The 72,089-nt window shown below is 29.7% G+C and overlaps 3 protein-coding genes and 1 pseudogene across 3 annotated transcripts; 3 read left to right on the top strand and 1 right to left on the bottom strand.

Annotated features, from left to right (window-relative positions):
* The first annotated feature begins 7,215 nt into the window (after positions 1-7,215).
* LOC124912839 (secreted RxLR effector protein 161-like) lies at positions 7,216-8,034 on the top strand. Its single transcript, XM_047453483.1, has 2 exons — positions 7,216-7,711; positions 7,982-8,034. Exons 1-2 carry the CDS (start codon positions 7,216-7,218, stop codon positions 8,032-8,034), a joined length of 549 nt encoding a protein of 182 aa, XP_047309439.1.
* Positions 8,035-17,744: 9,710 nt separating this feature from the next.
* On the bottom strand, positions 17,745-18,320 carry LOC124912842 (metalloendoproteinase 1-like). The gene has a single exon (XM_047453484.1). It carries the CDS (start codon positions 18,318-18,320, stop codon positions 17,745-17,747), a length of 576 nt encoding a protein of 191 aa, XP_047309440.1.
* A 6,357-nt stretch (positions 18,321-24,677) lies between these two features.
* On the top strand, positions 24,678-34,507 carry LOC124912843 (annotated as a pseudogene).
* Positions 34,508-53,445: 18,938 nt separating this feature from the next.
* LOC124912844 (metalloendoproteinase 3-MMP-like) lies at positions 53,446-53,994 on the top strand. The gene has a single exon (XM_047453485.1). The coding sequence runs from the start codon at positions 53,446-53,448 to the stop codon at positions 53,992-53,994; it is 549 nt and encodes a 182-aa protein (XP_047309441.1).
* The last annotated feature ends 18,095 nt before the right edge of the window (positions 53,995-72,089 follow it).

Consider the following 72,089-nt stretch of genomic DNA (forward strand, 5'->3'; position numbering starts at 1 on the left):
TTAAGAAAAAGGGAAAATATTTTAAGGTTTCTATAGCACATAAAGACAGAGACACAGACTCAGAAGAGGACATTGCCCATGTAGCTAACGCTTCTCTACACCCTATTTATACGTGGGTGTTGATTCAGGTGTTCATATCATATGAGTCCGAACAAAATATAGTTCGATACCTATGAAGATTATGATGGTGGAAACGTTGTCATGGGAAATGATGTCATATGTAGAACGGTGAGTATTGGGACTATCATGATTCTGATTGATGATGGTAAGATACGGACCCTAACTGGCGTTCGACATGTTCTTAAACTGAAGAAGAACTTAATATCTTTAGACATTTTAAATGGTAAAAGTTTAAAGTTTAGAGGTGAAGAAGGAACATTGTGCATCAGTAAAGGTTCAAAAATAATACTGAAAGGTATCAAACAGAATAACTTGTATATACTACAAGGTAAGACACCGACAAGTTCCGCTGTGGTCGCATCCAAACCTGTGAATCAGCACCATAATATAACCAAATTGTGGCATATGCGACTTGGACATATGGGGGAGAGGGGGATGCAAATTCTGTCCAAACGAGATCTTCTATCTGGCCACAAGGTTACCAACCTTGATTTGTATTAACACTATATTTTCGGGAAAAAGCATCGCAGTAAGTTCAGTAAGGGAGTTCACAAAATTAAGGGCACACTAGATATCCACTTTGATTATTGGGGTCCTACTCAAGTTGAAGGTATATGAGGTTATAGTTATTTTATAATATTCATAGATGATTACTCAAGGATGGCGTGGTTGTATCTTCTGAGACATAAGAGCGAGGTATTTTAAGACCTTTAAACATTGGAAGACACAAGTGGATAATCAAACTAGAAAGAAGGTTAAGAGGCTACGAATAGATAATGGACTTAAATTATGTTCACCTGAGTTTAATGAGTTCTGTAGGGATATGGGGATTGTAAGACATCACACTGTCCGAGGTACACCATAGCAAAATGGTGTAGCCAAAGGGTGAATCAAACACTGTTAGAGAGAGTTAGAAGCATGCTCTCTAATGCTGGATTAGCTAGAAAGTACTTAAGCGAGGTAGTCTTAACGGCTTGCTATCTGATAAATTGTGCACCACATACTGGGATTGATTACAGAATCCCTTATGAGGTATGGTCTGGTAACGTCGTTGATTATTCTCATTTGAAAGTCTTTGAGTGCACATCTTACTATCATATTAATGAAGGGAAGTTGGAACCAATAGCAAAATATGGTATTTTCATTAGCTATGGAGATGGAGTCAAGGGATATAGAATCTGGTCATCTTCTAAAGGTAGAATAATCCTCAGTAGGGATGTCACATTTAATGAGAGTTTATACTTAACTCCTCTATCAAGCCATCACTTTCTAGAGAAAATAATAATACCGAGAAACAGGTGGAGCTTGAGGTGGCTCTAGTTCAAGGGACAACTGACATGACACACGATACTGTTAGGATTTGTATCAACCAAATCCGACCAGCTTGAAATAATCTGTAAAAATGCAAGAAAGAAGAACACAAGAAGACACAAATTTATATTGCTTCACTCAAATTGAGCTACATCCACTTCAGCCACCACGAGATTTCACTATGAAGAAGAAAAAATACAGAGTTTTTGCCTCACACTTTATCTCTCTAAAATTCATTCTTTTTCTATATAAACCCTTAATAATCACATATTTATAGGGTAACATTTAGTTAATAAACCTAAATAATTCTTAGTCAGGCCCAAGCCCAAAACCAAATACAAACCCAATAAACTCTAATTAACACTTGTAGAGTTTATTATAAGTGTAGGCTCCATAACTCAACAATCTCCCACTTGAAGACTAACTTCATCATCTCTCGATCGGTGGCAGTTTTCCATCTGGTGTCTTAACGAAGAAGACCAACTGAAGTTGCACACAACTTCAGTTTCTCATTTGTCATAGCTTTCATCAACATATCAGCTAGATTCTCACTCCCGAGAATCTTCGCAAGAGCTAATACTCCATCTTCTAAAGTTGACCAGATGAAATGATAATGAACTTATATATGCTTCGTCCTGCCATGATAAACAAGATTCTTTGCCAAATTAATGACACTTTGACTGTCGCATCTCAACACATTTTCCTCATAGTCTTGACCCAATTCTAGCAAAAAGGGTTGTAACTACATCATCTCCTTAGAAGCCTCTGTCACAGCTACATACTATGCCTCACAACTAGAAAGAACAACAATCTTCGGTAATTTTGAAACTCAATTGATTGCAGTACTTCCCAGAGTATAAATGTACCATATTGTGCTCTTCCTACTATCAACATCATCACCATTATCAGCATCAACATATCCTTCCAAACCCATATTAGACTTTCGAAAACACAAAGCGAGACACGTACTTCCTCTTAAGTATTGTAGTATCCACTTTACTACTTCCCAATGTTGTCTACCTATGTTACTCATGAACCTGCTAACAACTCCCACTGCATGTGCTATGTCTGGTCTTGTGCAAACCATCGCATACATAATACAACCAATGGCAGAGGCATACAGAATAGTGGTCATGTAATTTTTCTCCTCCTCTGTTGAAGGCGACTGATCTTTAGATAGTCTGAAGTGACTAGCTAAGGGGGTAGTAACTGGTTTTGCATCATACAAGTTAAACCTACTAAGAACTTTCTTCACATATTCTTCTTGTGAAAGTTTGAGAACTTTTTCATCCCTGAAAATTCTCATCCCAATGATTTGTTTAGCAGCACTCAAATCCTTCATTGCAAACTTTTCAAACAACTCTTTCTTGAGCTTGTTAGTCTCATATAAACTTGCTCCAACAATCAACATAAAGGAGCAGAATAATGTACAATTTATCAAACCTCTTAATGTAGCAGCAATGATCAGCTTCACACCTTAGAAAATTGTTACTTTTCATGAAGCTATCGAACTTCTTGTATCATTGTCTTGGAGCCTATTTCAAACCATACAGACTCTTCTGAAGCTTACACACAAGCTCATCTTTTCCTTTGATTTCAAATCCTTCTAGTTGTCGCATATAAATCTCTTCATCTAAATCACCATGAAGAAAAGCAGTTTTGACATCCATTTGTTGAAGATGAAGGTCTTCTTTCACAATCAAACTCAAAATAGTTCTGATTGTCATCAATTTAACTACTGGAGAGAAGATCTCATTGTAGTCAATACCTTCTTTCTATTGAAATCCTTTCACAACCAATCTTGCCTTGTACCTCATGGTTTTATCATGTTCTTCTTTAATCCTGAAGATCCATTTGTTGTGAAGTGCTTTCTTTCCCTTTGGTAGCTTAGTGAGCTCTCATGTCTAATTCAACATCAAAGAGTCAATCTCATCTTTCATAGCAGACTCCCACTTAATCGATTCATCATATTGTATTGATTCCTCGTAACATTCAGGTTCACCTCTATCTGTCAACAAGATATAGTTCAGAGATAGAGACCACCTCTCAACTGGTTTTCGATTCCTTGATGATCTTCTCAACTGTATAATCGGTGTTTGTTGATTTACTTATGGGGCCACGCTCTCAACGATTTCATCTTCAATAACACATTGTTCTTCTTCGACAACCGGTATATATTCAACTGAAAATTCTCTCAAATCGACTGTACCAGTCTCTTCCAACTTGGAATCACCATCTGATGTCTTCCCATCACAATCTTTGTAGAGAACCTGTTCATTGAAGATAACATTTCTGCTACGAATGATCTTCCGATTTTGATTATCCCAGAAACGATAACCAAACTCGATATCACCATAACCAATGAGAAAATATTTATTAGACTTTGGATCAAGCTTGCTCTTATCACATTCATTAATATGAACATATGATAAACAACCAAACACTTTCAAATAAGAAATGTTTACTTTTTTATTGCTCCAAGATTCTTTAGGAATTCTAAATTCAAGAGGAACAAAGGGTCCCCTATTTATCAAATAGACAGCAGTATTAATAACTTCTTTCTAGAAGATTTTAGGCAGCCCTGTATGCAATCTCATGCTTCTAGCACGCTCGTTCAATGTTCGATTCATTCGTTCAGCTACTCCATTCTCTTGAGGCGTTCGGGGAACAATCTTCACCATACTGATCCCATTCACAACACAATACATTTTGAAATCTGAATTGATATATTCACCTCCGTTGTCGGATCTCAAGCACTTGACTTTATGATTTGTTTCATTTTTAACCAAAGCCTTCCATTTCTTGAAAATAACAAATACTTCAGACTTTTGCTTCATAAAATATACTCATACATTTCTTGTTGAATCATCTATAAACGTCACGTAGTATTGTGATCCGCCAATAGAAGAAACATGTGTAGGTCCCCATACATCAGTGTGTACCAACTCTAGTCTTTCTTTCTTGAGCTTCTTCCCAATCTTTAAGAAACTCACCCGTTTCTGTTTTCCAAGAATGCAGTTTTCACATAACTGATGTTTAACAAACTTCAGTTCTGGAATCTTTCCATTCTTCAAAAGAATTTTCATCCCTTTTTCGCTCATATGGCCCAACATGCAATGCCACAACTCACTATTCTTCGAGTCATCAACTACAGCATCAACTATTTCTCTGCAAGTTGAAGTCGTGTATAACGTTCCAGTTTTATGACCTCGAGCAACAACTATTGCTCCTTTAGTCACCTTCCATGCACCATTTCCACAACTAAAATTATGACCTTCTTCATCAAGTTGTGTAACAGAAATCAGATTGCGCATTAAACCTAGAATGTGTCTCACCTTATTAATCTTTTAAACAGAATCATTTGCCATCTTCAATTAGATGTCACCAATGCCAACAATATCCAGTGGCTCACCATCTGCGAGATAAATTTTCCCACAGTTTCTAGCCACATAATTCTCCATTAATTCTTTATGGGAAGTGGTGTGGAAAGACGCTCCCGAGTCTAAAACCCATTAATCTATCGGGCTATCAACAGAAAAAAGTAACACATCGGTGACAGTTTTTGTAGCAACGTTGGCTGCATCATTTTTATCATCACTGTTTCTCTTTGGTGCTTTGCAGTTCCTCTTCAAATGACCCTGTTTACCACAATTCCAGCACTCAAATGTCCTCCCAGACTTGGACTGACTCCTCTTGCTCCTCGACATAGATCTGCTCTTACCTCGGTTGAAATTTCTATCATTACCTCTTCCCCTTTTTTCCACATTCAGAGCAGAACCTTTGAACGTTTCACCAGAATCATTTTACGAACTTCTTCAGTAAGAATACGATCTTTAATTTTCAACAAATTTCAGTTTAGCATTTCTAACTGAATTACTAATTGCTGCCCTCATAGGTTCCCAACTATTTGGTAGAGATGCTAACAAAATTAGGGCACTAACTTCATCCCCAAAATCAATCTCAACAGATAGCAATTGATTCACAATTTTATTGAATTCATTCAAATGAGTAGTGACAAAAGTGCCATCAACCATTCTTAAATAAAAGAGTCTTTTCATTAAGTGTACCTTATTGTTAGCAGATGGTTTCTCATACATATCAAAAAGAGCTTTCATCAGACCTATTGTGGTCTTCTCCTTTGCTACATTGTGAGCAACCGTCTTGGCTAGCGTCAATCGGACAACTCCCAAAACCTGTCTATCAAGGAGTTTTCATTCAGCTTCATCTATCTTCTCTGGTTTCTCACTCAAAGGAACATGAAGCTTCTTTCCATAGAGATAATCTTCAATCTGCATTCTCTAGAAGGCATAATCTATCCCATCAAATCTTCCAATCCCATGTCCTATATTGTTCTCACTTGCCATTGTTTCCAATGCTCAAATCTAGCCTAACTTCTATGATACCAGTTGTTAGGATTTGTATCTCCCAAATCCGACCAGCTTGAAACAATCTGTAAAAATGCAAGAAAGAAGAACACAAGAAGACACAGATTTATAGTGGTTCGCTCAAATTGAGCTACATCCACTTCATCCACCACCAGATTTCACTATGAAGAAGAAGAAGAAATACAGAGTTTTTATCTCACACTTTATCTCTCTAGAATTCTATCTTTTCTATGTAAACCCTTAATAATCACATATTTATAAGGTAAAAATTTAGGTAATAAACTTAAATAATTCTTGGTCAGGCCCAAGCCCAAAACCAAATACAAACTCAATAAACTCTAATTAACATTTGTAGAGTTTATTATAAGTGTAGGCTCTATAACTCAACAATACTGATAAACCATTTGAGGAAGTTGATCAATTTGGAGTACCTAGAAGTCAATCTGACATTACTACACAGCCAAGAAGTCAAATTGAAACTCCTGAGAGGTTAATTTATTCAATCGAGGGAAGAAAGATCTCAACTAGTCTTGGAAGTAAGACAATCAGTCCCTTTATGAATGATACAAAAGAAATGGTAAGTTATGCACTTCAGGTAACTAAAAATGTCATACATAATGAGCCATCTTCTTACAATAAAACTGTTAATGGTGGTGATTCTGCGCAATGGATTACTGCCATGTGTGAGGAAATAGAACCACTTCACAAGAATAATACATGGGAGTTGGTTACTTTACCTAAGGGGAGAAGAGTTATAGGGTGTAAATGGATTTTCAAAAGGAAAAATGAAACCTCTAATGTTGAAGGGACCAAATATAAAGCACGATTAGTTGCTAAGGGATTCAGTCAAAAGGAAGGCGTAGACTACAATGAGATATTCTCACTTGTAGTCTGACACACTTCTATTAGGGTACTACTAGCTATAGTAGCACATCATGATCTGGAACTCGAGTAATTAGACGTGAAGACAACTTTCTTACATGGTGAGATTGAAGAGGATATATTAGTGAGTTAGCCTGAAGGGTTTCTTGTTCCTGGTAAGAAAACACATGTTTGTAGTCTGAAGAAGTCTTTGTATTGACTTAAATAGTCTCCTCGACAATGATATAAGAGGTTCGGCAATTTCATGATTGAACATGGTTACAATAGGATTGCATATGATTGTTGTGTCTGTCACAACAAAATCGGTGATGATCCTTTGATTTATTCACTCATGTATGTAGACGACATGTTAATCGCAGCCAAGAAAATGTCGGAGATTCAAAAGATGAAAGACCTTCTCAATTACTAGTTTGATATGGAAGATCTAGGTGGAGCACGAAAAATTATGGGCATGGAAATAGTAAGAGATCGAGTTCAAAAGAAGCCATTTCTTTCATAGAAGAGTTATATTTTGAAAATGTTGTCTCATTTTGGGATGAGTACATCAAAGACTCTCAATACTCTTGTAGCTGTTACTGATCATTTGTTTGCATTCGCATCCCAGTTTGAAGCTAAGAAGTTATACATGTCTCATGTATCGTATGCTAGTGCGGTGGGTAGTTTAATTTATTCCATGGTATGCACTAGACCTGATATTGCATATTCAGTTAGTGTTGTTAGCAAGTTTATGTCTCGACTTGGTAAGGAACATTGGCAAGAGGTAAAGCGATTATTTTGCTATCGAAGAGGCACATCCGATGTTAGTCTAATTTATGAGAGTAATAACCAGTGTCTCGTAACTAGTTATTCGGACTTAAATTATGCTGCAGATATCGATGGTAAAATATCAATGAATGGTTATGTTTATACCCTTGGTGACTCTGTGGTTAGTTGGAAGGCAACATTACAGTCGACTGTGACGTTGTCCACTACCGAGGTTGAGTATATGGCGCTAACTGAAGCAGCCAAAGAGGGTATATGGTTAAAAGGATTAATTAGTGACCTTGACATCCATCATGATCAAGCAATTATTTTTTGTGATAGCTTAAGTGTATTTGTTTGGCGAAAGATCAAGTGCATCATGATAGAACCAAACATATTAATGTTCGTTATCATTTTCTTCATACTAAGAGGAGAATCAAGTTGAAGAAGATCAGCACATATCATAATCCTACTAACATGTTCACGAAGTCGGTCCCACTTAGAAAATTCACTCATTGTTTGGATTTACTAAATGTTGACAGTTGAAAGTAGCCTGATAAGGCTTTTCTTGTTGGGTGATACTAAGGCAAGGTGAAGATTTGTAACGTTTTACCTTTAGTATAATAATTAATATCAACCATCAATTGTTTGTGGTTTATATTAATTTCAGTTCCATCATATTTATTCTACAGTTATGTTTATTAAGTTAGGTGTTTTACGTTTTTTTTATGAATTTAGATAGCTGTAATCTTTTTCATTTGTTGTAATCTTTTCATCTTCATCTTTGGCAATAAGAAATCTCTCTTCATCTGTTTTTCTAATACTTCATTGTTTATCACATTTTTGCATTCTGCACAACCATAAGAACCATGAATATTAATGGATCATGGATCCTGGGTGAATTGAAAAGTGTTAGAAAGGTGAGTATGGAGTGGTTGTCAGGGATACAATTATTGTTTTCAATTTCCGAATCTTTATGTAGCGAGACACGAGAATAATATTTTAGTTAATAATTTAAATGATTTTAAAAATATATTACCTTTATATAAAAAATCTCAAATAACATACTTGTAAAAATAATTTTTGCTTAAAAATAATTTTTTCTTTTTATAAAGAGTTAAGATTATCCTTAAATTTAGAGCTTTCATTCCAATTTAAGATATTTTAAATGAGAATCTAACCTTATCTTTATTATTTTAAATACAAACTTTTATAACTTAAACTACTCTATTAACTCTGATAAGTTGCTTTACAAACTTATCAAATTGACTTATATTTATCAATAGTATGAACAATAGTTCAACTTTTAATAGCTTGGCCAAACTTTTCAATTAAATATATTTACATAAATCAATAATTTATTCAAATACACATGTTTTAAATATTTATATTGTGTTTTTTCATGTCTAGTATTAGGTGCAAAAAATAGTAGTATTATGGGTTCAAAATTAATGATGTGTCAATATATTAAAATAGAGAAATGATACTAGCAATAAAATAAGGCCGATTCCAACGTAGTTTGCCACATGTGTAGAGAGAGAATTTTTTTTCTAAATTTATTTCCCGCCGTCATTTCATCACTCTCAACTCTCTCCGAAGAAAATTTTTTAGAAACCCAAGATCCTATATATATTCATTGCGTGAATTCAAACAATACATATTTTTATTTGATAATGGTAGATTTTTCAGCTTTTGTAGACTTTTTATTTTATATAGATAACGCCTAACATCTTTGACTTTAATGTTTAGAATTCAACAGAGACAACGTAGGAGAAGATAAAACATTAAACAATTTGTCCATTGAATCTGAAAGCTATTTTAGCTGAAGAAATACATGAACATGGATTTGTTTTTCTAAATAATTTCAGTCAAACCGGTTGGTCAACCGGAGTTCAGTCAAGGAGTCCGGAACCGGTCAGTAAAGTTTAGTCAAACCGGATTGGTCAACCGACACTTAGTGCAACCGCCCAGTCATAAATGCTCCGGTTGATTAAGTGCAACCGCCCAGTCATAAATGCTCTGCTCCGGTTGATTAAGTGCAACCGCCCAGTCATAAATGCTCCGGTTGATTAAATGCAACCGCTCAGTCATAAATGCTCCGGTTGATTAAATGCAATCGCTTAGTCATAAATGTTCCGGTTCCGGTTGATTAAATGCTGTATGTTCCGGTTGATGATTAAACGAGTAATCCAAATCCAGAAGCAATCTCCAGGCAGCAGGTAGCTGTCAGGCATGCTTGTCCAAATCCAGAAGCAACCTCCAAGTAGCTGTCAGGCATGCTTGTTCAAATCCAGAAGCAATCTCCAGGCAGCAGGTAGCTGTCAGGCAGGCGGCCGGCTAAGAGCATATCTGCCATGTGTCCAAAATGCAAACCGGCTAAGTGCATGTCTGCCATGTGTCCAACATGCAAACCGGCTAAAGCGCATGTCCAAATTGATCTGTCCAAGAGGGAAGGCGTGCAAGCCTCTTGATCATTACCAGGAGAGAGAAAATATGACCGTTGTGTCCTCTCAGCTATAAAAGGAAGACGAGACGTCTTCATTTAATGCAGTGATCAAGTGAAAAATATCAATCACATCTTTTTAAGAAAATCATTAAGTTAGAGAGATAAAGTCATATATTCCAAAAAACCGGTTTGCCTAAAACCGAAAGCCTTTCTGTGTGTTGTTGTGTTGAGTTGTTGTATTACATCAAAGAGTGAGTTTGGTGTAACCGGCGAGTAGCGAAGTTGGGCTCGACCGGAAGTGTTGTTGTAACTCTAAAGAGTTAGTGGAGATCCTTCTCATAACCTGAGAAGAAGGGGTGACGTAGGAGGGTTTGCTCCGAACATCCATAAACAAATCCTTGTCTCGTGTTCTTTCCTTTGCTTTTATTTACTTTACCTAACCTCAAACTAATCATACGCCTTAAACCGGTCACTCATATCCTTAAACCGACTCCTCATAAACTTCATCCGAATCGTATTCGTTGCTTCAGATTGAAACGGACATTTCCGCACTTGAACTCGATTCAAGAGTCTGTGACAATCTGTGTAGTGTTAAGAGCGGTTCTAATCTCTAACCGGATTAGTTCCAAATTGTGTGTTGTGTTGTAAGCGGTCACCCTAAAACCGGAAAACACCCCGGTCCTCCAAGGGCGTCCCCGATCCTAACAAGTGGTATCAGAGCGAGGATCTTAACACTCAAGCAACTGAATATCATCATGTCTTTCATCAACGAGCCCCCCATGTTCTGCATCGAAGAATATGTTGATTGGAAGATACGGATGGAAGTGCATTTGGCCTCACAAGACGATGACATGTGGTATGTTATTACCGATGGTCCGATAAAGATTGATAAGCCAAGATACAAATGGACGACGGAAGATAAAAAGATGAATAACTTGGATAATGTTGCCAAAAACATTTTGTTCAAGTCGTTGGACAAAAATATGTTTAGTAAAATCAAGTTTTGCTCCTCTGCTAAAGAAATTTGGGAGAAGTTGATCCAATTGTGTGAGGGCCGCGACCAAATAAAGGAAAACCGGAAAGATCATAAGGCTCTGATAGCTTATGAAATCAATAGTAAATGGGCCGATAGCGATTCGGACGACTCATCATCCAGCGACGACGAAGATAAAGTTGATGCATGCTTCATGGCGGAGAAAGAATCTGAGGTATTTGATTTCTCTTCTGAAGAATTTACTAAAGAAGACTTAGTTATTGCACTCAACGACATGGTCGATGAGTTCAAAAAATTGGCTGTTTTAATACCGACCCAAACAAAATATGAAACCGGAAAGTCAAGTGGTACCGCTGGTGAGCCAAGCGGAACCGAGACTTACGAACCGGTTGGACTATCCTTAGAGAATGAGAAGCTCAAGGAGACAGTCCAATCGTTAACCGAAGAAAATGAGAGAATCAAATATGTCACGGCTTCTTGGAAGAGATCTAGTGAAGCGGTAAGCCAGATGTCTAATTACCAAAGACATCCCAAATGTAAATTTGGTATTGGTTATAACAAATCCGCCACTCACAATCACTCCAACGGGATGAAACTCACAAAAGACAATCTTCCTTTCATAAGATTTGTCAAGAGTTCATCAACCGACAATGAGGCACAATGTGATCTAAAACCGGAAAAAGAAATAAAATATGTAAGTCCAACTGACTCGGAAAAATGGCTTCATCCTGAGAGAAGGAAAGTCAACCGGCCAGTAGGTAAACAAACCGATACACACCAACATAAAATAAATCAAAAGTCACCACAAAATAAGGCACTCTTAAGACATAGAGATGTCAAGTCAAGTACCGGAAAAGTAATTAGAACCATAACCGGGAAAGTTATCCGACTTATTAAAGTCTGGATTCCCAAGGGACTAATAAACCACGGACCCAAAGAAAAATGGGGACCAGATTCCTTATTGTCTATAAATGCAGGTAAATCAAGACAGAAGCTTGGAAGAGACATCATGGCATCCGGACAGCCGGCTGCTGATGAACACATCATTTGAAGGGAACAAGCATGAAGTGGCTAACATCCTCACAAAGCCACTTCTCGAGTCTAAGTTTTCTTCCCTTATTTAGAATTGTTAGATTACAAAATTTGAAGAAAATTTGTTAAAAAAAAAAAAAAAAAAACAATCTCCTTAAACCAAACCGTTTTTCCAAAAACCGGCCAAACAAATGTAAGTTCTTTAAAACCGGCCAAACAAGTGTAAGCTTTTTAAAACCGGCCAAACAAGTGTAAGTTTTTCAAAAACCGGTCAAACAAGTGTAAGTTCTTTAAAACCGGCCAAACAAATATAAGATTTTTTAAAAACCGGCCACACATTACAAGTTTTGAATATTTATTCTAAATAATCAAAAAGGGAGAAATTGATAGAAAAATTAAGTAAGTTAATTTTCTTAAAAACCGGCCACACATTACAAGTTTTGAATATTTATTCTAAATAATCAAAAAGGGAGAAATTGATAGAAAAATTAAGTAGATTAATTTTAAACCGGTTAGAAAATAATTGTTATAACTTATGAAAAATATATGTTAAACCGCTAAGTTATATCAAATATATTGACTGATTTAAATATAACAAGAAGCTGTTGTAGCGTAGTGGTAAATGCCTCTGCCTGCTGTTTCAGGGAAATTGAGCAAAATCCATTCGGTTGGAAATATATATACCGTTTCGGTTGTTTGACTTCGGTTTGAAGTAAAAGCAACCGCAACCGGTTTGTCCAAGAAGTTCAGTCAACCGGTTGGTCAACCGGAGTTCAGTCAAGGAGTCCGGAACCGGTCAGTAAAGTTCAGTCAAACCGGATTGGTCAACCGACACTTAGTGCAACCGCCCAGTCATAAATGCTCCGGTTGATTAAGTGCAACCGCCCAGTCATAAATGCTCCGGTTGGTCAACCGGAGTTCAGTCAAGGAGTCCGGAACCGGTCAGTAAAGTTCAGTCAAACCGGATTGGTCAACCGACACTTAGTGCAACCGCCCAGTCATAAATGCTCCGGTTGATTAAGTGCAACCGCCCAGTCATAAATGCTCCGGTTGATTAAGTGCAACCGCCCAGTCATAAATGCTCTGCTCCGGTTGATTAAGTGCAACCGCCCAGTCATAAATGCTCCGGTTGATTAAATGCAACCGCTCAGTCATAAATGTTCCGGTTGATTAAATGCAACCGCTCAGTCATAAATGTTCCGGTTCCGGTTGATTAAATGCTGTATGTTCCGGTTGATGATTAAACGAGTAATCCAAATCCAGAAGCAATCTCCAGGCAGCAGGTAGCTGTCAGGCATGCTTGTCTAAATCCAGAAGCAACCTCCAAGTAGCTGTCAGGCATGCTTGTTCAAATCCAGAAGCAATCTCCAGGCAGCAGGTAGCTGTCAGGCAGGCGGCCGGCTAAGAGCATATCTGCCATGTGTCCAAAATGCAAACCGGCTAAGTGCATGTCTGCCATGTGTCCAACATGCAAACCGGCTAAAGCGCATGTCTGCCATGTGTCCAAATTGATCTGTCCAAGAGGGAAGGCGTGCAAGCCTCTTGATCATTACCAGGAGAGAGAAAATATGACCGTTGTGTCCTCTCAGCTATAAAAGGAAGACGAGACGTCTTCATTTAATGCAGTGATCAAGTGAAAAATATCAATCACATCTTTTTAAGAAAATCATTAAGTTAGAGAGATAAAGTCATATATTCCAAAAAACCGGTTTGCCTAAAACCGGAAGCCTTTCTGTGTGTTGTTGTGTTGAGTTGTTGTATTACATCAAAGAGTGAGTTTGGTGTAACCGGCGAGTAGCGAAGTTGGGCTCGACCGGAAGTGTTGTTGTAACTCTAAAGAGTTAGTGGAGATCCTTCTCATAACCTGAGAAGAAGGGGTGACGTAGGAGGGTTTGCTCCGAACATCCATAAACAAATCCTTGTCTCGTGTTCTTTCCTTTGCTTTTATTTACTTTACCTAACCTCAAACTAATCATACGCCTTAAACCGGTCACTCATATCCTTAAACCGACTCCTCATAAACTTCATCCGAATCGTATTCGTTGCTTCAGATTGAAACGGACATTTCCGCACTTGAACTCGATTCAAGAGTCTGTGACAATCTGTGTAGTGTTAAGAGCGGTTCTAATCTCTAACCGGATTAGTTCCAAATTGTGTGTTGTGTTGTAAGCGGTCACCCTAAAACCGGAAAACACCCCGGTCCTCCAAGGGCGTCCCCGATCCTAACAGAATTAATAAAATTTTCTTTCCTAATTTCTCAAAATGAAAGTTAGGTGACACTCTTATAACTCGAAATCAGACTAAATTGATTATCTTGAAAATGAGCTCCATGTGTGTTCATTTCTCAGACAGTCGATTAATATGACATTATTAGAAATAAATTTGAATCATTGTAGTTTACCATTTTTAATTCATCATTTCTCTTGGGATTCGAGAGGAAGATCGATATGTAATAGGGCTAACGGATACTTGAGCCGATTTCCCGACATTGAGGAATTTAGACTCGTAAAATTGATAAAACATTATTATCTTCCAAATTTGTTAATCATTTCATGACTCCAAAATAAGTTTCACTAGCCTCGATAGTGTGTGTTTGATTACCAATTCCTAGGGAACGACATATGGTCGCTTCCTCATTTCTAACCTATGTGATGTTAAACTACTTGTTTAGTAGAGAGCAAACTTGGAGAGGCCAAAATTTTTTTGAACGTTACTTTTTGATTTGATAAGTTCCTTAACTTTCTCACATTTCTTGGAGCCCAATAAATATTTCACAAACATTGAAGATATTAATGTTTTATCATTAAAAGAAGATGCTTGGAAACAAACAAGGCCAAGACAAACAAATGAATACAAGTTTTGACCATATTCTTGTATGTTATTTAATTTGTTACTTAGTGTTTGATTTTTGTTTCACGTGTTTTTCTTTAATTTTTTACTCATTTTTAGATCAAGAGATTGTAATCTTATGTATAAAATTTACTTGACCTAATATTACAACTTTTACTATTTGAATGATTCTAAAATTATTAAGAGCTACTAAATTTTACTATAAATAATAATCTCTATTAAAAACATGTTAAATAATAATATATTATTATAGTTGTGCATAAACTTGTTCTATTTTTTTTTTATTTCACGAAGATAATATTAGAACTAGAGAAAATGTCAAGCAGTATCAACAAAAACATAAATTCACAATATTTAATATTAATTGTGTTAAAAAGTGTAAAAATAAAACAAAAACAAAAAACAAATATAAATTCATTTATATCCCTTTCAAAGAGTCAAAACGAAATACAAAACTAGTTTTTATTTTAAAAAAATTGTTGATGAGAGTATGAATTATTGAGTTTAAGAGTAAAAAAATATTAAATATTTGTCATAAGTTGTGGTGTTTTAATGATTAAGTAAAATTAAAATATAATTTTTATTTATAGATAATATTTGTATTTTATAGTTAATCAGTATAGACGCACAATAGGCTACACAATTACTAGTACAAATGTGCTTAAAATATCACATTATTGTATTTTATAGTTAATCATAACAGGCACAACATGCCTATGTCGGGTCAATGCATAAACCTAGGGGTAATAATAAATATTGAAATATTATAAGAGTAAAAACAAATATCCTCTTAAGTACTCCAAGTTAATGTAAGGAATATTATTATAACTTGTCAATATTATATAATATAGACTAGGAATATGTCCATAAAATAGTAATACATATTTATTTTATTTTTGACAGAAATTATTATGAATAGTTGAAGGAAAATGACAAGACAATACTTCTAAATAATAAATAAGACCAATAAAATAATAAAGGTAAATAAAATCGATCAAAGTTTTTTTTGTGTATTTTGAAATTCACATTGTTGGCATGAAATGTTAAATATTGATATCAGGATAAACAGAATACATGATAAAATACTATCTTGCTATAAGTTTTGTAGGTAGGTGACCCATTATCCAATTCACCAAAGTCTTTTATTGATATTATGCTCATCAACTAATATTGTAACAAATAAATTATAAAAATAATATAACTAGCTAGTCAACTTTTATTTTTGAATAATATTTGTTTGAACCAAAACATCCATTGCATAATAAACTATTAATGAATTAATAACCATATTTTATCAAAAAAAAAAAAATCCTCATGTCTAATTTACACATGCAATCCAAAATTCATTATTGTTATTGTTTTAATTCATTCAACATCTATGCTTGTAATATTTTTTACAACTCACTTTTCTTCTTTATATTGTTTTAAAATATAATATTTGTAATAAAGTTTTCATAAAAATTACATCAATTTTTATTATTATTTTTGTTTTTTTAAATGTAGGAGAACTAACCTGACACTCACAGTCATGCCCCCTTACCGAAAAGTGATACATTGAAAACAAAAAGCATAATAAAGTGGGAAATTGAAATTTTTTTTCAAATTGGGTCATTCATTTGATATACAGTACATGCATTGTATACAATAATTAAATAGAAGCTTAAAATTTTTTGTAAACTAAGTATTTTACTATAAATTAATAAAATATTAATTAATATATAAATTAATAATTATTGATTTATAGATTAATTAATAACTCTTTTAATTAATAAATTTTAGTCGTCCAAGTCTATTATTTAGGATGAAAAAAAAATAATTAAGAAAAGTGAAATTATGAGAGTAATATATATATATATATATATATATATATATTAAATTAATATTAGCATAGATAAAATAATGAATATAAATAAATTACGAAAAAATATTATCTAATGATATGGATGATTATGAACTAAGAGTAAGAGTGGTGTACCTAAAGGTAGGTTTGTACGGTATACCTTAATGTTTTATCTATATCTTACCGAAATTTTTGATATATAAAAAATTCATACTTTTATCCCTTTATTTTGGTATACCTTAATTTTGGTATAAAAAAAATTCATACCTTACGTACCTTACCTTAATTTTGGTATACCTTAAGTTTGGTACGGTATCGATATTATACCTTGATATCTAAAAACATATTAACTTAAAAAATAAATATCTTACCGAATTGAATAATATTTCAGTATAATTATATTTTAATATTATTCAAAAAAATTATATTTCTATAATTAAATTTATTTAATTATTTCCTTATAACTTTTATATATTTTTTAATTTATAAATATTATTTCGATATAACTAGATATACCAAAATTTTAAAAATCTTACATTTACCGTACCAATAATTTTGGTATAGGTACCATACCTTTCTTTTTTTCGGGATACCTTAAAAATCAATATTTTCGATATATTACGGTACCTTTTCTTTTTTCGGTATACCTTAAAAATCAATATTTTCAATATATTACGATACTGTAGTTTTCATACATCTATAATATCGGTAATTTTTCTCAGCCTCAGTGTACACCAGTTATTATATATATATATAAATATATAAATTTATGTTTTTATGTTTTTCTTTTCTTAATGCTTAAAACCCGTGAGGGATTTTTTTAATCTATTCTTTATGCACAAAGACCCGCAAGAACCTCTAGTCTACCTACCTACTAATGTGGTGAAAGCGTGAATGACACCGCTTTTGGAGTAATTTGATCAATTTCTAACTAGTTTTACATAAAAAGTGTTTTATTTATTTTTTAAAATAATATATAAAATTCATCAATTTTTCAATTTTCAACTACATTACTGGTTAATTATGATCAAATTATAATATATTTATTATAAAACAATACTAATAAATAATTTGAAGAAATATATAATTTATTTATTTATTGATGCAAAATAAAGTATTTCCAGAATAAAATCCCATCTAAAACTAAGGAAAGTTGTACATTTCCTTAATTCCGGCAATGTCATCTTCATGTAAGTTTCTTTTGATAACTCCCCATTTTGTAGTTGGGTACATTACGGCAGAAGGAACATCACTATGTTCAAGACCAAGAATGTGTCCTAACTCATGCACAGCAACTGTTTCAATGTCCATTTTCCCACGTTGTGCTCCGTTTACCCAAGGAACGTCTGCCCTGAAATGGAGCAATCCATCAGGCGGATAAGATGAGAGAGCGACAGATTTTGGGTACTCTAGGAATTCACGTAATTGATCTATAGGAGTGAAACTTATTTTCACATTGGCTTTGGTATAGTTATCAATTTTTTCAAATTTGAACTTTGTGGCATTTTCCCAACTTTGAAACGCACACTTAATGGGTTTAATAGCATCTGATCGTATTCCGGGTTCTAAAGCCCATGTTAGGTTAGTTGTGGTCCACGTTGTATCTCCAAGCACGTAATACGAACCACTTTTAAAAGAGTTGTGAACTAATTTCACCCAGTGCAGCTTAATGAGAGTTTGATTAACCAAATCCGGGTTGCTGGACCGAGGTTTCACCATTAGTGACATTGTTTTCTCATCTAAAATTCCCGAAACATTGAGATGAAAAAATAGTTGAAATTTCTTAATTTCTTTTCCCAAGACTTGATCAAAAACATTGTAATCAAGACATGTGAAACAACTCGTTCCGGGAACAACCTTGGAGGGACTGTAATAACCATATTTGAAAAGATAATTTCTCACTTCAACAAGTCCTTTAACTTTGTCAACTTTTTTGGAGTTCAACAAATGTTTCACAAACTTGAAAGATGGTAATGTTTTATCATTAAAAGATGATGCTTGAACAACTTGAAACAAGGCTAAAACAAAGACTACCAATAGAATACATGTTTTGTTAATATTCATGGTTGTTATTTGATTTTTTTGCCGAGTTCTTGATTTGCGCTTCAAACCTTATTCTGTATTTTATACAAATTTATTAGATTAAAAGATTGTCTTAATCTTATTAATAAAATCCACTCTACCTAATATTACATCTTTTACTATTTCAGCAATAAAATACATGTTTTGACTATATTAATGTTTGTTATTTAATTTTTTTTTAGTGAGTTCTTGATTTTGGTTTTACACTTGTTTGTGCATTTTATACACATTTTTAGATCAAAATATTGTCTTAATTTTATTTATAAAATTTACTTGATCTAATATTATAAGTTTTACTATTTTAATGATTCTAAAATTATTAAAAGCTACTCAATTTTATAATAAAAAAAAAAACTCTATTAATTTTTTTAAATAATAAGATAATATTATAATTGGACAAAGAGACTGCTGGCATGTATAAAGAAAACACAAATTTGACACGACATTTGACATTAAAGACGGAAATTGGGACTCACTCCTGAGAAGAAAACCAAAAGGACAGATGATACTTGATCATATAAGTAACATACAACTACACGACAGACCGAATATTCATGAATGAAAAGCTGAGGACAATGGGAAGCTGGTATCGAAGAAAATATGGGAGGTAACCCGGGAAAAAACATAGAAAGTAGAATGGGCTACTCTTGTATGGTCAACGAAGATTATCCCTCGACACCAGTTCATCCTATGGCTCGCCTTCTAGGAAAGACTCAACACTCGTGATCGTATCAGCAAGTATATAAGCATCTCGTCCGCGAGCTATTGTTCTATGTAGAGGAAATTAAGAAACCATAGATCACCTATTCGGGAGTTACTGTATTGTTTCGGAGCTTTGGGACAGATTATATAAAAGTTTGGCGCTGATCAGTTTTCTCAGCGAATGGAATGAAATCAAAGAAGTGGCACTACTCAAAGCCAAGGGAAATAGATTTGAACAAGCGTGTTCAAGTGCGGCTTTGGAGCAGTGGTGTATAACATTTGGAAAGAATGAAATGTAACGATATATGGCTGAACCCGCAAGAGCATTGAAGAGTTATGGAAAGATATTGTATCGGACTGCAGCGCCCTCGCGGGAACGTGGAGAAGAATTCCAAGCACGGAGCAGAACTGGAATATCTGTAGGAATTGGAATTTACCGTTTTTTGAACTCACTAGAATTGAAAGCATTGTAATCAGATAATTCATTTACATTTTTATCTTTTTACCTTTTAATTAGAATGTTACGACTTCAAAATCATTCTAGATTTGTTTAGAATGATCTCTTAAACTCGTGGATTTTTTTCCCGTTTTTGAGAATTTTTAATGAAATGACGCTAAGTCGTTTTCCCCCCAAAAAAATCTATGTCCCGGGATAACACTTTACTTAACCAATTTCATTTCCGTTAAAATCACAATTTAAATAAAAAATTACAAATAATTACATTTTTTTAATAAAAAAAAATATGAAAGTCAAAGTATTCTCTCCTATATAATTTATTTTTAAAATTTATCTCTTTACCTTAATTATTTCTCTCCCTTAATTTTTATTTTAAGTCATTAAAAAAATAAATCATATAACTAAATCATAATTCTAATTTCAATTAGGTTAAAATCCCATACCAAAATAACCTTTTAAAAATTCTTTTCCTTTCAAAATCTAACAAGAAATATAGCTGATTTCCATCCTATATAGATTTCATTCATATTATATTATAGTAATAAAAATATAACACAATTAAATTAATATTTTTTTCATTATTATGTTTTTGTCATGCATTAATTATCAAGATTTAATGATACACGAAACCATGAGCAAACTACTAACTGAACAATATGTTTTCGCAAAAGTTTTGTTTTGCATTTTTTTTACCTTTATCATTTTATTGGTTTTATTTTATTTGTATTATATTGTCATATGACTTAAACTACTCATGCACAATGTATTTGAAAAAAAAAATTGGCTAAAAACATACAACAATTAAATGGCTAATGCATTTGGGTCTTCTAACCTTGATTAATGTATTTGAGTCATCCGACCTTGATTAATGTATTTGAGTCATCCAACATTTAGTAATGCATCTGAGAAATTAGGCATTGAGTAATGCATAAGTGTCATCTAGCATTGATTATTGCATATGGGTCATCTGTCATTAACTAATTAACGCATCTGGACCATTCGACATTAACAAATGTATTTGGTCCATTTAGCATTGACTAATGTATTTGGGACATTCGATATTGAGTAATACATTTAGACCATCTTTAAGATTAAGTAATACATAAGGGTCTATCTTTAGCATTGAGTAATGCATTGAGATCATCCAACATTGATTAATGCATCTAGGTAATCAAAAATTTAGTAATGCATCTAGGTCATTCGACATTAACTAATGTATTTGAGTCATCTGTCATATATTAATACATTTGGGTCATTTGACATTAACTAATACATCGGGGCCATCCAAGATTGATTAATGTATCTAAGTCAATCAACATGAGTAATGCATTTAAATCTTCTCTAAAAATGAGTAATGTATATGGGTCATCTCTAGAATGGAGTAATACATTTGGGTCATCCGACATTGAATAATGCATTTGGGTCATCCGACATTGAGTAATGCATATGGGTCATCCGACATTGAGTAATGCATCTAGGTTATCCAACATTTAATGCATCTAGGTCACCTGGAATTGAGTGATGTATTTGGGTCATTTAGCATTGAATAATATATCTGGGCCATTCGACATTGACTAATGTATATGGGTCATTCGACATTGATTAATGCATATGGTTCATCCCTCTTTGACTAATGCATATGGGTCATCTAACATTTAATGTATCTAGGTCATCTGGAATTGAGTGATGTGTTTGAGTCATTCGGCATTGAATAATGCATCTTTGCATTCGACATTGACTAATGTATATGAACATCCGACATTAATTAATGCATATGGATCATCCCTCATTGACTAATGCATTTGGGTCATCCAACATTGTCTAATGTATCTAGGTCATCTTGCATTGACTAATTTATCTTGACAACTTTAGATAAAAAGAGATGAGATATAATATATGGGCATCGACTAATGCATGTGAGACATTTGAGAGAATTCAAGTCAATGTGGATATTTGTTGAATGGGCTTGAATTTTTTTGGTGTATAACCTTGATTTGAGAAAATAAGATTAACACGAAAAAAATATAATCTTTTGTTATAGTTGTACAACTAGGAAAATATTGTTAAAATATCTTGGAGGCTTTTAGACAAGATATTAGTGTTAACCTAGATAATGCCTATTTAAATGTGCAAATATGAACACTTTAGAAATCTTAAGTTTTTTCTTTGAGATATTCATTTCCAGTTCTAGTTCGGTATATGTTAGGATTTCGGGGGACAGAGTATTATAAAACCCGTGTTATAATCTTATATAATCATGATGTAATCTATGTTCTCCTCAATAATGTTCCCTTTTTTAGTGAACGTGGTAAATTTTTATCTTGACGAAGACATTAAATTTAGTTTTTTTTATTGTTTTTGTCATCCCTCGCATCCTGCCATAACATAATTAATATTTTAAAATTAATTTTATGATTCAAATTAAATTCTGAACTTCAGAATTTAGAAGTGATCAAATTGTTTTAAGTGATATCTCACTTTGTTGTCTTTTAACTTTAAAATATTGCGTAGATGGGACTTGGTGTGAACTGCTTCACATTTGGTAATAATTATTATTGTATTTTCTTACAATGGTTTATTTTAAAAAAATAGTAACATAATGTAGTATTATCATTACTATTACCTCAATTAAAACTAACATTTCTCAAGTTCAAACATTTTAAATTTGAAATAGATGGGATGGGAATTCATTTGTTGATTATAAATAATGTTTACCTATAGTGGTTTTAACTCTTAATCCAAATGTTCTAAGAATAATTTAATCTCAAAATCAATTAAACCCAAAGTTATATTTAATCTAACTAATTATTGAATTGAATACTTATTATTATTATTATTATTATTAAGAGAGAATGAGTATAAAAAATCTAACTAAATTCTTTTAAACTTTTAATGTGAAAAATGTTAAACAAATTTTTGTCTAATTCAAATACTAAAAAAGTAGCAAATATACATAAATATTTTTTTAATAAATAGTTTGAGGCTTTTATATAAAACTATAAATTATTTGTAATTGGTTGATAACATTATATTTAATTTGGCTATGTAGTTAAAAATTATAATAAATTATATTATTTCATGTATATATATCATTATTATTTTTATAGTGTTGCATATATATATTTATATATATTTGTTATATGTTGTAAGTTCATTATTTATATATCATTTTTAATCTTATATTTTTTAAATCCTCACTCCAAATTTCAAGGATGGGTCCAACTACCTGATTCAGTTACTCAAAAAAAAAATGGATCGCTTTGTGATGCTAAGATCCGATAACCTAGTATTAAATATTATTATATATATAAGTGAAAGTTTTAAGGAATTTGTAAACAAGGGAGAGATAGAATTTGAAATATATCTAGAATGATAATAATATATCAAGCAAAAAACTTAACAAAAACCTAATTTACTGTGGCTATTTTATTTTTAGCGACGAAAAACTATAAAAAAAACGACAATATTTTTCGTCGTTATTGCACTATATATACAAAATATTTTATGATCCCATGCTGTAGCCCAGATAGCCTTGTACAAAGATCCGTCATTGTTTGTTAAGAAATTATAATTTTTTTTTTTTAAATAGAAAAAATATTTTTAAACAAATGAATCATATTTTGCACTTACTGCATTTGTAATAAAAGGTTGACTTGTATATCAGTTAGTAATAGAAGGTTGATTACCAAATAATTTTATATTTGTAGTACTTAACTAGATTGTGTGATATTTGACTCATAAAAAATTATGAGAAATTTGTTATACATATTTTTTTTTATTTTGGATTTAATGTTTATTGATATATGTTTGACTTTTAATGAGTTAGGAGAAGATGATGAAATATTGTATTATGTCTCCACGAGATAAAATGCGATTGTCGCTTAAATTCGAACCACAATTTTCTCAAATTCACACTCACGTGAACATGTAACTTCTTTATTCCTCAAATTCGGAACCATATATACCACATATTAGGTTAGGTCACAACACCCACATGCATATATATAAATCTTTCATTACTTAAATCTACAATCTATTGGGTTAAGACTTAGGTCTCGACACCCAGCAGGGACGGATAGAGCTAGGGCATGAGGTGGACTTAACCCACCCTAGCCTGTTTATAATATTTTTTATATACATACAATTTAGCAGCTGGATTGATCAGCCGGATTCAATAGATCGAAGTCATTCGGGATTTTCTAGTTGTTTATGTTTTTCCTATGATTTTAATTCATTGGATTATGCAATGCGTTTCTTCATTATATTTTGTTGTTAGCGTCAATATAGTCTACGGAGGCTACTTCAAGGGTGAAAATGGGGTAAGGCAAGAGGACCCCCTCTCTTCTTACCTTTTAGTAGCTATCATGGCGATTTTGAGAGAATCTTCGCGATGTTCCAAAAAATCGTCTATACATCTTTCACCATTTCTATGAGATAAAGGAGGTAACCCATATATGCTTTGCTGATGATTTATTCATTCTAGAGCACACAGACGTCGATTCCATTAAAACTATTAGGGCTGCACTAATATTTTTTTTAAGGTTACAGGTCTAACTATTAATGAAAGCAAAAGTGTGACATTTTATGGATGAGTGAAGGACAAAACAAAGCATGACATATTCAACATCACGGGCATTGTGGAAGGCAACTTTCCCGTAAGGTACTTGGGAATTCCGTTAACCGCGAAACAGATCGAGATCTCACACTTTAAACCGCTGATTGAAAAGGTAAAAAACACAATATCTGGCTGGGCGGCGTAGAAATTTTCTGATGCAGGGAGGATCGAGCTTATCAAAACCGTAGTCATAGGCATAATTGGATATTGGGCGCAACAGATGGTCATTCCGAAGAAGGTAATGAAGGAGCTAGACACGCTAATGAGGAACTTCATGTTAGGCAATAGAGGGAGAGGGGGAAAGAAAATCAAATGGACTACTCTCTGTAAGATAAAAGAGGACAGAGGCATTGGTCTGAAGAACTACGTCGAGTGGAACAAGGCTCTAACCTTCAAGCATATGTGGTCATTGAAACGCAACCAGGAATCATTATGGATCAAATGGGTACACACGCGATTTATGAAATAGGAAACCAGTATCTGGACGTGTAAAATCAATGAAGGTATGTAGGGGTGGCCAAACCTACGGATCGGATCGGATCCGGTATTTCGGATCGGATATCCAACTCTTTTTTTTTTCAAAAATTGCGATCTGTATCCGATCACTATCCGATCCGAAAACACCGGATCGGATCGGATCAGCTAGCCGAATACCCGCTGATCCGATTTTTTTCATATGCTAGAAAATTGAAATTGTTCATTAAGAATCTCAAAATTCAACTCATAAGTACAATACATATCAAAAATATAATTCAAATACCAAAATAAAATCAATATTTTTTTAAAACAAAAAGACATTGGTCCACCCAAGTGACTCAACATTTTATAATACTTGTATGCTGCAACCTTGTAGGAAGTTCCATCTACTTTAGTGGCTTCTTCTTCAGTGAGTCCCAAAATTTATGAGCTTATTCTATAAAAAAAAAGCACAATGTCACAATAACTTCACATATTTTACCTCAACGATTTATTCAATCAAACATTACATCACATATTTTACCTCAACGATTTATTCAATCAAACATTACAAGATGATGTACCTTGACATTTTTCTAGTTCTGGTATGATAGACTTAAGTCATAACTCTCATCATCAATTATAAAGCTTGGTTGCTCTGTAGTTAAATCTTTCATTCCTACGAAAATCAACAATGAACAATTTTTAAATATCAGTATTAGTAAATTTAAAAACATATTAATCAATTAAAACATTAAACCTTCTTCAAGTTTTATCAAAATGAGACCACCAAATAGAACTTTTTCTCTTATTATCACAGATAGAACTAGAATAAGAAACATCACTAGACGTAGGATGCTTTAGTGATTTTTGACTTGTAGAAATAGGTGTTTCATTTCTCTCAGACATAGATTTCTCACTCATGTTTGTAGATCTTGAATACTATTAAGATCTGCAAGTTACAGCAGCAGAAATGGAAAATATATACTTAAACACTAGGAACTGGAAAACATATACTTAAATAAATACTGAAAAACAAATACTTAAACACTACGAAGTAGGAACTGAAAAACAGATCTAGAAATGGAAGAAGCAGCAGAAATGGAAAACAAATTTGCAAGTTACTGCAGCAGAAATGGAAAACATATTCTTACAAGTTATCGCAGCAGCTTCAAGCCTCCAAGCTCCAACTCCAGCAACGTCTAATGACGATTTGAGAAACCGTTTGGAAAATGTGAAGATGAAGAAACAGATCTGAAATGTCTAATGAGAAACCCGTTTGATATGGGTTTGTAAACAGATAGAGAAAGGAAAAGAAAAAGAAAAATAAAGGTAGAGAGAGAGATATTTAATTATTTTATAATATTTTGTTTTTAAATTTATTTATTTAATAAATTTTAAATATCATCGGATCGGTTTCGGGTATCCGATTTTTTTGCCCGATCCGTATCCGATTCGAAAATTCGGTAAAAATATCGGATCGGATCGATATTCGAATCCGATCCATCGGATACGGATTTTTTCGGATCGGATTGGTCGGATCAACGGATCGGATCTTTTGGATCAGATTTTTTGGCCACCCCTAAAGTAATGAGCTGGTCAGTAAAGAAAATTCTTAAATTGAGAAGTGATATTGCAGATCTTTACGACATTCAGCTAGGGGATGGGAAAGGCACTCTGTTCTGGCATGATCCCTAGTTTAAAAACCAGTCAATCATTCACAAAGAGGAGTTCAAAAATACACGTATCAGAAGGGACTGCGTAGTGGCAAAAATCAGAGACGTAATAGACGGGGTCTAGGACTCGCTTTTGAGAAAAAATACCGAAGGACAGATAATACTAGATCACATCAGTAACATACAACTCCGAGACAAACCTGATGTTCATGAATGGAATGCAGAAGACAATGAGAAACTTGTCTCAAAGAAAATATGGAATGTACTCTAAGAAAAAGCGCAGAAAGTAGAATGGGTTTCTCTCGTATGGTCAACCAAGATCATTCATCGACACTAGTTCATCTTATGGATTGCTTCCTGGAAAAGACTCAACACCCGTGATCGTATCAGCAAATATATGAGCATCCCGGACGCGAGCTGTCTTTTATGTAGAGGAAATGAAGGAACCATAGATCACTTATTCGGGAGCTGATATATTGTTTCGGAGCTTTGGGACAGACTCTATAAAATCTTGGAGTTGATCAGTTTTCCGAAAGAATGGAAAGAAATCAAAGAAGCAACACTACTCAAAATCAAAGGAAATAGATTCGCAACAAACGTATTAAAGTACGACTTTGGAGCAGTAGTTTACATTTGACAGAAACGTAATGCGAGAGTCTATGCAGAACTCGCAAAAATGTTGAAGAATTATGGAGAGACATTGTCTCGGATAGTGGCGCACTTGCGGGAACGTGGAGAAAAGTTCCCAAGTATGAAGCATAATTGGAATATCAGCATGAATTGGAATTTACCGTTTACTAAAATAATTAGAAACGGAAATATTGTAATCAGATAGTTCATTTACGTTTTTGGTTTTATTTAGAATGATACGACTTCAAAATCATTCTAGGTCTGTCTAGATTGATCTCTTAAACTCGTGGTTTTTTTCCCGTATTTGGGAATTTTTAATGAAATGACGCTAAGTCGTTTCCCCTAAAAAAAACTATAAACTACAAATATTATCTATAAATAAAAATTTTATTTACTCAATAAAAAACCATAAATTTTAATAAATATTTAATATTTTTGTTATATTATATAATTATCTATCATACCCTTAGATTCAATAATTCATACTATCATTAACAATTTAAAAAAAAAAATAGTTTTGTATTTAGTTTCGAATTTTTGAAAGGGATATAAATTAATTTATATTTGTTTGTGTTTTTATTTTATTGTTACACTTTTTTTTAACTATTTTGTTGTTTAAATTATTTTTTTCAAAAATTTTGTGAATTGTTACAAATTTGTACTTAAATTATTTTCTTAACTAAAATCTTATTAGTTGAGGAACATAGTTTTTAGTTTAGCACAATTAATCTTAAATATTGTGAATTTGTATTTTTTTTTTTTTTTTTTGTAATACTTCCCGTTTGTCTAGTTCTAATATTATCTTCTTCCTTTTTTTAGAAGTTCATGAAACAATAAAAAAACACTAGTAAAAAAATGTAATTATCAAGAGCGTAATTATCCGAGAGCATTCTATCGCTCTCGGTAACATTATTTTCGCTGAAAGCTTTCTTCCACATTTGGTGATAATTTGATTGTTACCGAGAGTATTCATCTGCTCTCATAAATATTTCTTAGTACCGAGAGCAATTCCTATTGAGATCTCGGCAATATTCATTTTATGATTTTACCGATGGCTTTATCGGGTGCCCTCGGCAAAATAAATTTATTTATGCCCTAACTTTCTTCCTCTCTTTCTTCCTTGGCAATTTCCAGGTTTTCTCTCCGACGATTTCCAGATCGGCTGCTCCTCTCATTAGCGCTACATGATCAGTAAATCGTAAAGGTACCCTCTAAATTTTTTTAAAATTAGAATAGTTTAAGCATAATCTAATAATATATTATTATTTAACATGATTTTAATATAGATTTTTATTTATTGTAAAATTTAGTAGGTTTTAATAATTTTAGAATCATTAAAATAGTAAAAGTTGTAATATTAGGTCAAGTAAATTTTATGCATAAGATTAAGACAATCTCTTGATCTGAAAATAGTATAAAATTCAAGAAAAAATAGGTGAAACAAAAATCAAGAACTAAGTTACAAATCAAAAAACATACAAGAATGTGGTCAAAATTTGTATTCATTTGTTTGTCTTGGCCTTGACCTTGACCCTGTTTCTAGTTGTCCAAGCATCTTCTTTTAATGATAAGACATTAATATCTTTTAAGTTTGTGAAACATTTATTGGGCTCCAAGAAATGTGACTTTCAAAATAATTTTGGCCTCTCCCTGGTTGGTCTCTACAAAACAAGTAGTTTCACATCACATAGCTAGGTTAGAAATGAGTAAGCCACCATATGTCAGTTCCCCAAAATAATTTTGGCCTCTCCCTGGTTGGTCTCTACAAAACAAGTAGTTTCACATCACATAGGTTAGAAATGAGTAAGCCACCATATGTCGGTTCCCTAGGAGTTAATCAAACACACTATTGAGGCTAGTGAAACTTATTTTGGAGCCATGAAATGTTTAACAAACTTGGAAGATAATAATGGTTTTATCATTTTTACGCATCAAAATTCGTCAATGTTGAGAAATCGATTCAAGTATATGTTAGTCTCGTTACATATCTTCCTATCGAATCCCAGGTGAAATGAGGAATTAAAAAAATGTAATATATGATGATTCAAATTTATTTCCAAGAATGTCAAATTAATCGATTGTCCAAGAAATGAACACACATGAGCTCATTTTGAAGATAATTAGTTTAGAATTATTTCGACTCATAAGAGTCATCACCTAATGTGCTTCTTCAGAAATTAGGAAAGATGATTTTATAAATTATTTGGGAATAGGTCTTGATTACGTGTGGAAAAGGTGTTCGGTCATGTTAGTGCCTATGAACGCTATGTTTAGCACTTTTTCAGTTAAAAATCTTAGTTTTTTTCTGAAAAGAATTTATGTTCATTGTCTATGAATGCAATGTTGAGTGTCTTTTTCGGTTAAAAAAAATCTATTTTTTTTAAACAAGTTCATGTTATTTTTTTTAAATAATAATCCAAAAATTATTATTATTTAAATTTTGAACTACATTGCTAATATTCTAATTTATTTATTATAAACAATGCTAATATTGTTAAAAATATTGTCTTGAAATAAATTACAGAAATATATATAAAATGATGTTACAAATAAATGAAATAAATAAAATATATGAAGAATTATATCACCGAATAAATTGTTGATTCGATGCATGTGTTTAGCACATTTCCCTTAAAACGTATAGTTCCATCGTCTCCCGTTTGTGCTGGAGCTTATCGTAAATGACTGTCTCCTAGGGTACAACGAATCCTGTAATGATTCTGCACCAAAATCACTACTCGTAGAACTTGATCAGCGTACCTGAACTATCACCGGGTTTTAACAAAAATATCGAACAAAGAACTCGAAGAACACTCACAAAACAAGAAGAAGACTTTTGGAATTCTAGTGTGAGAAAAAATATAAGATAATGTAGTGTTTGAGATTAGAGATGAGAGGTTTTATATTGTTGAAAAGTTAAACTTTCATAAAAATTAAATCAACCATTAATCTTTGATCCAACGGCTGACCTTGATTGCCTCTTCATTGCCCTTTTTATTTTCTTTTCGATAGAAAATACACGTTACATGATTTTCTAAATTGCTAATAAATTGATAGCAATAATATCATGAAGGTTACAATGACAATTAACAAAATTAAACATATATTTAATTTGATAATTGTTCTTCAAGTCATTAAATGTTAATTACATCATTAACAAATTAATTATAATAATTTAATTATTTGGATCAAATTTCACTTTAATTCACGTTTGAATTTTATGTTTTTTTTGAATTTCATTTGATTTTTTTACCAAAATTCTCATTTCAATTGATTAATGAAATTTATGAATTAGTTTAAATTTTCAACAAATATATGTATTTAAAAATAATTCATTGATGGCAAATAAATTATTTTGCACTAATAAAATCCCAAGTAGATTAGAAATATAATTAGAAAATTCCGTGAATGTCATCAATATTCAAGACTCTTCTGAGCACGCCTTTGTCTATAGATGATCACATTATATATATTACCATGGTTTTAATTATTTTGAAGTATATATTTTAAAAAAAATCTTTTATATTAGTTTCAAATCCTTTAAACTTTTTTGGATTGTTTTACATTAAGTTTAAATCTAATAACTATTTCAGATTCCATATACTATATATCCAAGTTTAACATTTTTTTGTTTTTTTTAAAATATGACACTAAATCGTTTAAAAAAAATACAGTTTAACATGCATTTCAAAAGCCACTATTAATATTGATATAGTAATAATCCATCAACATTTAGTGTTTGATATCTACTATAAGTCAACAACATTCACTTTTCTTCTTTTTAATGTTTTAAAATCTAAAATTTGCAATATTACAACAATTTAATAAGAATTTTTTTTTCTTCTACGTAAACAACATAATAAATAAAATAAAGGGACACAATTAGAAAAATAAAAAAAAATTAAAAGTGTGAATGAATCAGAGACAAGCCCAGGATTTCGAACTGGGGTAGACTTGAAAGAAAAATTAAGGCGGGCATAAAATAATAACGAGAAAATTTTGAAAAAAACAAGTATATAAAAGTAAAGTTTTATTATTTTTTTAATAATTATATAAAATCAATGAATTATATTAAAAAAAATTAAAAATTAAAGATAATGTCATATTTTTACAGTTAAAAATAAATAAATTATATATATATATATATATATATATATATATTGTTTATAATTTAATTTAAGATTGCTAAATGTTTTTATAAGAGATCAATAATAAACTTTTAAAGTCTTTTTAACTGTTGTAACAGAAATTCTGAAAAATATTAACTAGTCTGACTTTTATTTTGAAGAATCTCTTATTTTTTTTCAAACCAAGTGATTCATTGGTTAACGGAACAAATAAATAATTGTTGTAACGAGTTTAAGCGGAATAAAAATACAAAACTGTATCGTAATCGTGTAAAAATTATAATAATTTGGTACTCATTCGTAAAAAAATATATATATATATATATATATATATATATATATATATATATATATTACTCTGATTTATTTTTAAATGTATAATTTTATAAACAAATTACATTAAGTTCAAATCTTCTTTAACTTTTTTTGGATTTTATTTTTTTACATTAAATTTAAATCCAATAACTATTTCTAACTCCATATTCTAGAAGCCCAAACTGACCCATGCATTTCAAAATCTAGACTATTAATATTGACATTGTGATAATCCATAAACATTTAGTAGTGTGATATCTACAACTTTATTTATTTTTTCTTTTTAATGTTTTAAAATCTAAAATTTGTAATATTACAAAAAATCAATAGTCTGGGGAGATGAAAAGGGGATGGAGGTTACGGGTAGGACAAGGGTTATTTTTTCATATGACTAGTTGAACATGATATAATTCTAAGTTAAAAAAACATGTGAATATGAGGTCGCAAGAAAAACATTGTAAGATTGTATCTCCGTTAGAGATTACGTCACATTTGAATAAAATTGACACATTTAGCTAAGTTCATATATAAAAATGGAATTTTAATAAATGAATAAATTTGCATATTTGTTCAACTTCATGCTTAAAATTGATATCTTCACTTTTATTTATTGATTGATGAAAACAAATTATTTTATTCAAATAAAATCCCAAATAGATTTAATGTGAAGCATCAAGCATACAATGCCCTAATTCCGGCAATGTCATCAGCATGCAAGTATCTTTTGTGCAAGCCCTTGTCATCATATTTCCACATTACGGCATCTCTAACCATACTGTGGCCAAGACCAAGGATGTGTCCTAGCTCATGCAAAGCAATTGTTTCGATGTCCACTGGATCATCCCATATCGACGCACTACAAAAAAACGCCTAAATAGCGACGCACAATTACCGACATTTAATTAACGTCGGAAATATGCGACGAATATTTCGATGGTGTAATCGACGAAAAATATGAACCGTCGCAAATATTATTGAATGAAGAAAACTTTGTCGTAAAAAACAAAGATATTTTACCTATGATCAATCAATGTCGCTAAAATAAAAGGTTAAATTCCGTCACAAAATTCATAAATATTCTCATAGTATATTTTAGATTAAATTTACAACTAAAATTATTGAGCGTCAAAATAATTTTAGTTAGTCGAAAAAATAGTTTAAAAAATCTGCTATACGAAAAATTCCTCGAAAAGTAGATGAGAAAAGAACCTACCAGGTTCTATATTGTTTCAAATTGTTAGACCTTATTTTTTTTATATTAGTGGATTTTAAAAAGTAACTTTTGTGTTAATAATAAAAAATATATATTTATCAAACATTAAAACAAAATTAAAGTTTCCATTTAGATGAAGTATTATATATACTCTAAGGAATAATTAAAATTAAATAATAATAAATAATATTGAGCATTATTTTAATTTATTTCATTATAATATTGAGCTATCGTCGTCGCAAATGCAGTAGAAAAATAGAATCGTCGCAGATTCCGTAGAAACTCATAGCCGTCGCAAATTCCGTAGAAACTCATAGCCATCGCAGATTCCGTAGAAACTAATAGCCGTCGCAGATTCCGTAGAAACTCACCGCCGTCGCAGATTCCGTAGAAACTCAGAGTCGTAACAAGTTACGTAGAAAACCGTAGAAAATCTTTATAGAAAACAAACCGATAATAATCTCATAAAAATAATAAAACATATTAAATATAATTATTTTAACTATTTTTTATATAAAGAGTTAACTCTAATTAATTTAATAAATTATATATAATTAATTTATAAATAATATAAATTAAAATCAAATAATATAATAAATTTAATATATAATAAATTTAATTTATAAATTAAATAATATGTGAGTCGTCTAAAAGAAGATAGAAAATCTAAAGAGTAGTGCATTTTTTCTTCTTTTACTTTGTCATTTATGTCTCTCTACTACGCGGGAGAGATGAACTCCATTTCTTTGTCTAAACACCAGATAAACTCTAAATAGAAACTCCATTTCTCAATCGTCATTGTTTGTATCACCATTTTAGGTATTGCATTGTCGCCGTTGTTGGTATCGCCATTTTAGGGCAAGTAAGAGCTTGGCTCGTGACAATCTCTAAAGGTAATTTCTAGCCTCTAACGAGTCTTTCTTTTTGACTAATTTGTATATCGCCATTTTAGGGCAAGTAAGAGTCGTTCTGATCAAGGCATCGAAACTGAGAAGAAAACCGAGAAGGGAGAAAGCGTTGCGGTTGCTCTGGTTAGTATGTTTTGTGATGCATGTTCTTTAATCTCCGTCTTATTCGGATGCCTAGGCATGGCTTTCAGATTTGCCGAACTTGAATACGTTTCTCTAAGGTTAAAATTAGGTTCATCCATTCCGTAATAGTTAGAAGACGATAATTGTATGATAATTATAATGTAAAATCATCAATAATGCAAGTACATAATCTTGTTGAACCTGGAAAACGATATGAGACATTGAGTAGTATGCTGGATATTGATGTGAGAAATGATACAGTAATTAAGAACAGCGGGAAGTAATTCACGCAATTTATGTAGGGTTAGACAGGGGATTGATTCGATAAGAACAATCTTCCAGAATTTCTTATCAACAGAGTATGTTTGTGATTGATTGATTAATTAATGTATTTTAATCATTTCTGAAACCCTAGGAATGATTTAGTTTTCTTGTTCTAGATTTTGTTCGCTAAAAGATGCAACATCAACAGCTTATGCAGATGTTTGTGCACCTTATCATACATGGCCACATGGACCGTAAGAACTACAGCTTATGCTGGAATGTGTGTTCTTCCAACTAGAGAACAACTTCTACTTACCTGCTTAGCTTGTACTAACTAGGACGTGTTATCTACAGTAGACTTTGTCCCCCTCTAGCATGCCAAAGAACATCTAGCATGCTGATAAACGTTTTTTCACATCCAAGCTTCTAGAAGACAATAAGGTTAAATGTTTGTGTCTAAATTCATAGACAAACGTAAAACAGATAATTGTCTTATTTTTCAGATATGGATGGCATGGTTTCATCGAGCCTCTAGATTGAGCATTTATCAAAAGATTAAACATTACAGGTGAAACAGTTCAACTGTCATTTGTTTTAATTTACCAAAATTTATTAACTATTTGCTTGTATCAGTTGTGTATAATGCATATAAGAGTTATGTTGAAAACATGCAGAATCAAGCCTAAGTTGTGTATAATGCCTATAAGAGTTATGTTGAAACAATTCATATTACCATGAATGAAGACAAGATAATTATGTAAACCAAAAATGTAATATAATTATCCCTATAAACACCATGTAAACAAACACCATTAGGCATTAATAATTCTTCTTCATGCCTTAAAACTGAACACAATTTGAGATCAAATCTTTTACAGTAAACTAGAAAAGAGGTTAGGCCCTAAGCTTTTAGGTTTGAGTACATAATATTATAGCTAGACGCATATAAGATTTCAGGAACAGCGATGGTGCTGGATAAAATTATTAATCACGTTCAGTCCCTACATCGTCAAGCGGAGGTTAGTCATGCACATCATGTTGAATAATTTTACATATAATTTATTCAATTTTATTATTCTTTGCACTAATTGGATTTTTGTCTATGAGACTTGCTGTTGTTAACCCAATGATTGATTTCAACATTGAGAGTGTACTGGCTTTAGAAGTAAGTTTTCATTATGGTGTAAAGTTTATGTTGAATGAATAATAATGTTGATAAGTTGCAAAAATGGCACAATAAATCATCCCCTATTGAGAGTAACTTTCCAGAAGGAATGAAATCCCAATTTCATTAATATCCCGATAACTCAATAATGAACTATGAACTATGTTTTTGCACTGGATTCTTTGAATTACAAGATGATGATGAAGTGTAATTGTTTGCACAACATCTTATATTCAAATAATGCAAAATACAGCAATGAAGTTAACACCAGTAGTACATAATAGATCCATATATCAATTGTGCATATCATTCATTCTTATGAGTTAGGACCCATAATTGGACTATAATATAGTTAACTATAGTTTCAAACATTGCCTCCTAATGTGAATATAACAAAGTTTCTATCTATTCTTTAGGTACTTATTGACAATATTATATTAGGCAATTGTGGGAAAATGTTAATCTCTTTGTATACTAAGTTTACTCTTTCTTATTGAGAATATTCTATTGGTACTTTTTTTCTAATTATATTTTTTTTATCCTCTGTTTGGCTCTACATCATTGAAGAAGAAAGTGACAAAGTTTTAGAGGTGAGTGTGATCAATTTTATCAGGTATTCTATATCACTTTGTGCTTACTTTTCTTTTTATATAAGATACTTGTGTTAATTTTTTCTGATTTTTTTATAATTAATTTTGAATTTGATTTAAATTGATCACAGGCTCGAGATTTGTTCCGTCGTTTATATTATATGTGTTGATATACTTGGTGCTAAAGAAACCAATGCGTTTATGGATTGTATTAGTTTAACATTAGTCGTTTTAAAAATATCATTTAATTTTGTGTTTAAAGTTTAATTAGTATATTTTGTGATAATAAGTTATTGTAAATTTTGAAATTTCTTTGTTTATATTTATTTTTATTATATTTTATTTTACATGGAATACAAAAATAATGAGATAAAAATATAAAATAATAAAATATTTATGAAAAAAAATTGCGACGTTTATTTCTATAAATAAGTTGTGATGAAAAAAAATACGAAATAATGTCGAAAATGTTTAGAATTTTTTTATTATTCCGTAGGATATGTCGTCAAAATATTTGACATATATATCGTTGCAAACTCTGTCGCTAAAACTTTTCGACTAAAAGTAGGTCCGTCGGAGTATTAGCGACACACATATTTGCAAAAACTTTATTTAGATGAAAAAAATGTCGCAAATTATATATTCGTCAAAAATTTCGTCAATAAATTCCGTCACAAATACGCTGTTTTCTTGTAGCGACGGTTGAAAGTCCACCACCCAATTAACGTCTGCGTTGAAATGGAGCTCCCCCCAAGGTGGATATAATGAGTGAGCTCGATCTTCCTCTTCGAAGGGGATATTATCCCAGTGGAGTCCACTAAAAAAACTTATTTTCACATCCGAAGTATTAAATGAAGAAGATCTGTTAAAACGAAACATAGAGTTATCGGCCCAAGTCTTGAGTGCAAAAGAAATGGGCAAAATGGCTTCTGGTGGCGTATTGGAACATACAGCATACGTCAGGTTGTACTTGTCCCACTTTTTTGATGCATGCTGGAAGTATGAACGGTTAACGGGGTCCCGAACTAACTTCACCCCGTGCTTGATGGGAGTTCCATTGACCGAATTAGGGAAGTTACATTGAGGCTTCCCCATTATTGACAAAGTATTCTCGTCTAAAATCTCCGAAACATTTATATTAAAGTAGAGTTGAAACTTCTTGATACCTTCTTCCAATGCGCGATCAAAATTATTTGAGTCATTAAATGTGTCGAGACTCCTTTGGTAGTGACCATCCGTGGAGGGACCCAAATAACCATATTTGTAAAGGTACTTCTTTACTTGTTCAAGTCCCTTGACTGTGTCACCTTTCTTGGAGCCTAAACAGAAATTTAGAAGACGATATTTGATCATTACAAGATGATGCTCGTACGATTAGAAACAAGAGAAAGGTCAAGACAGGAAAGAGAATACAAGTTTTAACCATTTTCATCTTCTTTGTTATTTGATGTGGTCAACATAACTTCTTGATTTTTATTTCACAGTGTTTTTTAGCATATTATATACAATTTTGAGATCAAAAGATTTTCGTAATATCATTTTCATTTTTTGGGTCTACAAATCTAATATATTTATTTGATCTGATATTTTTTAAAATGTTTGATTTATATTATGATTGATAATTGTTTAAATACAATAACAAGACATTAAATGGGAATAAAATATAAAATAAAAAAGTCATAACAATAAAAATAAGAAGAAAAAAAAATATAATAATTTATTTAAAAATTAATTCCCAATATATTTAAATAAAAATAAATTATTCTGATTTAATTATTTGTCTCTTATTTTTATTAATATATTTTTCTCGAGAAGATTGTCAATTTTATCACTGAACTATAATGAAATATTCACGCATATCACTGAACTCATTTTTATTCGCTCATACCACTGAAGTTGAGATTAATATTAATCTATGTCACTACTCCACCAAACCTCTAACCCCGCTAAGTTTCCTTTGTTAAATGAGACGACATGTAGAATTAAATGTCATCTTTTTTAATTAATATATTGACATGTCATATTTTTTAATTAATATATATTATATATATTTTTATTTTTTAAAAATTCTAAATAATAAAACATTTACAAAGTCATTAATAATTTCCTTCTCCTTCCCTAATTAACTAAACCCACCATTCTTCTTCTTCGATTCTTGTTCTTCAAAGGATTCGATTTCTCAAATAAAGGAACCGAAAGGAGACTGACGAGTTAGCGAGAGAATTGAGAGAATTGAGGGCAATGTGAGATGAGATTTTGATTTCAGAACTCTACTACGACGAATTTTGATATTTAGCTGAGCCTTAGACCTCAACTTTTTCTTCTTACTTCCACCAGTCTCAAACAAAATTCACAATGAACAATGATGACAAGTAATGAAGTTTACAAATCTTCTTCTTTCTGTTGAAGGCTTATTTCTGGATTATTATTCTTGTTCTCTTCCTATATGCTTCCTTATCTCTTCAGAGTTTGTTCTCCTTTCTCTTCCTATATTTTTAGATTATTGTTCTATTTTAAAAAGTTGAATCTACCTGATTGATTATGGTTTATATTATCAACAAGAATGCATTATCATGATAGCATTTACTTATCTCTGTTTTAAAAAGGTGAATCGAGAGAGAAATTATATGTTTTATTATTTAGAATTTTAAATAAATATATAATATATATTAATTAAAAAAGATGACATTTGAATATATGCTAATTTTAAATGGTTAATTATAATATTAAAAAATTAATATTATAAATTCATCTAAAATAGAATAAAATATTTATTTATTATATACTATAATTATTCAATTATGTGTTCAAATTTTATATATTTATTGTCAATTTTTATCTTATAATATTTGTAAATTTATTTGAATAGTTATTAAATATTTTTTTAAACATGTGGTCTTAATTTTTTAATTTTAAAATGAAAGATATTTTTTAAATTATAATATAACGTATTAATGTTTTGTTATTTAATTGATTAATTTTTTCAACTCAATATGTCTATCTAGTTATCTAGTAGTAATTCGTAAGTTAAAGGGTATATATTTTTAAAATTTTCTTTTATATTAAGTTCAAATCTTTTAAATTTTTTTTTGATTTTTTACGTTAAGTTTAAATCCAATAACTATTCCTTATTTCATAAACTACAAATCCAATTTTATCATACATTCCAAAAGCCACTAATATTAATAATTTGATAATCCATCAACATTTAGTGTTATATTATACCACAAGTCAACAACATTCATTTTTCTTCTTTTTAATGTTTTAAAATCTGAAATGTGTAATAGTTGAATGAGTAAAATTGAAATTGATATTAAAATTTTAATTCCTATTACATATATAAGAATTGACATTAAATTATAATTCAATTCTATAATTATTTTTCAAATATAAGAATTGTAATTCAAAATCCAATTCATATGTTTGAAAAAGAATATAATAAAAATTATTTTAAATGTATATTATCAATATTATTAAAATATTGGTTTGACACAACCTATTAGAATAGCTCAAGTGTCAAGAGATTTTGTTTATAATCCGATTCTTATTAAAAAAAAACAATATTTTGGTTCAACATGTTAGATTCCTAAATAAAAAAAAATATTTGTTTAAAATATTAATTTATTAAATTAAAAATAATACCGGTTCAAAATATAAACTTTTTAAACTAAAATAAAAAAAATTCAGTTCAATAATTTAACTTTCTACATTAATATATATATATATTATCAGTTTAACAAAACAAAGAAGGGAAGGGATAATTCTAACTAAAATTTCACCCCTCAAAAATTGTATTTGATCAATCAAGGCTATATATATTAAACAAACCATATGTGAATGAATGAGTAAAATGTTAAGAAACATTACACACCATTCATTATAAACAAATTAAATGGCTTCCTACCCAAAATAATTCAAATAAAAAACATTTGAACTGATGAGATGTTAAAATTTTAATTGAAGTAACATTCATTACAAATATTTTACTTTTCACAAATTGGAGAATATGTAGAGCTTCTTAATTCACCTTTGATTACTCTGATATTATAATGATCATTAATAATCTATATTGTTTGAAAATATATGGAACTTCGATTCCAACTAATTAAAACGTTATATATGAGATACTATAATTGTAGGGTTCATTTTAATTAGAATAATATTATACACTTTGATTGTAAAACCAATTATAAGATTACAAGAAAAATAAAAAATAAAAATGTATCTCTTAATTTGTTTTCCAATAATAAAAAAAAAATATTAAAATATAAGACAATATTATGAAAATATTTTATAAGAAAATTTTTTCTCTCTTTTTCATATTTTATAAAGGGTTGAATTACGTGACTAACCCGTTTTGACTCTATAAATCATAAACTTTCACTGGTTTTTAGTCATTCGAGGCTAAATTGATTGGACGGACTAAACTCCATTAAACATATAATGATGTGCATTTTTTCTATTATTTTAATATCTTAACATCATTTATTTTGAACTTATAATACTAATAATTCAAAAAATATAAACAAAATAAGATGAGACGGTTTTTCTTCTTTCACAACACTCTCTTGTTCCTCAACTAGGCGTCGAGTATATATAGGATTCACTTTCACGACAATGCGGCATTTTTTTTATTTTTTTTTGTGAAAGGCGACGTATCATCAATATAATAAAAGACATAAAAAGGTAAATGAGTTACATTAGCTCAAAGAAAATTAGAGTAAAAACAAACTGAATGAGGAGGAGTACAATGAAAAAATGACAAATAATAATTGAGAACTAAAGTGTAATGAAGTCGGTGGTTAGAGTGACTTTCCAATGAGACAATCTTCTAACGTATTATAATATAAGATTCATTTAATATTAAAATTAGAGTTTAAATTTATACTCAAGTCACAAATAGAGAATATATATGCATTTTTAAAAACCTATCTATACGTGAGTATAGTAAGTCTACTATAAAAAAAATCATTTATTTTATTTTATGCCTTAATCTAGATCCACTCTGAAAGGAGTATAAGAGAATATTAAAAAAATATATGATATGAAACCGAAATAAATTTAATAAAGAAAAAAAAAATTGAAATTAACTCCAACAAAATTTAAAAAATAAATAATATATAACTAAAAAAATCATAAAATATAAGAAAGAAGAAAAGTAATGTAAATAATAATGTTAGTATTATTTTGGAAAGATTGGAATATACTATTTTAATATTAATTATTTAAATAAAATAATTATTTATTATAAAATATAATTTGAAAAAAAATACCCCTAAATTATAAAAATACTTAAACTCATATCAAACAAATTCTAATTAAAATCCAAATAATCATTCAAATCAATAAAATATATGAGAAATGATATTCTCAACGACAAGTTAGCGAAAGCAAGTCCACGAATCCTACGTGGCCTTGCCAGCTAGGAGAGAGAAAAAAATAAAAATAAAATTGAAATTTTCTGTTTCCCCGCAAACCAAAATCCTATTATTTCTATCTTTCTATTTCCCCCCAAAACCAAAATCTTATTCTTTCTCTCTCTTTTGTTTCATTCTCTCTCTTTCTCTTTTATTTCATTTTTCCTAAACCTACCGGCGATTCTCTTCTTTCATTTTCACCGACTTCTCTTCCGATCGATCGAAATGGTAAGACTTCTTCCGTTAATGAAACGTTTCATTTTTTCCCAAAACCAAAACCCCCACGACAATCTCTCTCTTTATTTTTCGTTTCCATTTCCCAAAACCCAACCCACTGTCGATCCTACTGAAACGTTTCATCGACTTCTTATCTTCCGATCGATTGAAATATAAAGTCTTTTTTTCTTTCTTTCGTTTATCTTCCGTTCAAAATGATTGTCATATCAATATTTATGTTTAACGTTTATGGTTTAGCTGCTGAATCGATTTAGATTAGAGTTCTAAAAGATCTGGATCTTCATACATGACCTACAAATCAAATTAACATTACAATAAAATTATTGACTAGAAATGCTAGTTTCGGGACCAGAAAAGCTGGTTTCGGGACCAAAAAAGCTGGTTTCGGGACCAGAAAAACTGATTTCGGGACCAGAAAAGCTGGTTTCGGGACCCGAAACGGCAATTTTTTTTTTTTTTTTTTTTTTTTGGAAATGAGTGGTTTCGGGACCCGAAATGAGTGGTTTTGGGACCAGAAATGAGTGATTTCAGGACATTTTTTTTAAATTTTTTTTAATCTGAAACATTATAATAAATCTTAGAAAATAAAAAATAATTGAAGATAATGTTATTATACTAGAAATTTATACATAATTAAACATTTATTTACAATGTTACAATCTGTCATTTATATCACATTTAAAATACAACCTACAATTTGAGAGATCTCAAATAATCTCATTTCTTCATTAACTTGATCAATAAAAAGATTTGGATCTTCATACATGACCTACAAATCAGGTTAACATTACAATAAGATTATTGGTTTATAAAAAAATAAAATAGCTATAAAAGATCGTATAGAAACCATTTCGGAGTTTGAAATCACCCTAAAATGGTGATTTTGGGGCAAAAAATGATGGTTTCGGGACCAGAAAAGCTGGTTTCAGGACCCGAAACGGCAAAAAAAAAAAAATTTGTTTTTTGGGAAATGAGTGGTTTCGGGACCCGAAATGAGTGGTTTCGGGACCAGAAATGAGTGATTTCGGGACACTTTTTTTTAAAAATTTTTTAATCTGAAACATTATAATAAATCTTAGAAAATCAAAAATAATTGAAGATAATGTTATTATACTAGAAATTTACATAATTAAACATTTATTTACAATGTTACAATCTGTCATTTATATCACATTTAAAATACAACCTACAATTTGAGAGATCTCAAATAATCTAATTTCTTCATTAACTTGATCAATAAGAAGATTTGGATCTTCATACATGACCTACAAATCAAATTAACATTACAATAAGATTATTGGTTTATAAAAAAATAAAATAGCCATAAAAGATCGTATAGAAACCATTTCGGAGTTTGAAATCACACTAAAATGGTGATTTCGGGACAAAAAATGCTGGTTTCGGGACCAAAAAAGCTGGTTTCGGCACCAGAAAAGCTGGTTTCGGGACCCGAAACGGCAAAAAAATTTTTTTTTTTTTTTTTTGGAAATGAGTGGTTTCGGGACCCAAAATGAGTGGTTTCGGGACCAGAAATGGTTTTTCTTACAACCTAATTGAAATTAGTTCTGCAACTAAACCCATAACAACAGCCAAACATTATATAATCATACTTTCGGGTCCCGATATCACATTTTCGGGAGCCATAACAGCCAAACATTATACAATCATACTTTCGGGTCTCTAAACCATCCATTTCTGGACCCATAATGCAGTAAATACACAATAATTATAGTTTTGTATCGTTAAAATCATTAAAATCATTAAAATCCCTAACCCTAACCGCAAAAAGCTAAACGATCTTCAAATCATTAAAATGATCTACGATTCTAAAAGAGAAAATGTTATTTACCTTGTCCTTTGAGATCTGGGAGATCTTGGAGTCTTGTATGGAGATGTACCTGGACCACCAGCCTGAAAAGATAGTATGAAGTGAACACGAAGGCAGACAATGAAGTGAACATACACGAAAAAGTTCTCTTACCATTTTCGATCGAAAGAAGATGAAGAAAGTAGAAGAAGTCGGGGATGCCGGAGAGAAAAAATCGCCAGAGAAGAAATCGGGGTTCGCCGAAAGTGATAAATGAAAAGAAGAAAGAGAGGAAAAAAGAAAGAGGGGGAAACTGAAATATTTAATTTTTTTATTTTGTTTTGCTTTTTCTCTCCTAGCTAGCAAGGCCACGTAGGATTCGTGCCTTGCTTTCGCTAACCCTTCGTTGGGTTTATCATACCTCAAAATATATATATTAAACCTTCTTTTCTTGCAGAGCCATGAATTCTTATCTCTTTTCTTTCTCTCTCCAACCATTCTTAAACCTTCTATCTCTTGCTGAGCCATGAACTCAATTCCCATCTAATAGAGTCAAAGTTTTCTTGATATCTATTTTGAAAGCAACTCTCGGGGATATTTTCTTTTTCCTGTAGCCTTTTAAAAGGCTCTACATGAAAAGAATATTATGAGAGATTGTCCTACTAGAGATAAATACAGATTTGTTAAGATTTATTATTTTTCCTATGACATTTTTAAAGCGTTTAGAAATGATTTTTTAAATTATTTTGTAAACCACATTACGACATGAAATTGGTCTGAAATCTTGTACTTTTTTGGGCACCGTAGTTTTGGGGATCAATGTTAGGACCGATGTATTTCATTGTTTTAACATCTTCCTGTTCTTAAAAAATTCCAGAACCCCATCAATAATATCTTTACCCACAACCGACCAATTGTCTTTGAAGAACTTTGCATTGAAACCATCCGGACCCGGGCTTTTATTTCCATCAATACTGAATAGTGCTTCTTTAACCTCAACCCTCGTGACAACCCTTATTAACCCACGACTATCCTCATTAGACAATTTTCCATCGATAATCTGATACAAGGTATTCAGGTGACTTTGATGTTGCTTTCTTGTACCCATTATCTTTTTATAGAACTTGATAGTCAGATCTTGTACACCCATTTAACTCTGAACATATTCGCCATCATCATTTTTCAGCATGTACACGTTGTTTCTCATATTTCTAGTTTTGCATTTCCTGTCGAAGAAAGCTGTATTTTTATCACTTAACGAAAGCCATTTTTGTCTTGACTTCTGCCTAATAAAGTTATCTACAAGCAGAGTCAGTTTCATGAAGTTTTCAAGTGCATCCCTCTCCGCCTTATTGAGTTGTTCATAACTATCATCCCTTAATAATATTTTCTAAACCTCTTTTAGTTCTTCTCTTGCAACCAGAACTCTACTTGAGATATTGCTTAACTTTTTCTTGTCAAAGCTTTGGAGTTGATTCTTCAGGATCTTTAGCTTTTCAGAAACCCTTTACATATTTGAACCCATGACATCTGTAGACCATATATTTTGAATAATATCCGTGAATTTATCGTTTTCCATCCAGAAGTTGAAGAATTTGAAGGGCTTCTTGAACCTCTCCTCCTTTTCCCAGAACAATTTAATCGGGCAATGATTAGAAATTTCAGGATTCTAACATGAAGTTGTCTTCTCAGAAATTGGTTGATCCACTTCTCATTTACTAGACATCTGTCAATCCTACTTTTCCTTATGCGCTCATTTCCTCTTCTAGAAGACCAGGTGAATAAGTTCCCAGAATTAGTAGGCTCGATACCCATATCTCTAATACAATCGTTAAAGTCAATCATATCATGAGTGATTTCAGATTCTGTGCTACGATCAATTTCATTTCTTGTTGCTTTATAGTCGCCAAGAATAACCCAAGATTTATCACTACCAATCCAGTTCGTAAGGTAATTTCAGAGAAGTCTTCTGTTAGTGCTTGAGTTACTACCGTACACAATAGAAAGATGGAACACAATTCCGGTTATTTTGTCTTTGACTTCAACCAGGATTGTTTGATAATTAGAAAAGAGAGACTTGACCTCAATAACTTATTATCCCATATAACCCAGATTCTGCCCGTTTTGTCATTTGAATTGTGAATAATTTCCCAACCGCTATCAATACACAGTTTGCTAACCTTGTCAACGTTCAGACTTTTTACTTTTGTCTCGAGAATACCCATAATAGTGATCTTCTAGTTCTCAATGATCATCCTTATTTTTTTACATTTCAGAGGATCGTTAAGCCCTCTTATGTTCCATGTCACTGTATTTATGAATGTATATAAGTGTTGGGTTCCTAACTTTCAAGGCTATCTTGGACCTCATCCTCAGAGAAGTTATAAGCATCACTATCTTCAATGGCAATAGTTTGATTGTATGGAATTTTGTTGCCTCTCGGTGGGGAGTGTATCTCATATATCTCATCCTCTCCCGTGATAGAGTCAGTAGCCTCTATATCCATAATCTTTCTACATTGTCTTCGCTTTTCAGCCTGTTCTTTTTTAGTAGGTCTCTTCTGACTTTGAACCTTTTCACTGTTGGATTCATGTCTATTATCGATTTTAATTCGCCCCACTTCAGAACTCACTAGCTTATTCAAGACCAACTAATCTTTTTCTACATTTGATTTTTTGATTTCACAAAACCCGAGATTCCCTAGATCATTCTCAAGAGTTTCCTTATTATTTACAAGATTTTAATGTTTTTTAGTCCAGGATTCTCCTAGTTACAATCTCGAAAGGTGGCTCTAAGTCCAAGGATCGGATCATTTCGAATTTTGATGACATTGTTTTCTCGGTTCATACTTGCATTCCTGGAACTGTGAGGACCAAGACTAGGTTTGTTTGCTTCATAAGGACCAAGAATTCATGTTCTAAGATCAGTATTAGGACCGACATTAGTATCACCAACAATAATAGGACCACTATCAGTATTAGGACCGACCTTGCCAAAATCAGCATTAGCAGTACCAGTTGCATCAGGACCGGCAATATCTAATTTAGGGGCATGAGTAGATCCGAGAACAGTGAGACCAAGATCGGGGTTAGTAGGGCCTGTATGACTAGGATCGGCATGATGAGCAACTCTAGGACCGATATAGTTAATCATTATAGCCTAGGGGTAAACGAGTCGAGCCGAGCTTGATCTAGCCCTAGCTCAAGTTTGTCTCGACTCGTTTTTTTTGGCTCGGCTCGAGCTCGATCGAGCTTTCAATATTAAGCTCAAACTCGGCTCGATTATATAACCATAGGCTCGAGTTTCGCTCGAAAGACTCAAATTTAAATATATTTAAATATTAATTTCTTATATTAACAAAAATATATAAATATTCATCAATCACCAGTTCACACAAATATTTCAAATCCTTAGTTATATATTAATAAAAAAAATACAACCATAAATCAAAATATAGTTCATCAAACATAAAATTTCAACAACATGCGTCATGCGTCCTTAGTTACTATGCCTCTTGTGATTGAATGTGAGATGGAGATTGGAGAATGAGAAGAAAAGAGAGAGATGAAGAGTCAAAAAATTGTAACGATTGAATAAAAGATGAAAAAACAAATGGTGAAGAACGAAGAAGAATAGATGAAGGGTGAAAAAAATGGTGAAGAAGAATAGATGAAGGATGAAAAAAATGGTGAAGAATGAGATGAACAAATGAAGAGTCACTGTAGATGATGAGTAGATGATGAGTAGATGAATAGTTGTAGACGACTATATATTAGGAATTAAAGTTTTTTTTTATGTATTGTGGGCCTTCATAAATGGGGTTTGGAAAGAGAGAAAACGAAAGAAAAAATATTGTTTAAATTTTGAGTTTTAATATTTAATAAATAAATTAATTAAAAATGATATATTACGAGGCTCAATAAAATTCGACAAGCCATTGAGAAAGTATTATATGAGCTCGAGTTCGGCTCAAATATTAAACGAGTCGACTTGAGCTCGACTCAAACTCGGTCAAAGTCAAGCTCAAACCAAGTTTTGACCGAGTGGCTCGCGAGCGACTTGACTCATTTGCAGCCCTATTGTAGACCCACAATATATAAGCGACACAACTAGTCAGAATTTGCTTAAATATCGTATTATTGACTTAACACCGTCAAACCAAATCATAACTGGCACAACATGCCCTATGTTGGGTCAATGCATAAACCTAGATAATAATAAATATTAAAATATTATAAGAGAAAAAACAAATATCATTTAAAGTAGTCCACATTGGTGTAAGAATATGTCCATAAAATTGTAATACATATTTATTTTATTTTGAACAGAAATTATTATGAATAGTTAAATGAAAATGACAAGACAATACTTATAAATAATTAATAAATAAAACAATTAAAATAATAAAGGTTAATAAGTTAATCGATCAGAGTTTTTTTCTTTTTAATATTAGTGTAATTTGAAATGTTAACTAGTGATATCATCAGGATAAACAGAATACATGATAACATACTATCTTACAAAAGTCTTTTAATTGATATTCCGCACATTGACTAACTCTAGTATTAATCTAACTAGTCAACTTTTATTTTTGAATAATATTCTTTTGAACCAAAACATCAATTGTATAATAAACTATTAATGAATTAATAAGATTATTTTGTCAATTAAATTGATCATGTCTAATTTACACATGCATTTCAAAATTCATTATTGTTATTTTTTTAATTCATAAAACATCTATGCTTGTAATATTATTTACAACTCACTTTTCCTCTTTTTATTGTTTTAAAATATAATATTTGTAATAAAGTTTTCATAAAGATTACAACAATTTAATAATGGGTTTCTTGATATTAAACAACATAATAAATCAAATAAAGGGACACAATTAGAAGAAAATTGGATAGGATAATTCTTACTAAATTTTACATTTCATCAAAGTTTATTTGATCAATTGATTGTGATGTTATTCTCAATTTAGTTTAAAAAATCCAGACGTGAATCAACATATTTGAATAAAGTAAAAATATATTCTAGGAATTCATTGAATGCATTATATAATTATAGATAATGTCCTCATCGATGTCTCAGAGGAGAAGGGTCATCTTGATCATTTGAACTATCTAAACCATCCAGCATTGACTAATGCATTTGTGTCATAATACCAACTAATGCATATGTGTCATTTGACATTAACTAATGCGTATGGACATCCGACATTGATTAATGGATCTGGTTCATCCAACATTGAGTAATGTATCTGGACAATTAGACATTGAGTAATGCTTATAGGACATTTAACATTGATTATTGCATATGGGTTATCCGAAATTAACTAATGTATCTAGGCTATTTAGTATTGACTAATGCATCCGGGTCATCCAACATTGACCAATGTATCCGGCCCATTTGGCATTGAGTAATACATCTAGACCATCGTTAGCATTAAGTAACATATGGGTCATCTCTAGCATTGAGTAATGCATCAGGATCATTCGACATTGATTAATGCATCTAAGTAATTCGATATTGAGTAATGCATTTGGGTCATCCGACATTGACTAATGCTTTTTGGTAATTTGTCATTGATTAATACATCTGGGTCATTTGACATTAACTAATGCATTTGGGACATCCGATATTTACTAATGTATCTGAGTCATTCGGCATTGAGTAATGCATCTAGACCATCTCTAGTAACGATTAATGCGTATGGGTCATCTTTGGAATTGAGTAATGCATATGGGTCATCCGACATTCAATAATGCATTTGGGATATCAAACATTGACTAATACATATGGGACATCCAACATTGAGTAATGCATCTGGGTCATCCAACATTGAGTAATGCATCTAGGTCATCCAACATTTAATGCATCTTGGCCATTCAAAATTGAGTGATGTACCCAACATTTAATGCATCTTGGCCATCCAAAATTGAGTGATGTGTTTAGGTCATTCGGCATTAAGTAATGCATATGGGCCATCTGACATTGACAATTGTTATGGGTCATCAGACATTGATAATGCATATGAGTCATCCCTTAATGACTAATGAATTTGGGTCCTTCAACATTGACTTATGCATATGGGTCATCTCGCATTGATTAATGCATCTAGGTCATCTCGCATTGATTAAAATAGAATATTGAACAAAATTAAAATATAACTTTTTGGTGTATAACCTTTATTTGAGGAAATAAGATTACAATAAAAAGAAATATGATTTTTTGTTATGCTAGTAAAACTAGGAAAATATTGTGAAAATATTTTGGAGACATCTAAACAAGATATTGGTGTTAACCTAATTGATACTTATTTAAAGGTGCAAACTAACAATTTAAAAAATGGGAAGCTGGTTTCAAATAAGAAAATGTCATGGCTATGTAATGTCTGAACTCCGTTTTTATGTAAATATCGTCTAACATAGTCAGGTTTTAGCTGCATTATGTGTTGTGTCAACTGAACAAGAAGAAGAATATTACAAATATCTTCGTAAAATCTTTAAATGTTTTAATACTCTTCAAAAAAGAAAAAAAAAAAAGTAATGGTGAGCTTGATAAAATTGGTGAGACATTTTACAAAAATGTATGTTTCTGATTTTTTGTTTTATAGTGTTAGGTAAAATTTCACAATTGGAATTAAAAATGCACAAAGACTTATATTTTTATTTTTCTTAATTATATATACAAATAATAGTAATATTTTTTTTATTAATTTTTTACGATTCAAATTAAACACTGAATTTATGAATTCAAAAGTGATGAAATGGTTTTAAGTGGAATCTCAACTATGTTGTCATTTACCTTGAAAATATTGTGTAAATTGGACATTGTGAACTACCCAAATTTGGTAATAAGTATTATTATATTTTCTTAAAATGGTTTATTTCTTAAAGAATTGTATCATAATGTCGTGTTAACATGACTATTACCTCAATAAAAACTTTAAACTTTCTTATGTTCAAACTTTTTAAATTTGAATTAGATTGGAATATGGGAAGTCATTTGTTGATTATGAATAATGTTCAATTATAGTGATTTTAATATTTTCTACTCCATTCAAATATGTCAGTTCCATCTAGTTTGTTTAAATTAATTTGGAAACAACATCACGTTAATTGATTAATAGTTTTTTTGGAGGGGCGGGATAATAATAATAATAATTAATTTCAAAGGGTATAGATTGTCAAAGGGTATAGATTGTCCAGATAAGAGTTTTAGTTAAATAGATATTGAGTTAAATCGTAGGTTGATAAATATATAAATATATAAATATATAAATATATAAATATATAAATATATATAATTTTAAAGTGTCTCAAATTTACACCTTAATAATATAAATTTAACATTTTAACCATTTAAGTTAATAATAATTTTTATTTTAAATTCGACTTAAAAATGAATGAACATAAAACATTTCTAATCATATAATTTAATATTTTAATCAAGTAAACTAATAATATTTTAAATTCGTTTATATATTTTAAATTTATATATATTCTTATCATATCATTACAAATTTTTCGTAGTCCTTAGAGTTTCTTTCCATCCACGGTTGATACATAACCGTTTCGAAGTAACACTTCATGACATTAATAAAGAACGTGTTTCCTTAGCCTTTCCAATCATGAATTCTTTGATTTGATTCCAATGAAGGAGAAAATCAGCAAACCCATAATATTAGCAAACCACCTTCACAATTTAGCCGTAAAAGAGCACTCACTTATAAACAAATGATTTATATATTCTTCCTCCATTATACATAAAACGCAGCATGTACATGAGATCGTCATATATCGACTAATTCGGTCCCTTATCGAGAGAAAGAAAGCCATAGAGTAATTTGATGGCGCGAGATGATCTTAGAAGACCGCACTAAGGCAGCCTACTCCACAATCTTCATCTTCTCCCGAATAAATTATCACGCTAGATTTGAATTAAATATTTCACTCTTCTCAATTAATCATCAAATCCCCTAAATATGTACTGTTATTAATATACATGCTTGAATGAATCGAAATTGAGAATCTCATAAAATTTATATTTGGACAATATTTATTTATTATAATAGTGATCCATAAATTTTAATTATTAGGACAAAAGTTTTTTTTGGGAAGAGAGGAAATGCATTGGAAGTACATCAATTAGTTGGTAAGAGAAGATTATTGACAAATGATTGAATTACCATTCAAACCAATTTAAGTGAACAACTCATTTTAATAACTCATTTTAATAGAATACATCATTTCTTGAGACATTCATTATGGTTATATATAGTGTGTTGTCTTTTGACATAAAATATGTTAGTCTCACTCACATTTGTTGATGATTATTATTTTATTTTCTTAAAATCATTTATTTCTTAAAAATTGAAATATTGTCCCACAATATTTGTATAACATTTACTTCAATTAAAACTTTATCGTCTCTTAAATTCAAACATTTTTATTTGAATTATATTAGGTGGGAAGTCATTTTTTTTTTTAATAATGTCTATAATGAATGGTGTTTACATGTAGTGTTTTTAACTTTTTTTTCTCCTCCTTCAAATATGTTGGTTCCCATCTGGTTTGTTTAAATTAAATTAGGAACAATATATATAGCCTTAATTGATCAAATACATTTTTTTGAGGGGTCAAATTTTAGAATTTTCTCTTCCCTTCTTTTCCTAATTGTTTCCATTTATTATATTTATTATGTTGTTTATATATAAAAACAAACTATTGAATTGTTGTAATATTACAAATTTTAGATTTTAAAACATTAAAAAGAAAAAAAAAAAAAAAAAAAAAAAAAAAGTAAATGTTGTAGACTTGTAGTAGATATCACACTAAATATGAATGGATTATCACAATATCAATATTAATAGAGTTTGAAATAGAGTTTTTGGAATGCATGGGTCAATTTGGGCTTGTAGAATATGGAGTCTGTAACAGTGTTATTGGATTTAAACTTAATGTAAAAAAAAAAATCATAAAAAGGTAAGAAGATTTGAATTTTATGTAATTTGTTTATAAAATATACATTTTAAAAAACAGAGTAATATATATTATGTTTTATTGATTTTATTTGTATTAACTTGTTGTTTGTCTTAAATTACTCATTTTAATAAAATAAATTTTGTTCAAAACAAAATAGAATTATGTTTTCTCGTGTTTGTATCAATAATACGATATCCATACACAATCTTACTAATTGTGTCGGTCCACAATTAATATTTAGTGTTGGTCCTCTCAAGTATCATTAGTGTTACAAATTTGAAGGTTTATTTGTTGCCCCATCCTAATATTATTTTATTATTTAACATGATTTAAAAAAAATTATTTATAAAAAAGACTTGTAACAATTTTAATAATATAATTTATAGTCCTTATAATAATAAAAATATATTATTTTTTATGATAATATATCAAATAACTTATTATTCTTTTTCTTATTTTTTTTTATTTTATTCTAATTTAATGTTTTTTTTATTTACTTAAACGATTTTTAGAATTTTCTAAATATAAATGAATCATTTATATAAAAAAAAATATTAGATCAAATAAATATATTTAATTTGTACACTTTCAAAGTTTAATTAATTAACTTAAACAAAAAAAAGATAATAATATGATGACAATCTTTTTATCTCAAAATTGTATAAAATGCTAAAGAAAATGTGAAATGAAAATCAAGAATTAATTGACCACTAGAAATAACAAGGATGAAAATGGTTAAAACTTGTATTCTCTTTCATGTCTTGATCTTGGTCATGTTTCTAATTGTACAAGCATCATCTTTTAATGATAAAACATCATCTTCTAAATTTGTTAACCATTTTTTAGGCTCCAAGAGAGGTGACACAGTCAAGGATCTTGAACAAGTAAGGAAGTACCTCTTCAAATATGGGTATTTAGGTCCCTCCAAGGATGATCACTACCAAAGAAGTCTCAACACATTTAATGACTCTAATGTTTTTGATGACGTCTTGGAAAAAAGAATCAAGAAGTTTCAACTCTTCTTTATTTTAAATGTTACTGGGATTTTAGATAAGGAGACTATGTCAATGATGGTGACGCCTCGATGTAATTTTCCTGATTTGGTCAATGGAACTCCCATCAAGCAAGGGGTGAAGTTAGTTCAGAACCCCTTTAACAATTCCTACTACGCGTTTTTGGGATCAAGGTGGCCTATGTCCAAGTACAATCTAACATGGGATATTGCAGATTCCAAAATAAAATCAAAGGCTATTACACCCCTTACTTTGGCATTTAAGAAATGGGAAGATGATTCCGTGCTTAGTTTTAGGAGAGCTTCTTCATTTAAAAGTGCGGATGTGAAAATAAAGTTTTTTCGCTTCGAAGGGAAAGACACAGCTCACGCATATCCTCCGCCTTCTGGGGAGCTCAATTTCAACGCAAAATTTTCTTGGGGGGACGGGACAAAGCCTGATAGGATGGACCTTGAATCAATTGGTCTGCATGAGATAGGACACATCCTTGGTCTTGACCACAGTTCGGATCTAGATGCTGTAATGTGGCCATATTTAAAGGAGGGCATGATCAAAAGGGTCTTGAATTTTGATGACTTGCTTGGAATTCACATTTTGTATGAATAAATCATTTGGGATTTTATTTGTCCAAAATAATTTGGTTGGCATCAATAAATAAATTAAATATTTTTGTTATATATAATTATTTTTAGCATTGTTCATAATAAATAAATTAGTATGTAGTTCAAAATTTGAATAACCGCAATTTTTGTATATTTTCTTAACAAGATTTTAAAAATTATTAGTTAGAGATAGATGTACCAAATTATCCAACTAACCGATAACCCTTAATTAATACGAGTTTTAAAAGAATAATTTAATCTCAAAACCAATTAAACTCAAATTATATTTAATCTAACTACTTACAAAATTAAACATAGTTTGTCTAATTCAAATAATAATAAAAAGTAGCATATATATAAATGTTTTGTTATTTAAATAGTTTTAGGCTTATATATATATATATAATTATAAATTGTTTGTAATTAGTTGATAACATTAAATTTGGGTTTGTATTTCTTTTTACAATATTTTAATTATAATATATTTAATTTAGTTAGAATTATATATGTTGATGAAATTTGATGATTTGTAAAAAAGATGTAAAATTTTATAAAAAAATATATACAATGCCCCCAAACACGAGTACAGTAACGTATTTGCTCTTATACCAGTCGAAAGTTGTGGTTACATATATAACATAATGATTAATTCGAATTTGCTCGGTTTGACGATTGAGAGTTTTGGTTAAATATATATATAATAATAATTAATTTGAATTTGTTTGGTTTGTCGGGTCAAGAATTGTGGTTAATTTTGATATATATGTGAGAGTAAATAAATACTTGGGGTCAGATTTAGGGTTGTAAACGCGTCGAGTCGAGCTTGAGTAAAGGTCTGCTCGAGCTCGAAAAAACTACAACGACTCGATTTCGATCTCTAGCTCAATCGAGTGCCAAATTCATTTGTTAGGCTCACCATGAAGAAAGGAAAATGCGGCACTAAAATTGAGAAGGCGAAGGTTATTGTCACACATACGAAAAAGGGAGCAGCAACCAAGGATCTCATTCTTCTTGATCCTGTTACAATCGAGATGGTGAAGACAGACAACGGGTTATATATTCGATCTCTTATTTGTGTGTGTTGTGGTTTGGTTTGTGTGATTCATTCTATGAAGATCGATTTTTCTTTATTTGTTAGAATCGCCGTGAGGAAAGGAAACCGTGGCCTTGGAACTGAGAAGGCGAAGGCTATCACCACACGTCTAAAGAAGGGAGCAACATCCAAGATCCTAACAAGCCTAAACCTCCTCCATTGGGATGAATTCCTAAACTAACCTAATTTGACGTTCAACTTCCCAAACTAACCTACTTTGTTCATTCATTCCCAAACTAACCTAGTTTAATATTCAAACTCACTTTTTTTTATTTAATTAATTAATTTATTGCATTTAAATTCATTATATATATATATATTTAAATTATTATTTTATAAATTTAATATATTTAAATTATTATTTGTACATATCACAATATAACAATATTTTTAAAGATGTGGCAGTATAATTTTCACCACATACCTAACGAATCATATTTGACGTTCCCAATAGCATATGATTGAAAAAATATAGTAATCTTGTTCCTAATGAAAATTTGAGAAAGAAAAAAACTTATGAAGTCAAAGCCAACGTATTCAAACCGAAATGGATAACTCATACATGATAATCATTTGTGAGAGGTGTGACCAAGAAGGTCATATGAGACATAGTCAACGGTGCCTTGAGGAAAATCGTTAATAATTTAGAGAAATTATTATTGTAATTGTTTTATGAATGATAAATTATTATATTATTATGGTTAAAATATTTTAAATTTATTATTATTTATTAGAATACTAATGAGAAAATTTATTACATTATATAAATAATAATTGAAATGTAATTATATATATATATATATATATATTAAAATATAAATAATCAAATTTATAAAAAATAATAATTTAAATATATATATATATATAGGCCTTGTTCCATTGAGGTTATTTAAATAACATAACACACTCAAATATCTTTTCACTCCCCTTCTTATCAATCACATCACTCAATTCATTACCCAAAATACTAAAATACTCTTTATTTTAAATTACTATTTATTATTTTATTATTATATATCAATACCCTTTAAGTAATTTTACCAAAAATATTATCATCTTCTCAAAATCATCACCAATCATTACTCATTTCCCCCTCTAAGTTATTTCAATCACCCCAATTCAAACAAGGCCATATATATATAATGAATTTAAATGTAATAAATAAATAAAGTATAAAAAAACTGAATTTGAATAGTAAACTAGGTTAGTTTGGGAATGATTGAACAAAGTAGGTTAGTTTGGGAAGTTGAACGGCAAACTATGTTAGTTTGGGAATTGGTTCCCTCCCTTGACCCTTCTTTGTCTTCATGTACATTTTTATTCTTTTTTTTCTTCATATTATCATTAGTATAATTCTCATCAAATATCCTTACTCTTATATAGGACAAACAATATATATATATTTGAATTATGAAAAATAGTTATTTATTTTTGTAATGAACCAACTACTGTGACCATTGCATATGGGTAGGATAGAAAGATGGTGAAAAATGTTGAGTTATGGAGCCTACACTTATTGTATATTGTAAATTAGAGTTTATTGAGTTTGTATTTGGTTTTAGGCTTGGGCCTAACCAAGAGTTATTTCGGTTTATTACCTAAATGTTTACTCTATAAATAAGTGATTATTAAGGGTTTACAAAAACTAGGGAGAATTCTAGAGAGATAAGTGTAAGGCAAAAACGATGTATTTCTTCTTCTTCTTCATAGTGAAATTTGGTGGCGGCTGAAGTGGACATAGCTCAATTTGATGTGAACCACTATAAATTTGTGTCTTGTTGTATTTTCTTTTTGCGTTTTTATAGATTGTTTTGAAACAGGTTAGATTTGAGAGATACTAATTCTAACAAAAAGAACATAGTTGTCTTTGACTTTGGTGGTGGGACATCAACGTTAGGGGTGGAGCCAGGATTTGAAATCTACCCGGGCTAATTTTTTAAAAAAATCTATCCGAGCTAGTTTGATAATAATATCATTTAAACAAACCAAATAAACCAAATTTACTGTCATGCTATCTTTAGTGACGAGAAATAATTAATAACGACGATAATTTATCGTCGTTATTTTCAAATACATACAAAATATTTTGGACTACCCGAGCTACAGTCCGGGCAGTCTTCTACTTGGATTGGATCCGCCCAGACAACGTTGTCTCTTCGATGGGGTTTATTTTTTGGAGCCTTTGACTAGGGTCATGTTTGAGGAGTTGAACAATGGTTTGTTTAGAAAGACCATGAGGCAAGTAAAGTAGGCTATGGATGATGTTGGTTTGCAGAAGAGTCAAATAACTAAATTCAAGTTTGAGGAGTTGGAAAGACCATGGGGCTAGTAAAGAAGGCTATGGATGATGTTGGTTTGCAGAAAATCGAAATAGACTAGAGCCAGGTTTATGAATTGAACAATGATTTGTTCAAAAATTAATACCATGGAGCAAGTAAAAAATTCTATGGATAATGATGGTTTGTAGAAGAACAAATAGACTAGAGCTAGGTTTGAGGAGTTGAACAATAATTTGTTCAGAAAGACAAGGCTATGGATCCATGGTGGTTTGCAGAAGAGCCAAATAGACAAACCATATATATAATTTTTCTCTCCTATTAATTTTGTATTCTCCATTACTCACTATTTTTTTTTCTTAATAATTTTTATATTTATATATGAAAGTATATCTTTATTTTTTTTCATTTTTTTTTCAAATCACATCACATACAAGATAAGATAAAGTAAAAATTTCTTCTTTTAATTAAATCATATATTTTATCTATCATCATATTTATATATATTATATATTTTCTCATATTTATATTAATTTATATTTGTTTTCTTCGTTATTTTATATATAAATATTTTCTCTTTTTTAAATATATATATATATATATATATATACTCATTTTTTATCTATAAGATATATTAAAAAAATATATATATTTTTTTATAATTATGAAAAATATATAATTATGAGTATAAATAATATATATATATATATATTAAGATAAATAATATATATATATATGTTTTTTTTCTCTTAATTAATTTTTTATTTTCTCATTATATAAATATCATATTTATATATATATATATATAATTATTTTTCATTTTCAAATCATATAAATATATATTTTCTCATTAATTATTTAATATATATATATATATATATATATATATATATATTATTACATCTTTATTTAGTTTCATTTATTTTTTATTTTGTTTTATATGTAAAATTCATATATTTTAAAGTAAATTATTTTTTCCTGATTAATTTATATACTTTATTAATTTTCTCTTTCTCATCATATAAAATATATATTCTTATTATTAAGTTATATTTATATATATATATATATATATATATATATATATAATATTATATAATATTACATCTTGTAACTTCAAAAACTATGTGTTCCCGGAAAAATCTGAGGTACGATAATTTTTAACATCGGTTTGCGTGTTAAAAATATTTTTAAATATTATTTTAAATAAATACGAACGATTTAAAAATTAATTATAAAAATAATTTATTTGGGATCAAATTTAATTAATTTGAAAATTTAAAATAATCAAATAATAATTGATTTTTATGAAAAATTCGTATTTTAAATTATTAAAATGATTAATTTTAAAAGATTGTTAATTTAAAACAGAGTCCCCATTTGATTTTTAAAAATCAATAAAAGAAGTACGTGTATAAACGTATTTTCACCATTTATATGTGATTATTTGATTTAATTTTTTTCAAATATCTCATAAATATTTGGCTACTTAATGTCAAGCAAAATTTGTGACAAACAAACTATCACACACATATAAAACCATAAATATGTTTGTTACTCCCACTAAACCTTGTGATACACAAATGATTAATTAAATTCACTTCAAAATTAAGAGAGCAAAATATTATTTTGTAAACATTTATGAATTCACTAACGAGACGCCTCTTTAAAATTAAAATGAAGATTACGGTCAAATTAGTTCCTCCCTGCTGGTGATGTTTAATGGGATCATGGGAATGTAAAAAGGAAAATGACACTACCTCAAATGGGAAAATTTTAACCTGCTTCTAATTCATTCAAATGTGCTGCTTCCATCCTGTTTGTTTAAATTAAATTAGGAACAATATACATAGCTAAATACAATTTTTTGAGGGGTTAAATTTTAGTTAGAATTATCCCTTTCATCCCTTTTCTAATTGTGTCCCTTTATTTGACTTATTTTGTTGTTTGATAAAAAAAAAACAGGTAACCATTGAATTTAAATTAAATTGTGATCTAATTTTAATTTATAGGTTTGGTAAACAATTAAAATTAAAATTAGAATTTAATTCAAACTAGTATAATTTTATATTTTTAATTATATTTTTAACTTAAAATTGTAATTTTAATATTTATTTTTTATATATTTTTCTAAAAACAATATTTTATTATTTTATTTTTTGCATCACGGTTAAGGAGTCTAACCGATAATATTATCGTTTTTTAACTTAGTAAGTTTAAAATATAGAACTGATATTTTTTATTTTAATTAGAAATTAAAATTTGAAAAAAAATAATTAAGTAATTAACATTCGAACTAAATTTTGTTTTTTAATTTAGAAAGTTAAAATGTCGAACAAACATTTACTTTTTTTTAATTTATAAATCCAACGTGTTGAAAAAAATATTATTTTCTTACTAAGAACAAATCATAAATAAAAATATTTACACTTTAATTATTATAATAGTTGGTGTTAAACCAATATTATAATAATATATAATATATATTAAAATTATTTTTATTCTATTATTTTATAGATATAAACATGGAAATTGAAATTAAATTATAATTCTATAATTTTTTTTAAACAGGTTAATTGAATTGTAATTCAGTATTAATTATTGTGAAATTAAAATTAAAATATCAATTTCAATTTTAATTTCACTCATCCAAATATACCTTTATTGAATTTTTATAATATTAGGCATGTTAAATTTAAAACATTAAAAAGGAGAAGAAAAGGTTAATGTCGTAGACTTTAGTAAATATCACTACAAAAATTATGATATTTTGCAATAGTGTTCTTTTCGACTGAAATAGCATTAAAATAAGTATTGTGTTGGTATGTTGTCTGGATGGAGAGTACTCATGGAAAAGACGGGTGTCCAATTTGTATGAAAAATTCGAAATCATTCCGCTTGAAATATGGTAAGAAGGCTTGCTATTTTGATTCACATAGACAATTTTTGTCACAAAACTCATCCATACAGATTTGATACAGAGCATTTTACCAAAAATAAAGTGGAAATGACACTCGGTCCACCTAGGCCAAGGTGGCGAGGAAATATGGTCTGAAATTGCACAATACATGTTTGTTAGTGAAAATCCTCACGTAAGTCCACCGGGTTTTGGGTGAAATATCATAAATGGACAAAGAAGAGCATTTTTTGGGAGCTACCATATTGGGGGAAACTTCTTATTCGTCATAATCTCGATTTTATGCACATTGAGAAGAACGTATTTGAAAATATCATCCATACGGTTATGAACGTTAAAGGTAAGACAAAAGACAACATAAACGCTCGAAGGATATGTTTAATATTTGCAATCGCCCTGAGTTACATATCGACCCTCAAAGTTCGTGTATGAGGACAAAGAAGGCGGCTTACACTTTGACGAGAGATGAAAATCGTATTATTTGTCAATGGCTTAAATCTTTGAAAATTCCCGGATGGTTATGTATCCAATTTAAGTAGATGCATTGATAGAGACGAAACAAAGTTAATTGGATTAAAAAGTCATGATTGTCATGTTTTTTTAGAAAGGCTGGTGCCAATTGCCTTTAAGAAATTACTCCCCAAATTTGTGTGGGGAACATTGACTGATGTTAGTAATTCATGCATGATCTAAGTTCTACAACATTGGATATTTCTAAGATGCAGACTTTGGAATTAGAGATTCCCGTAATTTTGTGCAACTTAGAAAAAATATTTCCACCGTCGTTTTTTGATTCAATGGAACACTTGTTGGTGCATCTACCATATGAACCAAAATCGGAGGACCGGTTCAGTATAGATGGATGTATCCATTTGAGAGGTACATATTGTTTATATGTAAAAAACTATTAATTTGTGTTCAATATTTGTTTAATTTTTTCGTGTGTATTGTATTTTTTATTAGGTTTCTTAAGAATGTGAAGCAGAAAGTAAAGAACAAAGCCAGAATTGAAGCATCAATTTGTAATGCATATATTCTAGAAGAGATATCTACATTTGCCTCGTATTATTTTAAATACTTAAACATACCATGCAAACAGAGACACCCACAAAGAAACACAGAAGGATCTGTTCAACAATAATGATGCTTCAATTTTCGATTTTCAATTATCTTGGACGCTCTAGTGGCGCCTCAATAAATTAATTTTGAATAGCCAGGAAACGTTAGTCGCTCATACTTACGTGCTCTTAATTGTCCAGAGGTAGATCCTTACTACAGGTAATAAAAATTTATAACGTATATTAATCAATTTATCTTATTAATTTTTGAGATTATATATGCATGCAGGATTTTTTTGTGATTTAAAACACCAGTTTACCAAAAGATGAAATAGACCGCCAATTCGCTCATGGTTCCGATGTAAGGTGAGAAAATAAGTTTAATTTATATGTTGTGTGTTTGAGTATATATTTAATTTTGCATTAATGATTTATTGTAAACTTGTATCTTATAGATGGTTGAGGAACATGGTCCTTTAGTTTCAAAAGGAGTATTGTATTATTTGTCTTTTGGGCCCAAAACACCCGCAACAAGACATTCAATGTACTTCGTAATGGGTTTGTGTGACGGTCAAGAGATTTTGGATCTAACAAGCAACCATGAATAGTGGTGTTTGTGTGCATGCTGATGACGCAGACTATTATGGACTTTTAGAGGATATAATAGAAATTGAGTATCCTGGTCCAAGTTTACGTATTGTTTTATTTAAATGTTTATGGTTTGACCCAACCCGTGGTTCAAGAGTTGATGAAACATAGGGTTGGTGACATAAACATGAAACGGAAGTATGCAAAATATGACCCTTTCATTCTAGCTCAACAAGGTATACAAGTCTACTTTGCTACGTATCCGAACAAAACAAATCAGATAGGTGATTGGTTGGCTGTTTGTAAAACAAAGGCAAGGGGAAAAATAGAGAACAATGGAGTGATGATTTGGTGTATCAACAAGAAGAGCCAACTATACAACTAGATATTCCCCTAAATATACCACTATATGATGTCAACAATTTAAGTGATCCTAATGGTATGGTTGACGAGCTCGATGATACAAACGTAAGTGAAGGAAAATGAATTTGAAGATGTTGAATGGGAAGGAAGTGAGTCAGTGGAAATGAATCTGAAGGGAGTGGGTCGGAGGAAATTAGTGAAACTCACGAATCATTGGATATTTTTGATGCTTAATTAGTAAGTTTATTTGTTTAAATGTTCAACTCTTTGTTATGTTTAAAGATTATCTTTTATTCTAATTAATTATGATTATTTAATTTTATGTTCAAATATTAATACCATGGAGGTGCAATTCAAATTGTAATTTTAATTTTATATGAAAGTCGCAAGGCCCGGTTGTGATTGATACATTATTACAAAACAAATTACAAATAACTCTAATATACATAATGCAAAATACATTACTTATTTATTTATAAATGAAACTAATAGATAGATTATACCATATCAATTGTTATTCAACTTATATTGCAATATTTAGTTTTATAAAGTTACATAATAGTTAATAAATAGAATAAAGAATTTTCCAAACTACTTAATACTACATTGTTTATCAAATGTTAGTAAAAACCCAATGGGTTAGCTCTACACAAGTTGCTTATATCTAATTTTAAATATTATTAATTTGTACTTATTCTATAACTATTTATTTTTTATTATTATTATTCTTTTGGCAAAATTAGTATAATTAATTTATAATAAATATTATATACAAAAATAAATGAATACTCCGTACAATATGTATAAATAATTAAGAATTAAGTTAGTAAATTTATAAATAATAAGTTTATAGATAAATTTAAATTTCATTGATTCTTATTCAATAAAATAATGTAATATACAATTAATTATATATAATATATATTTATATATAAAACCAAAAATTGCAATTTGAATTTGTATTAACCATTGTAAAACAAGTTACAAAATAACTCTATAATAAATTTAATACAAAATAAATTACTATTATTTCTAAATGAAACAACAAATATAAATTAAACAATATGTCAATAACTATTCAACTTAAATTCCAATATTAGTTTATAACATTGATAAATAGCATTGAAATGTACAAGTTATGTACATATTCGATTATTGAATAAAAAAATATTCTAAGCTACATAATACCATATCTCTTTAGAAGCTACCTTAATCTCCCCTACATTAGTTATATCTATTCCGATTATTACTCTATCCAAAAAAAAAAATTATGATCCAAAAAAATATTTACCTTGATTTGAAACATATGTCAAACAATTTAATTAAAAACTTATTATATATATAAACATGTCTTGTTATGTTGTAAACTTTTTAGTTTCACATATTCATAGTTATGTAATAATATTATGCAATTTTTTAAACTAATTAATTATTAAGTTTTTTTCTTGTTCTTTTCATTCCAAATTATAAATACAATTTATTTGCAATTTACTTTAAATGAAAGTTGCGAAAAAAGTATAAAATTAACATTTTATTATACAAAATAAGTTTTTAATTTGATTACGAAATAAGTTAGAAGATTATATTCAATTATCTGTATGCAAGATAAAGAACAAAATTAGTTAGAATAATTCAAAATATATTAAAAGTAGTTTAATTTATTTTTATTTTAAACTTGCAAAAAATTGTAAAGTAAAACAGTTTTTTTTTGTTAATGCAAAACATATTGAATTTTTATTTAACATATAATTAATAATTTTAAAATTAATTAAGAATTAATTAAGAATAAAAGCATCTTAATAAAATAATAATAAATCAAATTATATTGTCTTATATTTGTAACTTCATTTGCAACATATAATTATAGTTTTGTTGCGAAACAAGTTACATATTAGTGTTAATAATATTTAACACAAACTAGTTGCACAATAAGATAAGATAGAGTTCCAACTTTTATGGTCATTTATTATTTATTTTTCTTGGAATAAAACATTATTAATTATAAAAGTGGATGAAAGCGTTGGAATATTTATATATATATGGTAGTAAAAATTAACATATTATTTGTATTATCTCTATATTAATGTGGCTTTAAAAGTTGTAATGATTACTTGTTATAAAAATTGTTACTATTTAATTAATAAAACATTATCCCTCTTTAGTGACTTGTTAACAGCAATTTATTGAAGCTTTTAATTTTTTTATCAACAAATCAATTAATGTAAAAAAATGTTACAATATGTCCCACTATTTGATTTATGTTATATTTAAGTTACATATTCTCAAAGAATGTATTAGTTATATGTTAAGTTGCAAAATAAGTTACTATGACCATTTTTTTTTTTTTGTAGTGTATCACCCTGAATTAAGGAGGTTGATGGATTAATCACAATATCTTGAGGGGGCTTTTGGAATGCTTCTAAACTTGGATTTGTAGTAGATGGAATCTGAAATAGTTAGTGGAATTTAATATAAAAGAAGGTTTTAAAAAAAACATCTACCTTGAAACTATTAAAACTGGATATAATATATATATATATATATATATATATATATATATATATATATATATATATATATATATATATATATATATATAAATTATATGACATGTCTACTATTATTTTTAAAAGATTTGTTAATTAATGTTTACAACTCTTACACAAATTTGTATTTATTTATCAGTTCATACAATTAATGTCTTGGTTCGAAAGGGAAATAAGATTCTTAAAAATAAAAATCGACTAGCTCAGAGATACACTTTAGGCAAGTCAAATAAAAAATAATTTTTTATTTCATTTTATTGGTTTTGTTTTGTTTTTAATTTGTATTATCTTGTTATTTAGCTTAAACTACTCATTTTAATTAAATAAATTTTGTTCAAAACAAAATAAATTATATTTTTTTTCTTGTTTTGGCAAATAATATGATATGAATGGACAATCTGACTAATTGTGTCTAAGTTATGTCGCTTATAATGTCCACAGTGAATAAGTATAGAATACAAATTAATATTATTTAGATAAATCGAATGTCATATTAATAATATAATAAATTTAATAGATCAGAGATATATATAAAAATAATCATATTTATAAGATATTAATCATATATAATACATGTCATTAATATAAATTTAGTATCGGTCATCTCATGTATCAATTTGTGGTGTACCATACTAATTTTTGCCCAATTCAAATATTATCTTATTATTTAACATGTTTTCAAGGGATTTTTAATTATAAAATTACATGGACTTATCACTTTTTAACAATTTTATAATTGTTAAATAGTAAAAAAATAATTTTATTATAATCTTGTATCAAATACTTGTTGAGGTTGTGTCTATTAAGGTAAAATAATGTGGAGGTTATGTCTATTAAGGTAAAATAATGGTTATTCCGCTTTAGAGACTCCTTACCCATATCGTGTTTATATTCTTTTTATAATTTTCTCATTTATTATATTGCTACTATGCTTAAACATTTTTTTTTTTTTATCATTTTTTAATATGCATAAATCATTTAAAATAAATATTTTAAATTTGTACACTTTCTCAGTTTAATTAATTAACTTAACCAAGAGATGATATTATGACATCTTTTGATCTTAAATTGTGGTATAAAATGCTAAAGAAACCGGTGAATGAAAATCAAGAACTAATTTACCCACATCTAATAACAAAGATGAAAATGGTTAAAACTTGCATTCTCTTTCATGTCTTGATCTTGGTCTTGTTTTTAAACCGTACAAGCCTCATCGATCAATGATAAAACATCATCATCCAAGTTTTACAAACGTTTTTTGGGCTCCAAAAGAGGCGATACCAGTCCAGGGACTTGAACAGTAAGGAAGTACCTTTCCAATATGGTTATCTTCGGTCCATCCATGGCTGTCCTTATAACCAAAGGAGTCTCGAAACATTTAATGATCCAAATGTTTTTGATCACGACTTGAGAAAAGGTATAAAGAAGTTTTCAAACTCTTCTTTAATTTAAATGTTTCGTGGATTTTAGACAAAGAGACTTTGTCAATAATGGAGAAAGCCTCGTTGTAACTTCCCTGATTTGGTCAATGGAACATTCATTAAGCAAGGGGGTGAAGTTAGTCAGGGAACCCCTTTAAGAGTTCGTACTTCACGTTTTCAGGAACAAAGTGGTACAGACACATTCTAATGTGGTGTAAATAATCCCACAACACAATTTGACGTTACTACGCCCCTTGCTAATGCGTTAAGAGTTGGGAGGATGTCTCGTGTTTAGTTTTACGAAAGGTTCTTCATTTGAACGAATCAATGTGAAAATCAGTTTCATAGCGGCAGAGACGGGGCTAATATCCCTTCGACGACGATTCAGATCTAGCTCACTCACATCCCCCACTAAGGGGAAGACTCTATTTCAACGCACAAACGTCCTTGTGGTGGTAGGCGGATGGGCCAAGGTCACCTCCTATACAGCAGACATGGAAACAGTTGCTTTGCATGAGCTAGGACACATCCTTGGTCTTGGTCCAGTTATAATAGAGCTGCCGTAATTGTGGGCTTATTTACCCGATGGCGAGAATCAGAAGAATCTGCATTATGATGACATTAAGGGAATTAGGGAACTGTATGAATAAATCTATTTGGGATTTATTTGTGCAAATAATTTGCTGTTTGGCATGATCAATAAATAAATGAATAATTTGTTATAATAATTATTATTTTTAAAATTTAGTAATCTATACAGTTAAAGCTTAATGGGTTATTATAATTGTGAACATACATTCAATGATATTTAAATGGTTGAGGCCTCTTAAATTAATCATTTTCATAAAATAGTCTAGAATTGTATCTACCCCCTTTTTTGCCTCATGGTGGGGTTCCCTTCTAAGTGGAGCTTTTCATCCTTAACTCTCTTCTTTATGTTATATATTGTTTATAAGATAATATTTTTTTAATTAGTTTATCAATGAATCAATTTTCTGGAGTGAATATTGTAACTTGCATGGCTAACAATTACAAATTAACCTATTGTCACACCATTTTACGGTTTTAACAAAGAAATTCAACCCGCTATTCATCTTTATTCCAATTTAGAGAGGATTTGTCTTAGTCATCGGTGTTGTGTCTGTCTGTCGACCAATAGGACTTTTATGTTCGATTATAAACAATAAATACTTCAGTTTATTTTTAAACTGATCGAGGTTGCTTTAAACTCATGGTAACTCCTTTGTCTTTTTATACCTTTTATTTTATTGACGCTATATTGTATTTCATAAACAATAAAACCTTAAGAACATACTATTCACTTTTGTTGTTTATTCTTATTAATTTGTCCTTACCTTTGTTTTTTATATGTTTTGATCAATGTTCATCTGGTCTAGTAATATATTTTATATAAAAAGTTTAATTTGGGTTCTTCATGATTGTCTGTTTTGGGGCACTTGTTATAAATTTGGGGTTGTAATTTTTTTAAATATTTTAATTCAATTATTTAGTTAGAATTATGTTACGGAGTTTGATGATTTGAGAAATAAAGGTAGGATATTAAAAATAATAACAAATTTTAAAAATATAAGAAATTATATACATTTAATGACCGACCCCATGTTCATATTTACTGTAATTTTCCGACTTAGTCTCCCCCAAATTACTTAAGCGATTTCCTCGTCGTGTTTTCGTTGTATAGTCCTTCTCCTCCGGTTAAGACTCTATATGGAGTGTCCGCATCTATGACACTTTTTTAATACTCTTGAAGGTATATAGTTTGTTAGTCTCAAACATAAATTACTTTAGTAACTTTTTATTGATTTTGTTAAAAAATGTTAAAATATTTTAAGTATTTATAGAGAAGCAACTGGAACCCCACAAAAATTATAGTATGAAATCTTAACAAAATTCAATCAACCCACAACACAAATTGAACAAGATCTAAATAAATAAACACAATGAAAATGTAAATAGAGTTTGACAATGAATTCGATCAGACATTGGTCGTAAATTTCTTGATCTATTTTTTCAACTGTTAAACATTACAAGTTGAAGTTACCAATTCAAAATCACTTTTTTTAATACAAGTCTAAGGTATTTTATAAATTATTTCTTTAATTTATATATATACTAGTTAACCTATATGTTTGTTTTGTTCATCTACTAAATCTATTATATTGTTAATTTGATTAGATTCTCATTTGATTGAATATCTTATTTAACATGATTTTACTTTCTTTCTCTCCAAATCAGTGAAATTATATATGAACAAGTGCTGAAACAATTAATATTAATAGATAAATATTTTTGATATCTGAACTCTTTTTAAAGAGTTAAACATGATGAATTGGAAGAGAAGTGAAATGATCTTTAATTATTTAAATAAATGATTTATAAACTTAAAATATCTAATATTTTTATCTATTTTATAAATAAATTTGAATTATCAAATAATCTGAATCAGGTGAGAAAATGAATAAATAAATCTGAGTAATAAATGAACAAATATAGTATGAAGTGAAAATGAATAGTTCAATAGTTGTTACAAATTAATGATATGATTACAGATATATTCTAACCATTTTAAATATCTTAGTTGTCGATAGATAATATATTATTAGAATTCTTGATGCATTTAGGAGTTCTTTAACTCCTAGGAGCATTGATATGTGGCCTAGATTGAATTCGTCCTTATAAATCTCCAAAGAAAATATGGAGGAACTTGAAAATTTTAAAAGGTAATTTTTTATTATCCCTTATTTAATTATTAATAAGTTGTATAATATATTTTTCAATTTGCCGAATTGAAACAATCAATTTTTAAATCAATTATGGTTGATGTTCTAAATATCTAACTTTTGGTGTCCAATTAAACAATGATGATGTGATGATTTGACATATTTTATTTAATGATGAATTATATTTTAAATATGACAATTATGATGTAATAACTTACGTAATTTTTTTTACGTTAGCTTAATTGAAAAAAATTAATATTTTATTTTATTTATAATAATTCGAATTCAAGAATTGACAATAAATAATAAAAAATTAATATCGGTTCAAATTCAAAATTATTCGAATTCGATATGAAAAATCGAATTTGAATTAAGTTCGGTTTTAATAAAATTTATTCGAACTCGTTTCGATTTTCGAATTAGCTAAAAAAAAAAAAAATCAAAGAACCCAAACCGAAGAACTCAAATAATTCGAAAACCGAACCGATGAACATTTATTTCATAACAAGAAACTTGATGTCAACATTACCTAATTTGATGTCTAGTAACATGTCACAAATTCCGCTGTAATAGTGGATGAAGCCATGAGTGTTTGTTTGACACTTTTTCAATAAACGACTAAACTAGCTAGCGAAATATGTAAGATCAGAGTCAAAATACTCAATGATCTCAAGACTATTGACCTTTTATATGTGACTATTTGATTTTAATTTCTTTCAAATATCTCATAACTATTTGATATTTTTTAATTAAAAAGTTAAAATTTTAAAAAATAAAAATTAATTGAGTAATTTAACCTGTCAAACTAATATTTTATTTTTAAATGTCGAACTAACATTTATTTTTTTTTAGTTTATAAATTCAATGTGTTGAAACAATATTTTTTTCTTAATAAGAACAGAGTCATAAATAAAAATATTAACACTTAATTATCATAAAATAGTTTGTGTTAAACTAATATTTTAATAATATATATTAAAATTATATTTATTGTATTATTTTGTAGACATAAACATGAAAATTGGAATTGAATTATAATTATATAATTTTTTCAAATATTTGAATGAAATTGTAATTCAATGTCAATTATTGTGGAATTAAAATTAAAATATTAAATTCAATTCTCCTCATCCAAATATTTATTAAATTGTTGTAATATTACGCATGTTAGATTTTAAAACATTAAAAGTTAATGTTGTAGATATCACACTAAAGGAGGTTCATGGATTATCACAATAGAGGGGCTTTTGGAATGCTTGTAAACTTGGATTTGTATATGGAATCTGAAATACTTTCTTAATGTAAAAAAATCCAAAAATGTTTAAGAGGTTTGAACTTAATATAAAAGAAAGTTTTAAAAAACATATACACTTGAAACTAATTAAAACTGGGGTAATGTATATATATAATTTATATAATTAGTACATGTCTACTATTATTTTTAAAAGATTTGTTAATTAATTTTTTTTTAGTTGGAATTAAACTCATTACAACTCTTACACAAATTTGTTCTTATTTATCGATTCATACCATTAATGTTCTGGTTCGAAAGGGAAAAAGATTCTTAAAAATAAAAACCGACTAGCTAGACTAGTGGTGTAAATAAGCCGTTCGTGAGGGGTTCGGTTAAAGTTCGATTTGAGTTCGATCAAAATCGAATTCGAACCGAACTCGAGCCTGCTCGTTTAAGATTTGAGTGAAATTCGAGCTTAAGTAAGACTCGCTTTATGGCTCGTTGAGTTTTTCGATCCTAATCATATATATATATATATATATATATTATTTTTAATCAAAATTTGAAATATACCCATAAGACTATCTTGTTTGTAGACTTCCCCAAAATATACTTATAAATTAAAAAATATATGTTATATAATACATATAAGAAAATAAATAGATTTGATATTAATTTAATTATAAAATATAATTTTTTAAAATCAAATCAAAATATAATCCTACTATAATATTTTTTAATATATGAAATATCAATGTAAATGTATTATATTTTATAAGATATAAAACTATTTTTATTTCATTAGATATATTAAAATATTATTTATAAATTAAAAAATAAATATTTTATAATATTTATAAGTTATAAGGAAATAATAAATTTAATATTAATTTAATTAAATAAATAAAATAAATAAAATTTTAAAATAAAATCAAAATATAATTATACTGTAATATTATTTAACATATCTAATCTCAATGTATTATATTTTATAAGATATAAAATTATATTTATTTCACTATAAAGTATTTTGTTTTTTAAAATAAACATAATAGAGTTTAATATGTTTTCAAGTTTATCTCAAATACAAAACACGACTTAAAATTATTCTTTTCAAACTTGTTTGAACATGAATAACTCCATTAGATATTCTACGTGTATTTTTACGCGAACCAATACATCCATTAATTCTTACGCGAACCAAGTCTTGGGAAGAATTATGGGGCATAAAACAAAAAATAAGCGTAGGGTTGTACGGTCCGATAAATGAATTCTCGACTTCCATTATATTTTTTTTAATATAAGAAATTAAAAAATAAATATATTTAAATTCGAGCATTTCGAGCCGAACTCGAGCCTATGGTTATATGATCGAGCCGAGTTCGAGCTTAATATTGAAAGCTCGATCGAGCTCGAGCCGACCCAATAAAAAATGAGTCGAGCCGAACTCGATCCAGGGCTAGTTCAAGCTTGGCTCGGCTCATTTACACCCCTAAGCTAGACCTTTTAGAAATCGTGAATTAAAAAAAAAAAAAAAAAAAAGGACAATATTGTTGGGATTCATGAGGTGTACACTTTACAACTAGTAAAAAATCGACCTTTACCGACGGTTTTTTACGAAGGTTTATAAAACTCTCCTAATACTCCAGAGGAGATAATCTTTCGGTATTTAAATAGATTCGAGAGAGGGGTGTAAAACCTTCGATTTTATTAATTATTACCGAAAGTTCTTTGTGAAACTTTCGGTTTTTACCTTCCCAAAAACCAAAAAATTCTAATTCTAAGTGTTGGATGTGGTTAATTGCGAAGGTTTTAACAAAAACCTTCGGTTTTGCAATCCCGGTGATTTTTAATTGCGAAGG

This window comes from Impatiens glandulifera, chromosome 8 (assembly GCF_907164915.1).
Source record: "Impatiens glandulifera chromosome 8, dImpGla2.1, whole genome shotgun sequence".
In the NCBI taxonomy this organism is placed as follows: domain Eukaryota; kingdom Viridiplantae; phylum Streptophyta; class Magnoliopsida; order Ericales; family Balsaminaceae; genus Impatiens; species Impatiens glandulifera.

Excerpts from the sequence above, each read along its gene's own strand:
- LOC124912842 (XM_047453484.1), bottom strand. The coding sequence starts at position 18,320 with ATGGTGAAACCTCGGTCCAGCAACCCGGATTTGGTTAATCAAACTCTC.
- LOC124912844 (XM_047453485.1), top strand. The coding sequence starts at position 53,446 with ATGGTGACGCCTCGATGTAATTTTCCTGATTTGGTCAATGGAACTCCC.
- LOC124912839 (XM_047453483.1), top strand. The coding sequence starts at position 7,216 with ATGTTGTCTCATTTTGGGATGAGTACATCAAAGACTCTCAATACTCTT. Across the intron at positions 7,712-7,981 it reads AACTGAAGCAGCCAAAGAGG|TTGAAAGTAGCCTGATAAGG; the intron begins GTATATGGTTAA and ends AAATGTTGACAG.